This window comes from Pelophylax lessonae, assembly GCF_965119305.1.
Source record: "Pelophylax lessonae genome assembly, chromosome: 5".
In the NCBI taxonomy this organism is placed as follows: domain Eukaryota; kingdom Metazoa; phylum Chordata; class Amphibia; order Anura; family Ranidae; genus Pelophylax; species Pelophylax lessonae.
The window spans coordinates 354631126-354703214 of record NC_138772.1 but is presented as its reverse complement, the minus strand read 5'-3'; the positions used below and the strand labels follow the sequence as shown (position 1 = coordinate 354703214).

The 72089-nt window shown below is 42.8% G+C and overlaps 2 protein-coding genes across 2 annotated transcripts in view; one reads left to right on the top strand and one right to left on the bottom strand.

Moving 5' to 3' along the window:
• Positions 1–19907, top strand: part of LOC309557055 (glyoxylate/hydroxypyruvate reductase B-like) — a 96898-nt gene extending 76991 nt beyond the window's left edge. Inside the window, exon 6 of the mRNA XM_082259660.1 lies at positions 19577–19907. Within this exon, the coding sequence (XP_082115786.1) occupies positions 19577–19733 (157 nt within the window). The 3' untranslated portion in view covers positions 19734–19907. The remainder of the gene's footprint in view (positions 1–19576) is intronic.
• Positions 19908–38080: 18173 nt separating this feature from the next.
• Positions 38081–68603, bottom strand: LOC309556866 (putative 2-ketogluconate reductase). The gene is made up of 6 exons (XM_082259391.1): positions 68563–68603; positions 61734–62114; positions 57004–57175; positions 53560–53738; positions 52663–52759; positions 38081–38518 (listed from the first exon to the last, which is right to left on the bottom strand). Exons 2-6 carry the CDS (start codon positions 62107–62109, stop codon positions 38362–38364), a joined length of 981 nt encoding a protein of 326 aa, XP_082115517.1. The 5' UTR covers positions 62110–62114; positions 68563–68603; the 3' UTR covers positions 38081–38361.
• Between the last annotated feature and the right edge of the window lie 3486 nt (positions 68604–72089).

Here is a 72089-nt window from a genome sequence, read left to right as displayed (position 1 = left end):
GATCCTGAATCTGATTTGGCCTCTGCGGATGTGAGTTACTCTTCTGGGTCTGCATCCACGCAATCTGCACGCTCAGATAGTAAGGATAATTCCTCTGCTCCTCTAGCCGCGCATGAAAAGACGCTGGTGCATACGCTGATTGTGTCAGTGCGAGAAACTTTACAGATGGAGGATGCGGCTGATGTTGCGTCGGAGGTGCAGGTCCCTTTTGGCACCCACAGGCCCCCCAAGGCGGCGAGGGTGTTCTTCTTTCCTGCTTACTTTTATAATATTGTCACTAAACAGTGGGGTTGTCCAAGACGCACTTTTGAAGTTCCTAAGCGTTTTGCGATGCGGTATCCTTCTGAAGATTCCTTGCTTAAAATATGGACGGACCCACCTGTAGTGGACTTGCCGATTTCGTCAGCGGGGGATTTCGGAATTGGGGTACCTGGACAATCTTCTTCTGCGAGCAGAGTCTCCGACTGCTCTGATGGACAACTTGGAGGTTACTCTGATGGAATTCTGTTGGATTCTGTACCTTCAGAAGTCTGCTCTGGTTCCGTCCACGAGACTGGACTATCTGGGTCTGACTCTGGACTCGGCCTTAGCCAGAGTGTTTCTTCCTCTTGAAAAACTCCTGAAATTGCAGGAGGCAATCCAGCTTCTGTTGTCCAGCAGATGGTCATCCCTCCAGGCATGTGGGTGCTTGGCCTGATGGTGTCTACCTTCGAGACGGTTCCGTTTTGCACAATTCCACACAAGATCTCTGCAGGTCTCAACAGGAAGGTAGAGAGGTTTGTGGCACGGTCTCGAGATCCTCTAGCCGACGCCACAGATGCCTTAGTGGCTTCTTGGAGCCAGTATCATCTGATTTTACGGCTTCCCCCCTCTCAAGCTAATGCCAAGACTCCTGCGCAGGATCGAGGCAGAAGGGATTCTGGTTCTAGTGGCTCCAGACTGGCATCACTTGTCTTGGTACGCTGATCTGGTACGGCTGGTTGCAGATGCTCCTTGGAGACTTCCTCTCAGGGAAGATCTTCTGTCCCAAGGGCCAATCTTCCATCCTGCTTTACGGTCGCCCGTTTTAATGGCTTGGCTGTTGAAAGCCAGGTGCTGAAGGACAGAGGTTTGTCTGAATCTGTGATTCCTACGCTCTTAAAGGCTAGAAAATCTACCTCTAGGAAGATCTACCATCGTACTTGGAAGACGTACATTGCATGGTGTGAGTCTCTTGGGGTTCACCCTCGCTCCTTTTCGGTGGCTCAGATATTGGCTTTCCTCCAACGGGGGGGGGGGTTAAGCAGCGCCTGGCCTTGAGTACCATCAAGGGCAAGGTTTTGGCCTTAGCGGTTTCCTTTTAAAGTCCATTGGCCACACATTCCTTGGTGTACACCTTTATCCAGGGTGTTTGACACTTGGCTCCTCCAGTGCGGTCTCCATTGCCGCCATGGGACCTCAATTTGGTGCTGTCTGTTCTTCAGAAGCCTCGCTTCGAAAGTCTTTGGGAGGTTTCCCTGCTTATGTTGTCCCTGAAGGTGGTCTTTTTGGTGGTTATTACTTTTGCACGCAGGGTGTTGGAAATGGTGGCGTTGCCTTGTCGTTCACCCTACCTGGTGGTTCACAGAGATAAGGTTGTTCTTTGTCCCTGTCCGTCGTTCCTTCTGATTTCCATTTGAATGAAGACATTGTGTTGCCTTCCCTATGTCCCAGACCTAAACATCCTAAGGAAATTGCCTTGCATTCCTTGGATGTGGTTCAGGCAATCGGTGTGCCTGGCAGCTACGGAGTCTTTTAAGGAAGTCAAACTCACTATTTGTGCTAACTGATGGGTATTGGAAAGGGTTGTCCTCTTCCTCTGAAACCATTTCCAGATGGATCAGCCAGACTATTCCATCAAGGGTCAGGGTCAGTGCTGTATCTTGTCCTAGGCCAACAAGGCCCAGGCCTAGGGCAGCACTTTGCAGGGGGGGCAGCAAAAAAGCTGATGGGGCTGCACTGATATGCTGCCCTGATGGGCACTGATATGTTGCACTGATGGCCACTGATGAGACTGATAAGCTACACTGATAGGGCTGCACTGATAAGACAGCACTGATGGGCACTGATATGATGCACTGATAGGCTGCACTAATGGGCACTGAGAGGCTGCACTGGTGACCACTGATGGGGCTGCACTGATGGGCATTGATGAAGATGAACTTATGGGCATTTATGAAGATGAACTTATGGGAACTGATGAAGCTGCACTGATGGGCACTGTGTGGTTGTGGTCTGTGGTTTACAAATGACAGAAAGGGTCATAAACAGCAAAGGGTGTGGCCTTTACAGGAAGGGGGGGGTCATATTTAAATTAGGAGTGCCCAAGTTTAGTCAGGCCTAGGGCAGCACAAAACCTAAATACACCACTGGTCAGGGTTCTCCTATCCCCGTCAAGGCGCACTCTACTCGGGCGCTCAGTGCCTCCTGAGCCTTCTGTCATCAGGCGTCAGTGATGCAGGTTTGCAAGGCAAAGTTCTATAAAGTGGATGCGTTGGCATCTGCGGATGTTTCTATTGGCAGCAAAGGTTTTGCAGGCTGCTGTTTAGAGGACTTGATCCTCTTTGAGGATGTATGTTTTTTTTCAGATGGGCTCCAGTTGTTTTGTTTGGGCTCCTGTTGCCTGGTTGGCTACAGTTTAGCCTGGGGGATTTTTTTGCTGTTCCCACCCGTCATTTTAACACTGCTTTGGGCATCCCAATGGTTAAGAAGATCAGGAGCTGTGTCCGTCAATGAACGAAAAAGAAAATGTGATTTTTGACTTACCGCAAAACCCATTTCTCTGATGTTCATTGACGGACACAGCACCCACCCACCCCTCTGTAGAGTTGTAATTAATCTGACATTGCTTGTAACAAAACAGAGTACCTATAGCAGGGAGAGGGAGTATACCCCCTGGGACTGCCCATAGACGTAGCCAGATTATTTTTCTACCTAGTGTCCTACTCCTGAAGGGGGCAGTATAACCCAATGGTTATGACGATGAGGAGCTGTGTCCGTCAATGAACATCAGAGAAAAGGATTATACGGTAAGTGAAAAATCCCATTTTATCTCATACCAGGGACCATGGATCAGTTTGAATACATAAAAAAACACTTGAAGGGGTTATGTTGCCTTATGCCAAAGAGGAAATGCCCTTGAAATAGGTGTTTCAACAAGAGAACAAACCCAAACACACCAGTAAGCGAGCAGCATCTTGGTTCCAGACCAACAAGATTAACGTTATGGAGTGGCCAGCCCAATCCCTGGACCTTAATCCAATAAGAAACGTATGTGGTGACATCAAAAATGCTGATTCTGAGGTAAAACCAAGAAATGCTGAGGAATTTTGGAATGTAGTGCAAACATCCTGGGCTAGAATATCTGTTCACAGGTGCCAGACGTTGGTCAACACAGCTGTGAAGCAGTTCTCAGATGCTCAGTTCTTAGATTATACAACTAAAAATTAGTTCAGTGATTCACAGGAAAGTTAAATATTCAAGCATTTTTTTAGTTTGTACAGTAAATATTTGAGTTTGTAAAGAGAGATGCAGACACTACTATTTTTTGGAAAAACCTAATAATATTCCCTTTTCCTCATTTTTTGTAAAGTAATAAGTTTGAAACCTTTTTCTTCATGTTTTGATTTGGAATATAATGTGAAGTGTTCCCAAGGCAATTAGTGTGTATGGAAATAAAAGCTATGTAAAGATTTAATCTAAAAAAAGCCTTACTAACTTTTTGAGGTTGAATATATTTTTATTAATAATTTCTGCAAATGCAAATCAAAGACGAAAAACATATGAAATAAGGGAAGTGAAGTGTACCCATAATCGAAAGTTTACAGAATCAAGACAGAAAAAGGGCCCTTCAGAGGCCACAGGTTACAATAAACCACATCATATACACTGTATTATCACTTTTTAAACACAACTGTACCTACTTACATTGATCCAAGCTGAACCAATGTAACTGTGTAAACATTGCCATACCTAAACTTGTGTAATATTGAGAGATGCAATATTTTTTGCTTTAACAAAGCAAAATATTATTTAAGACAGAATTTTTGTTCACAACATACCTGCTACGTCTGATGATAAATCTGACACCACTGATGTCCCTTCTCCTTTGTACATGGTGGGGTCATGGGATTAGGAGACTTTCTGTGAAGTTTGCACAATGTTGTACAGGAATCACAAAGGTTTGGTTGGCAGTGCAGCTCAACTCCACCTATAGTGAGTTATGCTTTCTTAGGTAAAAGCCAAAACATTTTCCAAATGCTGCTCAACCATGCCTTGAATGTTCAGAGCACTTTGCCATTCAGAGAACAATAAGTAGTCACTTGCCAACCACACACACACTGTAGCTTTACTGCTAAAGTTTGGGCTGGCTTTGCAGAATACTGCACATATATACATGATTCTGCTTTTCCGGGTAGGGGGCACGTGCTGGCTCTGCTGTGTCACAGCACAAGCTGATCAGTGAGTGCTGGCTAATTAATGACCGCTGGCACCCGCTGATCGGCGAGAAGGAAGACAGGACAGAGCTCTGCATATGTAAACAATACAGAGCTCTGTCCTGTTAGCAAGGATATGCTCCAAAGCAGGGAATAAAAACTGGCACATCCCTTAGTGAAAGCACCTCACAGTACACACAAAAACACTGCATATTTTTAGCACTGACCACTTCATTGGCGTCACTGGTTCCCACAAAAGTGTCAGATCACCAGCCATACTTTTTTTTTTTTTTTTTTACCAAAAATATGTAGCAGAATACATATTGGCCTACAGTGATGAAGAAATTGGATTTTTTTTTTTTTTGTTTGGATAAGTTTTATAGCAGAAAGTAAAAAAATATATATTTTTTCAAAAATGTTTTTCTTTTGTCATTTTTATAGTGCAAAAAAAAACCCCCGGTGGTAAAAGACCCAGTGGTAATGGTGATTTTTGGGGGAAAACAATGACACAAATTTCATTTGAGTACAGCATTGCATGACCACGCAACTGTCAAAGTAAGGCAGTGCCATAAAGCAAAAAAATGGCCTCGTCATGAAGGGGGGTAAATATTTCAATGGTGAAGTGGGTTGGTTAAAGGCATTGTGGATATTGTAGAAATTGACAAGTATGGCATCACAAATCTCAGCAAGAAGTTTGAAAAAATGCAATTTTTGATTTACCGTAAAATCCATTTCTCTGATGTTCATTGACGGACACAGCTCCTGATCTTCTTAACCATTGGGTTATACTGCCCCCTACAGGAGTAGGACAATAGGCAGAAAAAAAAAACTCTGGCTACGCCTATGAGCAGTCCCAGGGGGTATACTCCCTCTTTCTGCTATAGGTACTCAGTTTTGTTACAAGCAGTGTCAGAAGAATGACAACTCCACAGAGGGATGGGTGAGTGCTGTGTCCGTCAATGAACATCAGAGAAATGGATTTTATGGTAAGTCAAAAATCCCATTTTCTCTTTCGTTCATTGACGGACACAGCTCCTAAACATCTTAACCATTGGGATGTCCCAAAGCAGTGTTAAACATGAGGGGTGGGAACAGCGAAAAAGAAACTCCCAAAGCTAACTATAGCCAACCAGGTAAACAGGAGCTCAACCAAAACAACTGGAGCTCCCCTGAAACAAACAATACATCCTCAAAGAGGACCAGGTCCTCCAAACAGCAGCCTGCAAAACCTTGTGGCCAAAGGAAGTATCCGCAGATGCCAACACATCCACTTTATAGAATTTGGTGAAAGTGTGCACCAACGACCAGGTGGCCTCCTTGCAAACCTGCTTCACTGACCCCTGATGACGGAAGGCACAGGAGGTACTGAGCGCCCGAGTAGAGTGTGCCTTGACAGGGAAAGGAGGAACCTGACCCCTGATGGAATAGGCCTGAATCCCTGTCTGTCTGATCCATCTGGAAATGGTCGCAGAGGAAGCAGACAACCCTTTCCGAGGCCCATCCGTGAGCAAAAATAGTGAGTCTGACTTCCTAAAAGAATCAGTAGCTTCCAGGTACACTCTAATTGCACCGGACCACATCCAAGGCATGCAAAGCAATTTCCTTTGGATGTTGTGGCCTGGGACACAGAGAAGGCAACACAATGTCTTTATTCAAATGAAAACCTGAGACAACCTTTGGAAGGAATGACGGACAGGGGCGAAAAACCACCTCTCTGTAAACCATCAAGTAAGGTGAACGACAAGATAACACCGCCAATTCTGACACCCTGTGCGCAGAGGTGATAGCCACCAAAAAGGCCAACTTTTGGGACAACATAAGCAGGGGAATCTCCTGAAGATTCTCAAAAGGAGGCTTCTGGGGGACTGAGACCACCAAATTGAGGTCCCATGGTGGCAATGGAGACTGCACTGGAGGGGTCAAGTGCCTAACTCCCTGAAGAACGCACCAGGGAGTATGTCGCCAAGGGCCGTTGAAAGAAGGTCAATAAGGCCAACACCTGACCCTTGATGGTACTCAAGGCCAGTTTCTGCTCAACCCCCCAGTTGAAGGAAGGTCGAGATCCGCGCCACCGAAAAAAGAGTGAGGATGAACCCCAAGAGACCCACACCACGCAATGTACGTCTTCCACGTACAATGGTAGATCTGCCTGGAAATAGATTTCCTAGTTTTTAACAGCATTGGAATCACTGACTCAGACAAACCTCAATACATCAGCACCTAGCGTTTAACAACCAAGCCATCAAAGCCATCGACTAAAGCAGGATGGAAGATTGGTCCTTGGGACAGCAGGTCCTCCCTGAGAGGAAGCTTCCAAGGAACATCAGCGACCATCCGCACCAGATCAACTCTCCAAGCCAAGGGAGGCCAGTCCGGGGCCACTAAGATAACTGAAATCCCTTATGCCTCAATCCGGCGTAGAAGTCTTGGCAGAAGCTTGAGAGGAGGGAAGGCGTAAATCAGACGATACCCCACTGAGCCACCAGTGTGTCTGGGGCTTCTGCCAGTGGATCCTGTGACCGAGCCACAAAATTCAAACTTTCTGTTGAGCCCGGACCCCAACATACCCACCTCGGGGATGCACCACCGGAGACTCAACTAATGAAATCCCTCCGGATGACGGGACCACTCCCCATGGTCCAACGCCTGCTGACTGAGGTAATCTGCCTGCCAGTTTTCCACCTCAGGAATGTGTACGGCGGAGAGGGCTGGAACGAACCGCTCTGCCCACCTTAGAATGCCAGCTACCTCCACAGCCACCAGGACACTTCTTGTGCCCCCCTGGTGATTGACATAAGCCACGGCCTGGCATTGTCTGAATGCGCACTGGACATCCCTGAAGACGATCTGTCCAATGTTCCAGACACAGTCTGATCGCTCAGAGTTTTAAAGACATTGATCGGTAGTCTGGATTCTTCCAGTGTCCAGATCCCATGAGCAGAATTTTTGCCAGAAGACGCCTCCCCAGCCGGACAGGCTGGCATCCATGGTGACCACTGTCCAATACAAGGGGAGGAAGGATTTGCCCAGCCCAAGAATGAAGCCACCATATTAGACACTCTTTCGTTTAACGGCTCAGCCAGACCTGATTGTCCAGAGACTGCGAATTCTTGCCTCATTTGGCCAGAATCTCCCTTGCCGGGACCTCATATGGAACTTTGTAGACGGAACCGTCTCGCAGGTAGACACCATCAGGCCCAGCAGCCGCATGCCAGTCCAGAGGGATGACCATCTGCTGGACAGCAGGAGATGAATTACAGTCTGCAGTTTCTTGAGTTTGTCAAGAGGAAGGAGCACTCTGGCTAAGGAAGAGTCCAGAGTCAGACCCAGATAGTCCAGCTTTGTGGACGGAACCAGAGCAGATTTCTGAAAATTTAAAATCCAGCTAAACTCCCTCAAGCTCGTATGGTGTTTTCCAGGTTTTCTACCAGAGCATTAGGAGAATCAGCTCACAGAAGGAGGCCGTTCAAATAGCCCAGTACCACGATCCCCCATTGGCGTAACAATGCTAGCACCGGGGCCAACACTTTTGTGAAGACCCCAGGAGCAGAGGCGAGACTAAAGGGTAACGCCACAAACTGATAATGCTTCTCTCCCACGGCAAAGCGGAGGAAGTGCTGGAGACTGACCCATATTGGAATGTGAAGGTAAGCGTCCTTGATGTCAATGAAGAAAAGAAAATCTCCCTGATGCAGGGAAGCCATCACCGTGTGAATGGACTCCATTCTGAACTTCTGCACCCGCACAAAGCAGTTCAGTGCCTTGAGGTCCAGAATTGGATGCACCTTGTCTTCCTTCCTGGGGACTGTAAATGAGTGAGTAAAACTCCTTTTTTTTTTTTTTTACTTTATTTTTATTTGCATATAAAATTTAAGTTTACAACAGTATTTCTCAAAGTAGGATTCACATTTTACATGTTAAGGTTATGCAGAAAAGAAATACAATGAATCAAATACTAAAATATCATAAATATTTTCCCTTTTCCTCCCTCCCCCCCCTTCCCAATATTCCTCCCCTTCTTGCCACCACTTCCATTTTACAATGCCTCCCCATGGTAGATATGCTTAACTATTTATTTCGATATATTTAGTTGATTTTTTAAATTCTTTCCATTTTCCCCATTTTCTTTTCATGTTTACTGGAATTTCCTCTTGTGTGTTACATATATATTCCATATTAAAGTTGTTATTTATCTTTTTGCACCATTCCTTTATTTTCGGGCTCTCCTTTTCTCTCCACTTTTTTGGTATGGTTCCCTTAGCTATATTCAGCAATGTTGGTACAAGAGTCATATTATATTTTTTTAAAGGTATTATTGTTTTGTGAAAGAGGCAGACCCATGGATCGTTTGGTATTTTTATTCCAGTGATTTCTTCAATCAGTTGTCTAACTTCTAGCCAGAAATCTTTTATCTTGGGGCAATCCCAAAATAGATGGTACATTGTACCTATGTTGCCACAATCCCGCCAGCATTTGTCTATCTTGTTTGGTTGGTATTTATTTATTACTTCTGGGGTGATGTACCACCTAAGCAGACATTTATAATTTAATTCTGTTGTGCTTACGTCTGTGGCTGTGGATCCGACCACCTTTAATACAGTCCCAAGTTCCTGTCCTTGCAAGTGTGTCCCAATTTCTTTTTCCCATTTTACTATATATGGAGGTTTCTCCAGACTGTGCCATTCCATCAGCATTTTGTAGATCAGAGAGACTCCATGCCTTTGCGTGGAGGAATAACTCAGTTTCTCGATGTTATTAAGATTTTTTTCCGACCTAATCGGCTGTGGCAATGAGCTGACAAAATGTCTCAGCTGGAGATATCTCCAATCATCTATTTTTATATTTTTATTTTCTTGTTTTAATTTCTGAAGTGTTTTTATGTGACCTTTGTGTAGAATATCTTTTAATTGAGTGTTCCCTATCCAATTTCCACCCTTTTCTTCTTTCCCTGGTGGGAAGTATTTAGTGCCATTTAATGCTATCATTGGTGAATTGTATTCCCATTTCAATTGTTTGTTAATCCCATCCCATATTTTATAAACTACCTTTGTCATTTCATGTGCTCCCTGTATTTCCCTATATTTTGGTGGTATCCATATTGTTTTGTGTAGGTGATTATTATTTTGTGCACATTCTATCTCTACCCATCTTTTTTCCCTCTTTTCTGTTTTTGTCCAGTCCACCATTCGTGTAATAATTACTGCCTTATAATACCTTTCTATATCTGGAGTTGCTAATCCTCCTTGTGTTTTACTTCTTGTAAGGATCTTGTACTGTATTCTGGGTTTTTTCCACTGCCATATATATTTTGTCAATAAAGTTCTTATTACCCTAAAGAAAGTTGCGGGGATGTTTATTGGCAGCAAGGAGAAGGTGTATAAGATTTTTGGCAAGATAAACATCTTAACAACGTTATTCCTTCCGATCCATGAGATTAAACCATTTGATTTCTTTCTTATGTCTGTTTTTATTTCGTTCAATAACGGTATATAGTTAGCTTGATATAATTTTCCAATTTGTGGTGTTAAATATATCCCTAAGTATTTTAATTTTTCTTTTGTCCACGTATATGGGAAGTATGTTTTTATTATTTGTTCTTCCTGGGTATTTAACCTTATATTCAAAATCTCTGATTTTATTGGATTTATTTTAAAGTTTGACAACTTTCCATAATCTTTTAACTCCTTTTGAATGTTTGGAAGAGTAATCCTTGGATTTGTAACGATGAATAATAAATCGTCCGCATATGCTGCGATTTTGTGCTCGTCTTGGTTTACCGTTACTCCTTTTATATCTTTATTTTGTCTAATTTTTGCCAATAATGGTTCCAGGGTTAGTACGAACAGTAGGGGTGATAAAGGACACCCCTGTCTCGTCCCATTGCTCATTCCAAATTTCTCTGATAAGCTTCCGTTTATTTTAATTTTTGCCGTAGGGTTATTATATAGTGCCTCTATCCATTGCCTCATTCTTGACCCCATCCCTAAGTTTTTTATGGTTTCTTTCATGAAGTCCCAGTCCACCCTATCAAAAGCCTTTTCAGCATCAATTGATAATAGGATGGAGGGGACCTCATATTTTTTTGTTTTTTGTAGTAGAAGCAGGGTACGAATCACATTATCCTTCCCTTCTCTGCCTGGGACGAAACCAGTTTGGTCCGGATGGATCCACATTTTTAGTAACTCTTTTAGTCTTGTTGCCAAGATTTTCGCAAATAATTTTGTGTCTGCGTTTAACAACGCAATTGGCCTATAACTAGAACAGAGGGTTTGATCTTTCCCTTCTTTCGGTATTACCGTAATGTATGCCATTAGAGATTCTTCTCTTAGGTCTTCCTTCCCTATTTTATTCAAATATTTTTGCATTTTTGGAATTAATATTTCTTTGAATCTTTTATAGTACTTTATTGTGTATCCGTCCGGACCTGGGCTCCTTCCATTTTAAATAGTTTTTAATGCTTCTCTTATTTCATTTTCAGTAATTGGAGCTTCAAGAAGTTCCAATTTGTCTTCTGGAATTTTAGGCAGATCTGCTTCCTTAATATATTTTTGGATCTTTATTATTTTTTCCTGTCTTATTTTCGGGGTTTCTTCCTTTCGGACATTGTATAAAGTGCTATAAAAGGCATGAAAGGCTTTAGCTATTCCTGTGGTTGAATTGATTATTTCGTTTTTACTGTTTTTAATTTTTTCTATGTAATTTTTTGATTTTTTCCTCATCAGTAATCTCGCTAGGGATCTTCCTGGTTTATTTCCAAATTTGTATCTGTATCTAGCTATCTTATTGAAATGATTTCTAGATTCCTCTTCCAATAGATCTTTTAATTCATCTCTTTTTATTATAAGGTTTTTCTCTATTTCTTTTTTACATTCTTTTTTATGTTTTTGTTCTAGGTCGTATATTTCTCTTATAAGTGTATTGATTTGATTTGTCCTCTCTTTCTTTTTTCTTGACGCACTGGATATTAATATTCCTCGGATATAAGCTTTGTGTGCTTCCCAGAGTGTAGCGGATGCTATTTCTGGTGTGTCGTTCTTTTGAAAATAAAACTCTAGTTCTTTTTCTATTCTATTTCCTATTTCTTCCTCTAGAATTAGTTCTTCATTTAACCTCCATGTTCCCATACTTTTGTGGTGGATCGGTGTCTTAATTGTTAAAGTTAGGGGTGCGTGGTCTGACAATGTGATTGTACCTATTTCTGTACTTTCTATAAATTCTAGTAGGCGATGGTCAATAAAAAAATAGTCCAATCTTGAGTACATCGAGTGTATTGAGGAGTAATAAGTGTAATCTCTTTTTTTTGGGTGTTGAATCCTCCATGCATCTACTAGTTGGTTCTGATGTAGTTTTTTCCTTATTTTCCTTAGTTTTTGTTCACCCAGCATCCTTACACCCGATGTACTATCGACACTTGGGTCAATACAAAAATTTATATCCCCTGCCATTATCAAATAGCCTTTTTTAAAGCTCTCTAAGTCATATAGGATTCTCCCCAGATATTCACTTGGTTTTTTGTTTGGATTATAGATATTGGCTAATGTCAACTCCATCCCCCTTATTTGACCCTTAAGAAAAATATATCGGCCATTCGGATCTGTTTTCATTTCTTCTAGGGAGAATTCTATATTTCTTGCTATTCCTATTGCTACCCCTCTTGCACGCTCTATTGGTGAGTCCCCATAATACCATTTAGGAAAGTGTTTGGAAAAAAGTTTTATATTCGAGTGGAGAGAAATATGCGTTTCCTGCAGAAAAGCTATATTTGCTGCTTCTCTCCTCAACTCTTCCAATATTTTATACCTTTTTATATGGGAATTTAATCCTCTTACATTATATGTTATTATTTTTAGTTGTTCATCTTTCATTTCTATCTTTTCTGCTCGGGCCAGCTCTTCCTTGAACACGGAAGCGCTGGACCGATTTAAATTCCGCTAACAGCAATCTACCCATGTTGTTGGACTGACAAACTTTTAAAATTTCTTTTCCTTTTGGGCAGTGGGGAGTTTCCCTATCTCTACCCCTCCTCCCATCCCTCCCCCTCCCCACCTCCCCCCCCCTCCCCCCCGCCTCCATCTCTCTCCGTCTCATATTGATATTCTTTTGATCAACTTTTGATCTTAGGGTATTTAGTTGTTTCTTTGGGTCATTCTCCCTAATACCCATTTTCTTTTGGGGTGGTGCTCTAATGGATTAGCACGTTCTATCTCCTTCCTCAATTGGAAGGACATTCCGGCCTTTGGGGGGGCTATCCTATTTCCTTTATATGACTTATCTCCCTTCCCCTCCCTCCCTCTCCCCCACCATCCTTCCACCCCCCCAACCCCTCCTCCCTCCCTCAGTCCCCCCATACAGTTCATATCAATACGTAGATAAGAGAGAACCTCACAGAGCATGGCAGAAAGGGGGGAAAGAAAAAAAAAAAATATATGTATGTCATGCTCTGCAAAGTTCTCTTCCAAACTTTCATTTATTTAGACAATATTTCCACATTTTTTATCTTTTGTTCTTTCTAGCTAATGTCCATTGCTGTTCTTCCGTCTGAAAGTTTCTTCGTGGTTCTTCTCCTTTGTCATTTTCGTACCATCCGGGCATGTTTGGCTCTTGTATATCTAGTTTTTTACAGAATTCTTGAGTTTCCTCTGGGAAAGTGAGTTTTGCTGATCGTCCATCTCTTTTTCCTATTAGACTAGCTGGGAACCCCCAATTGTATCTTATTCCTTGTTTTTGCATTTCTTCTGTCAATGGCTTTAAAATTCTTCTCCTCCTCAATGTTTCCGGTGCTAAGTCTGTAAATATCTGTATCTTGTCATTTTCTGTATTTGCTGTATTTATTAATGATTTGTTCTTCTTTAAGTTTTCCCATATTTGTGCTTTGTCTGTGTAGTTTTGAAACCTGATTATCACATCTCTAGGTGATTCTGCTGGGATTCCTGTCGGTTTTCTTATGCGGTGGACTCTTTCAATCAGTAATTGATCTTCTTCCCCTCTACCTAGTACTGGGTTTAAGATTTTTTGAAGTTTATCTCCCAAGTTTTCTTCCTGTGATGTATCCCTTAATCCTCGAATCCTCAAATTTTTTCGTCTTGCTCTGTTCTCTTGATCCTCTAATTTGTAAGCTAGATCTCTGACTTTTTTCCTGGTCTCGCTTATTTCTTTTCTCATTCCCTGTATTGTTTTTGTTTGGTCTTCTTGCTTTTTCTCTAGTTCTTCTACCCGGCCCAGGGCATGTCCCAAATCCATCTGGACGTGTCCTAGGTCGGTCTGGATTTTAACCAATTCGATTTTTAATGATTTTTCTAATTCTGCGAACATTTCTCGCATATCACCTTTTGTAGGAGCATGTTCTTTTGTTACTCCCTGTTCTTCTTCTTCCTCTTCATCATTTTCAGTCCTTAAGCTTATCTCAGAGTTTGCTGAACTGATAGGTGATTTAGTTACTTCAGCTTTTTGGCTTTTCTCCACTCTCTTCTTTCCTGTTCCTTGTTGTTTTTCCTGAGATGTTTTTTCTAAGGAGTTTTCTTGTGTCATAAATTTCCTGATTGTGTTAGGAATTGAGGTCACCCTTGGTGATTTTGCAATAGCTCCTCCTCTTGTAGATTTACCCCTCATTATGTAAAAGGTGGTTCCGAGATTCCTTTATAAAATCTCACAAGTCAATATGTTGGTACTCAAAATTCGTTATACAGTATGGATAGGCAGTATGGAATATGTTTGCATTATTGCCAAAGGGGATACACAATAAGGCCAGGTAGTCTCTATATTGACTTCGTATTAACAGGCGACAGTGAGAAATAGAGGTATGGGGTACTTCCAGCCTTCCAGCTCCCTACTCAAGTCCTTGTACAGGCTGGGGTGGATCCCATCTTTAAATGTTAGTAAAAGGAGAAAAAAAAAAAAAAAAAAGGAAAGAAAAACAAGACCAAAAATAGATTGATTAAGACTCCCACTTTGTTAAGGGCTCGCTCCTTATTATTCCAGCTATTACTGGCTGGGCCGGACTCGAGCTGTATGGCATACAAAATGCTTGGGCAGTGCCAGGTTTTATTTCACAGAAGTAAAAAATGTTAATTATTTTATACAGATCCAAGAGCCTTATTCACACCTGTGTTCTTCTTATGGTTCTCTGTATAAGTCCTTCATTCCTTCCCCTACTAATTTAGCTATGCATAGGTATATACCAGTATATAATAGTCCAGCTGCCGGAGTGCCATGTGGTATAAACGTGAGCTGATTTAAAAAGTGGAGAGACTGTTGCACCTGCTACTCCGAAAAAGACGCTTAATGTGAATATACTGGTTTTAACACATGGGGTAGCTAGGTCATTCTCAGGTGTGCTGGCTTTATATTTATTAGCTTGCTGACTTATTGTATATTATCTCTAGGGAGTCTTGGAAAGTCCTTCTAATAAACAGTCGGATGACAGTAGAGATGATATGAAAAAGGGGGTTTACTCCTCTGTAACTCACGGTTTTAAGTAGACTGTCCTCCTTTAAAATACTCTCTGTTCATCTTGGGCTTTTACTCTCCTGTCCTCCTCCGTTTCTCAGCTCTCAAGGCAGCAGCGTCTCCAAGATGGCAGTGCTGGACGGGATGGGACGGGATGAGGTGATAAGGAGTCTTTCTCTCCCTTTCAGCTGCACTGTGTACTTCCCAGCGCTCGCAGGACTCAGGTGGGCCGGGCAGCTCTCTTGAGATCCGCTCCCTTGGGACCTGCTTCTCTCTGTCCACACCCAGCTTCCAGCGATAACAATTAATATAGAGGCTTCTACCATCTATCGTTGCGGCTGCATGACTGCATCGCCGCGCAGGAGACAGGATTCACCGGCACGGACATCCACGCGCCACACAGCGAAGGAACTCCTCCTGGTATTGAGGCTGAGCGGAGCGTGGGGGGGGGGGGGTCAGCGAGGTTCACCGCTCGCAGCGCCCGCGCTCGTCCCCGGCGGCTTCAGACACTCTAGAGTCGGGTCGGAGGTGGGTCGGGAGCGGTCGGGATCTTCTGTTCCTCCATGTTAGAGACAGCCTTCTCCCCCTTCAGCCTACGTGCACGCCGTCAGGCTCCTCCCCCTCATGACGGTCCGGAAGGCCGGCCTCGAGTGAGTAAAACTCCTGAAAGTTCCAAAGTCTGAACCCGGGATCATCGCCCTTTAAAGTAAAAAGTCTTGCACCGCCCCAAAGAGAGCCTGTAAGCGGACCTGGGACAGTCACGCTTTGGAAGGAAAAACCTTACCAGGGGGTAAAAATGAAACTCAATCTTGTAGAATCTGAACTGCACGAGCGGCGATCAGGAAATGAAAGGATCCGAGAGTCAGCACCAGGGGATGAGGAGGGGCTTCCACCGTTGAAAATGCCGCCCAGAAGGCTCCACATACCCGGCCGCTGTTTTCTATGGCAAACCACGGCAAAATGGCCTCCAGACTATACAAACATATCCGCCGTGCTTTGCAGCACAAGGCTACAACAAAATGGGGGCCCAGCGCGGCACCACGAGGCTCCCAGGGACCCAGAAGGAATCCCTAGGCCTCAAAGACAGGCCCAGGCAGGACAGGGGGCCCTGGCAGGAGCCCCCACCAGGTACAGCCCCCCTGCACAGCCGATTGTCTGGTCACCGGCGGCGCACCCCGCCTGCGCCACCCACACAGCCCCAGCATAAGTGGAGGGGGGTAGGATTGGGGGACAGATGAAGGGATGCCTGACTGGGAGGGGATCCCTGGGGTCCCACCATCCAATGGAGGGGCACATGTCTACCTCAAACCCTCCAGGGGGAGAGGGAGGACAGCTACTCACCATACCAGGAACCAGGCCGGCACTGCTCCAGACAGAATCCCTCGCCATTGAAATGGGGGGCTGTTGGCCAGGAGGAATGCTGGGACTCGGGCCGAGATCTGGTCGTATGCGACCTCGCGAGCCAATTAACCTGCAGGCCAGCCCCCGTCCAGTGGGGCTATGTCCCGGCCGACCTAGCGCAGAGCTGAGGTCTGCGCGCAGTCATTGGCCAGACTGGGGTAACCACCGGATCTAGATTATCCAGCCCCTTGCCCAGTCCAACAGTTGATAGTAGATCTCACAGGAAAAAAAAAACAGGAGAAAAAAAGCTATCTGAAAAGAAAAAATTTGCCAGGACCAGAGATCCCAGCAAGGAACTCGGTCTTTACTCCTGACTAGGCAGAAAAAACGATTGAGTATCTAAAGCAGAGCGAGGGAGTATACCCCCTGGGACTGCCCATAGGTGTTACCAGTCATTTTTCTGCCTAGTGTCCTATTCCTGTAAGGGGCAGTATAACTCAATGGTTAAGAAGATCAGGAGCTGTGTCCGTCAATGAACGAAAGAGAAAGCAAGCTGATTGTAAGGATTTGTTAGGTTGCATTTAAAAATGTAGAACTGCTCCCAGAAGAACAGTTTTGTCAGGTTTCCTAAGACTCTAGGAAGCCTATAGCAAGTCCAGTCGTTGGCATCTTAGTAGGAAGGCTTGCCTACTTATAATGTTATGAAAGCTTAAATCCTTTTTTCTTACCCAAGGCCTTTTGTATTTAGGGCCCAGAGTATGAAAATTGTACTTTAAAAAAAAAATATTTTATTGCCTACAGTAACCCATTACCTTTCACTTTTCTGAAGTCCCGGATTGAGGAGAAAAAAAAAAAAAAAAGGATTCTAGTTGCTATGGGTAGAAAGATTTTATTTTCTATAGCACACCTTTAATGCAACAGCCCATCACAGTTTAAGAGTAATGAATGCAGCTTTGCATATTATAAAACAACATATAAAGTGTTCACTGAAGCTGGAAAAGAAAAATGCTCAAGTAAAACTAAAGGCAAATAATTTTTTACATTTTGGATAGAGTAAGGGAGGGTTAAACCCCCATTTTTTATGGGAATATGTGTCCTATTGGGGAGATTTCTTTTCACTTCCTGCCCCAGAGCCAAAAGAGTAAGGGCTCTTTCACACGGCCGCTCCGTATGTCCGCAAATCATCCTATTTTTTTGCGGATGATTTGCAGACATAATGTAAGTCAATGGCATTGCGGATGTCAGCGGAATACCATCCGCTGACATCTGATTTTCTTCCTTTCAGTTCTGTTCCGTTTTTTGGAACGGAACAGAACCCTATTTTTCCTCCGTTCAAAAAACGGAAAGGAAGGAAAATCGGATGTCAGCGGTGTCATCCGCTGACATCCGCAATGCCCATAGACTTACATTATGTCCGCATATCATCCGCAAACGGATGGGATGATATGCGGACATACGGAGCGGATGACACAAGTGTCATCCGCTCCGTGAAAAAAAAAAAAAGTCCCGCAGCGGAGAAAAACAGCGGAGCGGCCGTCTGAAAGAGCCCTTAGTGAGAGGAAATCCCTCCAAAGTGAGTAAATTCTGGTGTGTCTTCAGGCCTTTTCAGAACTAATGTCCCCATTGGACGATTTACCCTATATTAGTGTTCTAATGTCAACCCTAAATTTGGTATTTTCTTTTTTACTTTCGATAATGGTAAACAAGACAAATAGAGAGGGTGGGTCTCCCTAACAGGGGTACAGACCGCAAAAAAAACTGACAGGTATTCTAATCCCTCTCCAGTCTATCTGAAACTTAAAAAAGTAAAAAAAAAAAAACTCACAGCAGAACCTGATTAGTGGGTGCCGGCCATTGAATGTCCAAAGGCACCCGCCGATCATCAGGAAGACACACAGAATGGACCTCTGCCTAGGTAAACAAGGCAAAGCTCCATCCTGACAGGAGAGTAAGTAATGAATTTTCTTTCCCTGCAAAGCAGGACACAAAGTGGCTAGGCACACAGTTAACCCTTTGATCGCCCTAACTGTTTAACACTTTCCTAGCCAGTGTCATTAGCTCGCCTCAATATCGCAAACCTGCTATAAGTCGCTGATCACAGCCATTGCTACTATTAAAAAAAATAAAAAATTCCAGGATATTGTATATCCTATAGTTTGTAGACGCTATAACTTTTGCGCAAACCATTCAATATATACTCCTATTGGGATTTTTTTATATGTAGAAGAATACATATGAGCCTAAATTTAGATGTTTTTTATTGGATATGTCTTAATAGTAGAATTTTTTAAAAAGCAGTGGTGATCAAATACCACCAGAAAAAAGGTATTTGTGTGGAAAAAAATTACTTACATTTTAATTGGGTACAGTGTTGCATGACCATGTAATTGTTCATTAAATTAGCATAGTGCTGTATCGCAAAAAATGAAGGGGTGAAATCTTCTGGAGGTCAAGTGGTTAATGTGTTTTGAAGTACAGGTCATCTGGGAGAAAAAGGACACGTAGACCAGGGCTCAAAATTTCAAGTCATGAGCTGCTAGCCAGGCCTTAAGAGTTACTCGCCACTTGTTGCCCCACCCAAACCCTACCCTGCTCCACCCCTAAACACGCCCTCACCAGAGTGCCCACAGCGTGCCCCCTTTCAATGCAGAGTGCCCACAGCGTGCCCCCTTAAATGCAGAGTGCCCACAGCGTGCCCCCTTAAATGTAGAGTGCCCACAGCGTGCCCTCTTAAATGCAGAGTGCTGCACAGCATGCCCCCTAAATGTAGAGTGACCACAGCGTGCCCCCTTAAATGCAGAGTTAGCACAGCGTGCCCCCTTAAATGCAGAGTTAGCACAGCGTGCAGAGAGACCAGTGTTCACTTACCTGATGCAGCGGCGACTTCTCCTAATCCTCCGCATCTCCCGAGTCCTCCTCCTTGGCTAATGGCAATTGTTCGCCTTTCGGCCAATCAGGAAACTGGTCTCGGACCCGCTTCCTGATTGGCCAGGAGGAGGATCCGTGTGACAAGAGCGAATAATAATTCGCTCTTGTCACACAATGGGTGGGCTCAGGGCGCACTGCTCTGCGCCCCGGGTCCACCCTTTTCTGAAGAACAATGCACTCACTACAATGCAGGCTGCGCTGTGAACGGCAGCGGCGGTAGGCACTACATTCCCCATACAGCAAAGCCTTTACTCGCCACCCTTATCATTCCACTCGCAAAATGCGAGCAGGCGAGTGGAATTTTTGAGGGCTGACGTAGACTATGTCAAAAAATATATTATGCTAGGGAATACAGTTGTTTATTTTCAAAATACTAATAAAATTAACTTATTTTACTTGTCTTTTAGAAATCATCTACTATTAAAACTGAACAATGTCATTTTAACACCACATATGGGCAGTGCAACTCACAAAACCAGACGTATCATGATGGAAGACATGGTTCAAAGTTTGATCGATGGTGTAAATGGTCTACCTGTGTCCAATGAAGTTATTGCCAAGTGACATGAAGGCTCCTTTGACAATCACAAGTATTTCCTTCTGCACTCCACCATCTAAACATGAGTCATCCGTTCACCTCTTCCATGGCATATTCTGACACCTATAACTCCAGGTTTAACAAGCAAAATTACTGTTTATCTTTTGTTTTGACTTTACATTTTTGTTGTATTTTGCGTTTTTTTTCCTCTATTGACTACAAAATCTTGGGTGCAATGGAACCCTCAACCTGCACTTAGTTGTGTAGCCAATGCAGGATCTGTCTGTCCTTTGTTATAACTGCTCCTATATAGTTGCAATATCCGCTTGGGTGACTACATGAATGTGTATCAAGCGGGGACCTACTTTGTTCTGAAATGGAAAAACCACTAAATTCTCTTTCACTCCAGTTAAAAGTATGAAATTTAAGTTTTACATGGTGAACACTTAACATTAATTTATGTGGAAAACAAATATGGTATGATTACATATCCTCTTTTTTTAATGTGTGTGTGTATGTATATATATATATTATATATATAATAATCTTACTGATTAATGCCTTTATGATTGTTATTTCTAATAAAATCTAAAATTGTCCTGACTGTGGTGGCTAATGCTGTTGTTTTTTAACTATTCTATGCTCATATCCCCATTCTTTTCCAGTACCAAAACGCTTGTTTTAAAAATATGGAAAATCATTGTGCACACACTTTTTATAAGGCAGCAAAGGCTATGTTGCAGGTTTAATAAGGACAGAAAAAATAATAAAATTCACCCATTTTTGTTTATTTAAAAAATTGTGCATTTATTATTTTTTTGCATCGAAGCCTGCTGAGAAACAGACTATCAGTCATGAGGTTTAAGAGAGTTTTAATGGACTACAAGTGCGATGACATCTTTGTACTTAAAGCAGAACTTTACCCATAACAACTTGCTTCTTGCTGGAGGCTGCCATTTTTCTTAAGCCCAGAGCCGACAAATAGCAGTAAATCATAAATTGCAACTAAACCCATTGATTTGACAGTTTAAAAAAAAAAAATGTTACATTCCTGGAATGCTGGGATTGCTAACTGTCACATAAGCTTGTGTCCTAAACCAAACTGTCAAACCATCAAATGGCTGGTGTCTTAACTGATCATATGTGCAGCACCATGGCAGTTGCAGTTTAAACAGAAGCAGCTTCCTTGGCTGTAGAGGATAGAAGGGTTTAATTCTGCTTTAACCGGTTGCGGACCAGCCGCCGCAGATGTATTATATTTAATTTTATATGATGTATATTTAAAGCGGAGTTCCACCCAAAAGTGGAACTTCCGCTTTAGGTATTCTAACCCCCTGACATGCCACATTTGGCATGTCATTTTTTTGGGGGGGGGGGGGGTGGGTACCTAGTTTTGTCAGGTACCCGCTCCCACTTCCGCTCGGAGCGCCGCGGCGCCCTGAGCGGAAGTTCTCTCCCCCTCCCTCCCTGCAATCTTCTGGGACATGTCAGAGGTCCCAGAAGATTGCCGGCCAATCAAAAAGCGCAGCGCGACTCGCGCATGCGCAGTGAGTACCCGGCTGTGAAGCCGCAAACTGTCACAGCCGGGTGCCCACAGCAGTGATGCCGGCGCAGAGGGAGAGGATCAAGGCTTCGGGCGGCCGCATCGCTGGACCGTTGGACAGGTGAGTGAAATGGCTGGAACTCCGCTTTAATAGACCCAAGCGCAGTTTTTTGTTTCATTTTTTCACATATTAACATCATGAATGAAATGTTGTAAATCGTCTTCCATAGTGCTTATTCTGCCTTCAAGTGCTGTGGCTCTCTCCCTAATTTTCTGCATATCTTGTCTAATATGCTGTATACCCTCTTTCATACTCCTCACTTCCACCGATAAATCTGTGAGAGAGGCCCCATAAGTGTGTACAGCATTAAGCACATCTTGCAATGTAGGTTGTTCAGAATCAGCTATAGCAGAGCTTCCTGTAGTGTTAGTAGAAATTATAGATGTACTCACAGGCATTACAGCATCTATAGCCATGTGCTCCGCCAATAGTCCGACCGAGGAGGAAGGATGAGGAGGGCTTTTCCCAGCCGCATATATCGGGGATGCTACAAAGCTCGATTGGGTAAGTTTAGGTCTGGTGGGATCATTTTTCTAACCTGGATGCATCAGTCATTTGGCGGTCCTTCCCCGCTTTCTGTGTCGGCGCGGATCTGCCATGCAAGATAGACCACTCAACAGAATGTCTCTCTTCCTTCCTTCTGGTCATCATAGCTTGCTGGCTGCTGGTGGAATGCTAAGAGTAGTAGAAATGGCTGAAAATCAAGTCTAAACCAGGTACACATTAGGCGGGGAAATTCCCAACTGAGTAAGGCTCCCAGCAAGGTCTTCTCAACAGGATACTAGAGCCTGATGTGAAGCACGTCCGCTCACGTGGGCGGTTCAGCCACACCCTGTGAAGCTGGTCCTGAAGGGTGAACAGTGAATTAGTGAACATTGAGCATTGAACAGTGAGCATTGAACAGTGAACATTAAATCTGAAATCTAAGATTTGAGATCTTATCTCTAAACAATACAGTGGCTTAATTGTTAGCGGTCTGCTCTAGCAACAGTCAGGTCATGGGTTTAAATCCCACTTATGCTACCTATTACCTCCCTAACGTTTCAACGGCGAATAGATATGTGCGTAGGCAAAAGCATATTTGCCATGAGCTTGATACAATTAATCTCTCACTGATGGCACTTGTGCATTCGCCAAAGCACATATGAATTTGCCATTGCAATTCTAGGGAGGTGGTAGCATGGGTGGGATTTGAACTTGTGACCTAAGTGCTGCTAGCCAAGAGTGCTAAAGATTAAGCCACTGTGCTGAGTACAATTTTGCCTACAATATAAAGAAGTACCATGAGTACTTACCTACCATACATACCATCAGTTGCATGCATTTGCGTGTTATATAGCAAAAATATTATTGTGTGGAAATAACATACTCAAATACACAGGGTGTTAGCAGGGTTGAGATTTGAACTCAGGACCTAAGAGCTTTTTACTTATGAGCGCACACCACTAAGCCAATGTGCCAAGAACAGTTAGACTTGCATAATAATTTAGTATGATTAAAGAATGAACATAATTAGAACTCTATAGTCACCTAAAAAATAAATGTAACATGAAAAAAAAAAAAAATTAACATATAACAGATATGTAACTATAAATGATAAATATATGTAACCTCATGGAATAGCAGACATTACTCTATAATAATCCTTTAGAACAGCATTCGTTAGCAAAAGAAGAAAACAAACTATGTACAATAAATGTAATATAAATAAATAGCCACACACGAGGTAGAGCACATCCCATATTTATTGGCATACATGTACACACATGATCATAGCTAAACTCGTTGCCAATTACCCGTTAATGACTATGCCGATTTGGAATTCACTAATGCATTTTCCCCTTTTTGTACTCCTACTTTTCCGTTCACATAATCACGTAGTTGAGGTATCAGCTGTTTTAATTGGGAGTAATTAAATTAAGAATGACTATTTCTTCTCCCTATTCTTAGTGAATTAGGCCCCATGTGTCATGTTACACCGTAAATATGGGTGTAACATTAAACATGGTCAAAAAGGTGGACTTGTCTTTTAGACAAATAGATATAAATTACTTCAATGTTTGGCAGTGAAGCAGTTTGGACATCCTTGGAACTTTCAATGGTGCATTCCAAACTCCTAAATTCTGCAGTTTTGGTGTGTTTTCCATAGGTACAGTGATAGACAGACATTGTCTTAGAATTATGATCACATTAAAAAAAACTGAAAATTTCCTATCAAATACAGTACTTACCATAATTTCCATTTCTGATGGACCCCATGGCAGCACACATATGGGTTAGTCCCACCTCCTCCTACCTCATAGGACCCCACTCCCATAAATCTTTGCTCTGGACCAAAGGCTGCGTTCTATGATTAGACTACTCCAGCAGATGGAAGGGAACTCCTGCTGCCATGGAGTTCATCAGGAAAGGAAAATTACAGTAAGTATTTGATAGGAAATTTTCAGTTTTCCTGACAGACTTCATGGCAGCATACGTATGGGAAATAACTAGCCATACATGCCCGGGTGGGCAACAGCTAGGCAAAAAAAAAGTTTAATTTGCATCATCAACAGACAGTATTCGCAAACTAAAGTTAACAGAAGATAAACAGGCCGTTTCAAAACAGTAATGGGCCATAAAAGTATTAATTGAAGTCCACAAGGCCGCTCTGCAGATTACTTCTGGGGTGATGCGCCAAGAGGCCTCCCACAATGTAGAAACTCCTCTGGTTGAAGGAGCAGTCACTGCCTCGGGAGGCGCCAAGACCTTAGCTTTATAGGCCCACTGAATGGTCTGAACATTTCAAGTCGCAATGGATCTAGAAGAGGCATGCAAACCCTTGTTCTTTCCATGGAACAGAACAAACAAATGGTCAGACTGACGAAAAGGAGCTGTGGCTTCCAAATACAGCTTCAGGATTTCTCCAACATCTAGAGGATGAGCGCTAGGGCTTTCAGAGGACCTGAATGTTGGCAATGTGATCTCCTGGTTCTCATGGAAAACAGAGGATACCTTGCGGTTTGAACCCAGCATGGGATTCAGAACCACACGGTCGGGAAAGAATGTTAGAAATGGCTCCTTGCAACCCAAAGCGCTAATTTCGGAGACTCTTTTACCCGAAGTGATGGTCACCAGGAAGGCAGGTATGAGGGAAAGATCTTTGATGGAGACCCGATCTGCGTGCTCCAATCCAGTTTCTGAAAGAAAATCCAGGACAAGCGTAATTGGGGAATCTTGGTTTTCTCTGAGGCCTAAGCCAAGTAGCCCCTCTGAAGAACTGATGAATAAGAGGATGCCTAGCCCAAGATATCCCGGTGAAGGCAGGAATAGTTGATGCTTAAACCAGAAGAGAGCTGACTGACAAGGACAGATCCAGGCCAGACTGTAGAAAACCCAGGATATCCTGTAGCCTATAGATTTGGACCAAATCCTTTTGTAGACCTTGTTGGTACCAGCTCTTCTGGTGTTTAACAGTGTTAAGATATCTTTGCTTGGACAGCCTATGGCTTCCAGCCTTCCCCTTTCAAGAACCAAGCCATTAAGTGCTGGGCAAGGATGTAGAGCCGCTCCTTGAGACAGGAGATCTGATCTGGGGGACAGAGGAACTGGGTCTCGAAAGCTGAGCTGCATCAACAGGGGAAACCATGGCCTGTTCGGCCAATATCGAACTATTAACAGAATCTCCACCTCTTCTACCCTGAGTCTCAACAAGAACTGGAAGATGACAGGAAAAGACGTACACCTTGCGAAATCTCCACTGGTCTGTCAGGGCATCTATTCCGAAGGCCTGGGGACAATGACACCTTGATATGGTGATAATTATACTCGCGCCTAGGTAAATAGTATGTTGTAAGTGTATGGGAAGCAGCAAGTAATCAAAGACACTAGCTAATAGGAAGTGATCTTGGGAAATTGAATAGGTGTATATATTGCGCTAACCTAATATTAATTATGCAAAAGAAGGTGCACGTGCAAACGTGTAAATCAATTCTTGTAAATACTTAGTGCTGATATACTGTTGAAATATATATACTTGTAAAAGTGCAAAATTGTGATTATGAACCACTAAAGTGCATGTGCAAACGTGTGAATAATGAATATTCTTGGACTTCAAATAAATAAATAATTAATTATAAATAATTGATAGTAAATAATTGATGCAAATATAATAGCAAGAATAAATAAATAATTAAATACCACACAAAAAAAATATATAAATATCACAAAATAGTCCGTGAAATAAATAAACTCTTTGGTGCAAAAACGTGCTCAAAAGTCTCTGGTGTGAGGATGGGATCGTGCGTGACGGTGGTCCTATGGGTTCTACCACACTGTGCCAAAGGGGTAAGGTAACACACTTACCAGAAGGTGTGGATTCCAATGGCGTACGCCAAAAGGAATCTATATCGCTTTTTGCTGCTGCTCCTATGTATGGATACGTGGATGGACGATCTCCTTATGGATATGGATGGACACTCAGCATGGAAGAAAAAAATAGATGCTCCTCATAGTGTAAAAAGGTTTTCCTTTTATTGAACTTCATAAAACTTCATAAAATGCACATCAATCTTCACAAACAACGTCCATACAAAATATCCATAAAACCCCCGATATATACTGCAACTGATGCTTTAAAAACACTCCAAGGTGATAGAACCACTCCAAAAATAAACGTAAGTGACACAGCAAAAACAAATTTGCCCCAAAGGTAGTGGGGTCAATAAGTATAAAAACCGCTGTTGAGCTCCTATGTTGCCTCGCGGCTATAGATATATCATAGGACGCTGGCTCTCTCCGCTCTCCTCGCCGAACCCGGAAGTAAGAGTCTCGGCGTGCGGTCCAGCTGTTAGCTCAAAGCGAGGCAACGTGGGTGCCAACTTGACGCGTTTCATCAGAGTGTGACGTCTTCGGAAGTGGCACGTACGTTGCGTTTCAGCTTGGTTATATACAAAAATGTAGACTCATTTCCGCTCTTTTACAACTGCTCGTATTTCCCCTTTTTTTAACATATGAACCGGAAGCAATTCACTAAGTTCATAGTCTGTACTATGATACTAACTTCTTTGCAAAGTGTATTTAAAACATGTATTATATACCAGGTGAAAATTATTAATATTAATCAATGAGGAAAAATAGTGAATAAATAAATTAGTTTTAAATAGATTTAAATTAATTTGTGAACGGCCTCTATCCACCTGATTGTGATTCCGAGTGCCAATATTACTAACATTGGGATGATATACCGCATAGGTTGACACACTGTGCAGTATTGTAAAAAAATGTACAAATAACTATATTAGTGCAAAAAACTATGTTATAGTGTGTAATTTCTCAATATTTTTCCATATTTTGTAATATATCAATATTTTCATATTTTATATTATCCAGATCCATGAACAAATGTAATGCTTCCGTTTGCATGCATACCCCTAAATATATATTTTATTTTTTGTTTTATTTTTAATTTACAGTTCATTAACCCCATTGTGGGCTTAAACATAAAAAGATATTAGAACGAAAAATATACCAGTACAAAAAATATAAAAAATATATAAAAAATATATACCAGTACAAAAAATGCCAGTACAAACAAATTGTCAGTACTAGAATACATGGCCATTAGAGGGGTGTCGCCTCCCCCCCCCCCCCCACTGTCCAAGATTCACAATAACTGCTGTATCCCACAAAAATAATAAAGATAATGATAATAATATGTACCATGGTATTACTAATGGGTATTCTAAAAATATTTTAAAATTACTTTAAAAATATTTAATCAAACCATGTATCTAAGGGTCACACATGATCCCATCCTCACACCAGAGACTTTTGAGCACGTTTTTGCACCAAAGAGTTTATTTATTTCACGGACTATTTTGTGATATTTATATATTTTTTTTGTGTGGTATTTAATTATTTATTTATTCTTGCTATTATATTTGCATCAATTATTTACTATCAATTATTTATAATTAATTATTTATTTATTTAAAGTCCAAGAATATTCATTATTCACACGTTTGCACATGCACTTTAGTGGTTCATAATCACAATTTTGCACTTTTACAAGTATATATATTTCAACAGTATATCAGCACTAAGTATTTACAAGAATTGATTTACACGTTTGCACGTGCACCTTCTTTTGCATAATTAATATTAGGTTAGCGCAATATATACACCTATACAATGACACCTTGCATAGTATTTCTACAGTATGAGGTTTCACGGGGAAGCAAACAGGTCTACTTCCGGGATGATTCCCAGAGATAGGACCCACCTGAAGACTTTGTTATGGAAAGCCCACTCATTGTTGTCCAGGCGTACCCTCGAGAGAAAGTCTGCCTGAACATTCTGGACCCCAGGAAGGTAAACAGCTGTCAGGTTGGACAAGTTCTTCTGAGCCCAGGTTATGATGGCTCTACTTACCTAAACAGAGAGAGAGACTGCAAGTTCCTCCCTGCCACTTTATGTATGAGACTGCTGTTGTGTTGTCTAATCTCAGAAAAACAGAGGCTCCCGCTGTTAAGTGTTGTTATTATTATGGAATACTTGAAGTGCTGCCCGAAGTTCCAGAACATTCAAGACTATTCCACGAGACGAAAATTTCCATCTGCGCAGGGCTACTTCCGTTCGGCAATAAGCGCCCTAGCTCATGTTGCTGGCATCTGCTGTGGATCGTAATCCAGGAAACGATGGAGTGACAGTTGAGGAGGTTCTTCTGCTATAGCTACCAAGGGAGGCTCTAACACGTTGACGAAGTTACCTGGATGGGATAATCCTGGTTCCCTGGACTCCATTGCTGGAGGAAGCCCTTCTGGAAAGGTCGCATTTTCCACTGTGCCCATTTCACAATGGGTGTCATGGCCACCATGGTGCCAATGATCCTCAGACACTGTGAGGCCTGAAGATGAGAGGATGACATTGCCGGACGTATTCTGTCCTGAATTACCGGGATTTTCTCCAGAGGCAAGGAGATGGTTCTCCTGATCGTATTGAATTGGGCCCTGAGGAATATAAGAGTCTGTGTAGGCTCCAGATGACTTTTCTCCATGTTCAATAGCCAGCCGAACTTGAGAAGAGTGAAAATGACTTGGGTTCTGTGCAGTAAGAGCTGCTCCCAGTCCTGAGACAACAGCAGTTCATCTAAATAATGGTGGAAATGAATACCTCTGGTCCTGATCAGGGCCACAACAGCCAATAAGAGTTTTGAACAGGAGACAGGTAAAGTGAAGGTGGATCTGGTCTACTGTGAAGCAAAGAAACTTATGGAAATCCACCGCTATCGGGACATGGAAGTAAGTGCCCTTCAGATCAATGGACACAAGTCAGTCGCCTGGCTGAACCACTTGATGGATTGAAAACAGTGTCTCCATCTTTAATCCTTCTTTCTTGATGAAGGAATTCAAGTGACTAAGATCTATGACCGGTTTCCAGGAGCCGTTCTTCTTCAGAACCAAGAAGAGGGGCGAGTACAAGCCTTGAAATCTTTCGCCGACCAGAACTGACACCGAAGCACCCTGAGCGACCAGTGAAACCATGTAGGACAGAAGAACCTGCTTTTTCTCTACAGGGTGTGGTAAGATTGTGGGGACAGACCTGAGCCTGGGTGGGCTGCAGAATGCCCAAGCATGACCCGAGGAGACCATTTTGACAGTCCAGTAATCCTTGATTGAGGCTGCCCAGATGCGTTGAATATGGAGTAAGCGAGCCCCAACTTAATCCACCTGGGCAGGTCTAATATCAAAAGGACGTAGAGGCTTCCCGCCCACCGGAAGACAGTCCCTTGAAAAAGCTCTGGCCTGATGACTGGTTTCTCTTCCAAGTCTTCCTGAACTCACGGCCAGGTCTATAGAGGCGAGTGTCCCTTGCACAATCGGAACCCTGCCTGGGCTGAGCTCTCTTCTGGCAACAATCCTGGGGTAGGAACCCTGACCTACCCCCCGTGGCATAGGTGATGGCACTATCCAGCTTGTTTCCGAAGAGAGAGGAACCCCCGAAAGGAATCCTACATCATGCTTGTTTAGAGGCAGGGTCGGCTAACCAAGGGTGCAGCCACAAGGCACACTTAGCAGTGACGGAAGAGAGCAAGACCCATGCCAACAGGCAGATTAGGTCAAAGGAAGCCTCCCCCAGAAAAGCGGACGCCAGCCTCAGCTCGTGCACAGCTGAGTTCCTGGCCACCTCTTCAGAGATGCTGCTCAGGGTTACGTCCACGTTATCTGTCCAGGCCTCCATTGCTTTGGACAGTGCTGCAAGAGACAGAGCTGGTTTACAGGCCATACCTGCCGTAATATAAATCCACTTGAGATCAGTATTTATTCACCTCTCAAGGCCATCCTTTAAAGCTGTATCTTCCATGTCTCACCAACCTCATTAGGGCTGCGTCAACAAGAGGAGCCGACTCCAGATGTTTCACATCCTCACTCCTAAACTGATACATTTTCACCGCTTTAGTTAACAAGGAATTCTTCCTCTCGACATGACCCCACTCATTGTAATAATCTCGCCAAGTTCACCCAGGAAGGGGAAATTTGGGCGTACTTTCTTTAAGTGTTTGATATATTTCCTCTGTTTGGAAGGCGACTCCACTGGCTCCTCCCACTTCAAGGCTTCCTTGACTGCTTTAACCAGCTGTGTTACTAAGGCAAAATCAAAACCCACAACAAGGTCATCTACCTCTGCCTCACTATCTGAGGCTTCAATTGAAGAATGGCTCAGCTGAGAACGTCCAGGAACATCAAAATTGTCCCCCACAGGGGTGCACACAATGCCGACAGAAGGGCTGCGGGTACAGCCAGAGTCCAAAGTTCTTAGGAATTCCTGGACCACCCGTCTGACCAGCGACTCCATCTGCTGATCTCCACCCTCTCTCTAACTTATGGCCTGGGCGTAGCATGGCTCACAGAGCAATTTGCCTTCAGGGACCTGAGACCCACATCCCCAGCAAGCTTTCCTCTCAGAACGGCTGAAATGGCAGTGGGGGCAATGCCGGGATGTGGTTTTAGAGTCTTCTTAGTGACACCTAGACCTAGAAGGCGACCATTGCATCTGGGACTTGAAAAGGGATGACGGTGTTGTGACCTAGGAGGGTCCTCATCTTCAAGTGCCATGTGTTGCCGTTCCCACCTAGAAGGGCTGAGAGGGAAGAGTTAAAATGCACTTGGTCAAGGAACCCAAACCATACAGGAAGGAGGGAAAGCCAATCTTACCTGCAGTGTAAGGGTTGGCCAAATGGGGGCAGTGGCACATCCATAATCTCAGGTAAACTGGAAAGTAACAAAAAAGAAACAGGTGAAGGAGAGAGAGCCAAAACAGCCTGCAGCCCAGAGAACCTGGAGCATCAGTACTCACCTCAGCTATGGATTATAGTGCCTGGGGAAGCCGCCCCAATCTTGCCAGGACTGGGCACATGCAGACCAAGCCTTGGTTTTGTCCAAGGCCCGCAGCTGCGCAGATGGGCACTGGAAATCACAGAGGCGGCGGATTGGAGTGCAGATGAGTTCCAGCCGCCATAGCCATACTAGACAACAGGGAGGGGAGAAGGAAAGCAGACAAACAAACAAACTGCTGCCCTAAAGCAGGTAAACATTACCACCACCGACACAACCACGACCAGACCTGGGATTAGAAGATGCTGCTGCACAACCAGGGCGTAATAATAGGCCTCTCGCTAATAGCTAGGACAATTGGCCAGATTTCTGCTTGACTGGCAATTGCCAGGCCTGTAAGCCCTTCACAACACCGCATTCAACGCCCGTGTCCCCCCCGTTAAATACTGGGGATTGCTGGACTCCAGAGGGAACACCGCCTTATTCCATAACTTCACATGCAGACGGCCAAGCCTGAGTTGAGGGTATCTTCATCAGAGCTAAGACTTTCCCTTCATCCTTAGGAGAAGGACAAAAAAAGGAGCCCAGAGCAAAGATTTATGGGAGTGGGGTCCTATGAGGTAGAAGGAGGGACTAAGCCATACATATTCTGCTATGGAGTCTGTCAGGAAACTGCTCTTTAAAATCTCCATACAAAACTTAACAAAATTTAAGAGTTTCTTCACACTTACAAAAATAAGACAAAGCACAACTAGGTAACTTTCATTATACTTCAACTAAAATATTTTGGGGGGACAGGTCCCTAAGCATTTCCTTTTATTTTCCTTCATTTATCATAGTAGTCATACGTGATATTTTAAAAATATTTGAAACCTTAATAAGTTAATATCTCATACGTCAATACGTTTTTTGTATTAAGACTGAGCCATCCAGCTGAGGCTCATTACAGGTTTGCTCATGCAGGTATAGATAAGAGATAGGGGTATACAGTGCCTTGAAAAAATATTCATACCCCTTGAAATTTTCCACATTTTATCATGTTACAACCAAAAACATAAATGTATTTTATTGAGAGTTTATGTGATAGACCAACACAAAGTGGCACATCATTGTGAAGTGGAAGGAAAATTATAAATGGTTTTCAAAATTTGAAAATACAAATAAATATCTGAAAAGTTTGGCGTGCATTTGTATTTAGCCCCCCTGAGTCAATACTTTGTAGAACCACCTTTCGCTGCAATTACAGCTGCAAGTCTTCTTGGGTATGTCTCTATCAGCTTTGCACATCTAGAGAGTGGAACCTTTGGCCATTCTTCTTTGCAAAATAGCTCAAGCTCTGTCAGATTGGATGGAAAGTGTCTGTGAACAGCAATTTTCAAGTCTTGCCAAAGATTCTCAATTGAATTTAGGTCTTGACTGACTGAGCCATTCACATGAATATGCTTTGACCTAAATGATTCCATTGTAGCTCAGGCTGTATGTTTAGGGTCATTGTCCTGCTGAAAGGTGAACCTTCACCCTAGTCTCAAGTCTTTTGCAGACTCTAACAGGTTTTCTTCTAAGTTTGCCCTGTATTTGGCTCCATCCATCTTCCCATCAACTCTGACCAGTTTCTTTGTCCCTGCTGAAGAAAAGCATCCCCACAACAGGATGCTGCCACCACCATGTTTCACATTAGGGATGGTGTGTTTAGAGTGATGTGCAGTGTTAGTTTTCTACCACACATAGCGTTTTGCTTTTAGGCCAAAAAGTTTCATTTTGGTTTCATCTGACCAGAGCACCTTCTTCCATGTTTGCTGTGTCTTCCTATGGCTTTCTTTCAACAATGGCTTTCTTCTTGCCACTCTTCCATAAAGGCCAGATTTGTGGAGTGCACGACTAATGTCCTGAGTTGTGGATCTCTGTAGCTCCTCCACAGTTACCATGGGCCTCTTGGCTGCTTCCCTTATTAATGTTCTCCTTGCCCACCCTGTCAGTTTAGGTGGATGGCCATGTCTTGGTAGGTTTTCAATTGTGCCATACTTTCTCTGTTTTCGGATTATAATGGATTGAACAGTGCTCCGTGAGATGTTCAAAGCTTGGCATATTTTTTTTATAACCTAACCCTGCTTTAAACTTCTCCACAACTTTATCCTTGACCTGTCTGGTGTGAGTTTCTTGGCCCATACAATGCTGCTTGTTCACTAAGGTTCTCCAACCAACCTCTGAGGGCTTTACAGAACAGCTGTATTTATACTGAGATTAAATTACACACAGGTGGACAATATTTACTAATTAGGTGACTTCTGAAGGCAATTGGTTCCACTAAATTTTAGTTAGGGGTATCAGAGTAATGGGGGCTGAATACAAATGCATGCCACAATTTTCAGATATTTATATGTAAAAAATGTTGAAAACCATTTATCATTTTCCTTCCACTTCACAATTATGTGCCACTTTGTGTTGGGTTATCACATAAAAATCCATTTACGTTTTTTGTTGTAGCATGAAAAAATTTGGAAAATTTCAAGGGGTGTGAATATTTTTTCAAGGCAGTGTAAATGTAACTCCAGTTTTGTAGACAATCACAATCTCCTCTAGGATGCCTATATACAGTCAGGTCCATAAATATTGGGACATCGACACAATTCTAATCTTTTTGGCTCTATACACCCAGGGCCGGCCTTAGGTGTTCAGGCGCCCTGTGCGAGCTGATCCTGTGGCGCCCCCCCCAGCGCCCTGCACATTTTCTTGCACTTCATTTGACTTTTCTTTTTTATGATCACTACAAACTTAGCCCCCCTTACATTAGAGACCCCCCTTACATCAGAGACCCCCCAACGGAGCCCCCCTTACAACAGAAGCCCCCCAACGGAGCCCCCTTACAAAGGAAACCCCCCACAGAGGCCCCACTTACATCAGAGACCCCCCACGGAGCCCCCCTTACATCAGAGACCCCCCACAGATCTCCTCTTACATCAGAGACCCCCCACAGAGCCCTCTTACATCAGAGCCCCTCCACACAGAGCACCCTTACATCAGGGACCCCCCACAAAGAGCCCCCCTTACATCAAAGACCCCCCACACAGAGCCCCCTTACATCAGAGACCCCCATACAGAGCCCCCTTTACATCAGAGACCCCCCCCCACACAGAGCTCCCCTTACATCAGAGACCCCCCCCAACGAGCTCCCCTTACATCAGAGACCCCCCACAGAGCCCTCTTACATGAGAGCCCCTCCACACAGAGCACCCTTACATCAGAGACCCCCCCACAAAGAGCCCCCTTACATCAAAGACCCCCCACACAGAGCCCCCTTACATCAGAGACCCCCATACAGAGCCCCCTTTACATCAGAGACCCCCCCCCCCACACAGAACTCCCCTTACATCAGAGACACCCCCACAGAGCCCCCTTACATCAGAGCCCCCCCACACAGAGCCCCCTTACATCAGAGACCCCCCACACAGAGCCCCCTTTACATCAGAGACCCCCCCACACAGAGCCCCCCCCACACAAAGCCCCCTTACTTTAGAGACCCCTCACACAAAGCCCCCCTTACATCAGAGACCCCAACACAGAGCCCCCTTACATCAGAGACCATCCCCACAGAGCCCCCCTTACATCAGAGCCCCCCATAGAGCCCCCCACAGAGCTCCCCTTACATCAGAGCCCCTCCACACAGAGCTCCCCTTACATCAGAGCCCCCCACATCAGAGCCCTTCCACACAGAGCCCCCTTACATCAGAGACCCCCCCTTACATCAGAGACCCCCCACACAGAGCCCCCTTACATCAGAGACCCCCACACAGAGCCCCCTTACATCAGAGACCCCCCACACAGAGCCTCCTTACACCAGAGACCCCTTACATCAAAGACCCCACACACAGAGCCCCCTTACATCAAGGACCCCCCACACAAAGCCCACTTTACATCAGAGACCCCCCACACAGAGCCCCCCTTACATCAGAGACCCCCCACACAAAGCCCCCTTACATCAGAGACCCCTCACACAAAGGCCCCCTTACATCGGAGACCCCCACACAGAGCCCCCTTACATCAGAGACCATCCCCACAAAGCCTCCTTACATCAGAGACCCCTCACACAAAGCCCCCCTTACATCAGAGACCCCCACACAGAGCCCCCTTACATCAGAGACCACCCACACAAAGCCCCCCTTACATCAGAGACCCCCCACACAGAGCCCCCCTTCATTAGAGACCCCCCACACAGAGCCCCCCTTACATTAGAGACCCCCCACACAAAGCCCCCCCTTACATGAGACCCCCCACACAGAGCCCCCCCTTACATTTGATGCAGGAGAGAGCTTACTTACCTTAGTATGGAGGCTTACAGCGAGAAGAAGGGGCGGGAGGAGGAGGAGAAGGGGCGGGAGGAGGGGGAGCCGACGACCTCTCCTCTGGCGCCCCTGGAGAGGAGGGGATCTGTCAGTGGCGGCGGATCTAAGGCTGAGTTGTGTGTGATACACAGCTCAGCCCTGCAGCTATAGAAGACACAGGCACAGGAGGTAAGCGGCGGCCGTGGCCTGTGTTAACCCTCTCCATGCTGCGGTCGCCGCTTACCTCCCACTGTGCGGCCTGATCATGTACGAGCTGCGATGGCCGCACGGCGCCCCTTTTGCCCATGGCGCCCTGTGCAGCCGCACAGCTCGCACACCCCAAAGGCCGGCCCTGTATACACCACCACAATGGATGGGAGGCACATATACAAACTGTTGTAATTCCTACACCATTCACCTGATTTGGATGTTAATACCCTCAAATTAAAGCTGAAAGTCTGTTTGTTTCATTTCAAATCCATTGTGGTGGTGTATAAAGCCAAAAAGATTAGAATTGTGTCGATGTCCCAATATTTATGGACCTGACTGTACATTGCAAGCACTTATAATATGTTGCAGACTCCTACCATTCGCTGTACTAAAGAAAAAGCTGTTTGTTTTGCCATGTCCTTTCCAGACTAATTCCTGAATGGGAAGGTGTGCCTGCATTATAACCACCAATTCGGCATTCTGATGATGAAAGCTACTGTATCTGAAAACCTTTAGAGGGACACAAACCTTAGGCAGTATCCCCCAAAAATAAATTTCTATTGCAAAAGAAAACCTTTAATTTCAAATGAGAGAACCATTGTGCCAATCGGAAAAGCAAGAAATGACATTTCTGGGAGCATTATGTACAACACATGGTGTGAAGCATGCTTCCAGGCTGCCGGATTGGGAGGTAGCAGCTTTTCACAATTTTAGAAAATTTGATTAAAATGAAAAGGTAATTTTATTAACATGGCCTGTTATATAAATTTAGCAATTACAGTATATATGTTCTATACATTTTTAACAAAAGTGGAAGTTTTCTTTTAAATACCTCTTCATGAATATCCACTAACAATGTATACATGTTTTCTACAGTCTATTATGATTTTAAATAATTAGATTGTAAGCTCTAATGAGCAGGGCCCTCTGTTTCCTTTTTTATTGAATTTTATTGTAACTGTATTGTCTGCCCTCATGTTGTAAGGCGCTGCGCAAACATTTGGCACTATCTAAATCCTGTATAATAAAGGTTTGTTTTATGTAATATTTCCTAATGTGGTAATGGTGATTTAATTTCATAAGCAGCCTCTAAACCTCTCAGTAATACCCTTTGGGGTACACATACTACTGTTTGAGAACCTATTTATAAAGTGAACCTGTCATAATAAACATAAGAGGATTGCTGATTTTTTTTTTTTTTAATTTTTAATATGGAATGCTTTACGAATTTGCGTGTCATCCTTGTTCAGGGGCCATGCTAATCTTCTCTGTATCATTTCAATTTTAGTATATGTCCTGTTGAAGCAAAGACCATTGCTGACTTTTTAAAGTTGTTTATTCCTTTGTTGCTTTAATCATCCTTTGGCTTTACTATAAAATGAATTACAGACCCAGAATAAACATGCATGTTGGGATTTCAAACTGTGCTAACTATGGATTTTAGGTCAGTGGCTCACTAGTAAAGCCATAGAATGAGCAGGATAGCCAGAGGACTATCAACCTACAAATGTCGGTCTGTTTATTAGTATATGCTAATTAAAAATCTCAGAATTATCTTTGATCACAAGATTCATCTGCTGACAAATATAAATATCTGGATTTGATTGGTGTACATGGGCAACAAAGAGAGTTCTTGGTACACACTTATGCATTATTCTCAATTTATTAAATTAGGAAGTTCTTTAATGGCTTTCCTTCATTTCTTTATTTCTGACATTCAAAAAAAATAAATAATAATAATTAAAAAAACAGATCATTGTATTTTAATAAACCTTTATTTATGAAGCATTTCAACATTTCAGTTAGGTACAATGAAAAGAGGAAATATTCCTTGGCAGCAGCAATGAATACAGAGTATACAAGTTAAAGCGGAGTTCCAGTCTGGGGGGAAAAAAATTAAAAGTCCGCAGCTACAAGTACTGTAGCTGCTAACGTTTAATATAAGGACTGCGATGTCGGCACTCCAAGCAGATTCATCCATGGCAGGCGCCATCATTGCAAGTAAGGCAAATAGGCAGTGAAGCCTTCAGGCTTCACAGCTGGTTTTCTACTGCGCATGCGTGAGTCACGCTGCGCTTTATGAATGGTCCTATTGCCTTCTAGGACACACAAAGGTCCCAGAAGGCAGCGGGGGGGGAGGAGGGGCTGGACATGATGTGGATCACTCTGCAGCAATCTTACTAGGAAGTGGGAGCAGGAACCCCAAAAGGTGCCAAATGTGCCAGTGGAAGGGGGGAGGAAGCAAACAAGCAGAGCTTCCCCTTTTGGGTGGAGCTCTGCTTTAAGAATATGACAATGGAACGAACACAAGACCCGGGTTCATCTGTGCAGCATGTAATAAGGACTGTTTTACTACTATTTACAATGTCCTTTTTGATGACACTAAATTCTCATTGTCATCAACTGCTACTCTGTTCCTGCTAGTATAGCAAAGACCCTCAATGCTTCCATGCTGAAAACAAAGTAACTAGGGGTAGGGAAGGTGAAAAGGGAGGGAGGGTCAGGGAGCTGCAGCCTAATTAGGATGTAGGGGCTAAGTAGGGAGTAATTATGGCACAAGCTAAAACATTGTTCCTACAGGTGGGAGGTCAAACAGTGGGGTGACTATGAAGCACAAGTACGTAGGAAAGTAATCTAGGCACCAATTAATACAATGGGGTTGATTTACTAAAGGCAAATTCAGTTGCACTCACTGCTCCTTAGTAAATGTGGTAAAGTTTCACTTTGTAAAGATTACCCAATCAGGTGCAGGGAAATAAAAAAAACAGCATTTTTGCTTGCACATGATTGGATGATGGAAAATAGAGCTTTACCACATTTACTAAGCTCTGGGGAAAACCAGCAAACATTCACTCTTTTGTTTAACTTTTTTTTTTAAATTCTAGTAAAAGAAAAATGGAGGCCGTAGTTGATTAGCTCCTTCAGGATGCCCAATAGTTTCTGCGTCACCAACCCGAAACAAGAAAACAGATAAGTATAGTCTGAGCGTTTTTTCTGCATACGTGTTCTGGGTCTGTGGCTTAGAAAGTACCAAAGTCACTAGAAGAGTATGACATCCAAAGACCCAGTATTTTCCAAATTCCAGTCAGTACTAGTAGCCTTCATAGTTCTCGGTAAAGGTTCCCTTTTATGAATTTTACACAACAGTGGAAAGTATTTATCTTTTTTTATCTATGGGTGTATTTTTTAAATATATAAAGTAGTTGATTACAAGGCATTAACTATGTCGGTTACAGGCAGACCTTTGATTATGCCTGCTGCGTTTAGAACAACCTTTTCAGCAACTCTCCTTCTTGTCTTAACCGTTGCATTTCCTATATGTGGTGTCAGAGTAAGATTCTTCACTGCCAGCAAAGGATGATCTCTACAGAAAAAAAAGTAATAAACATTAAAAAAAAAAAAAAAAAACATTAGAAATTATAATTAATTAGCATCTATAATATTAGCAGTAACAATGGGAGTAACCATTTTATATTAGCAGTTGTAATATTAATAGTATTAAAGACATTCAATGTAATATAATCATAATAAGAAGTATTCTGTTTTCTACATGTAAATACCAAGCAACAGAAGAACAAAACATTTTTAATGATTTTGCCACTAAAAACATAAAAATGTAAAGGCATACATCAATTGAGGCTATGTATGAAAAAAATGGTTGCACTACACATTTTAGGTGACTGCATACGAAAGCAATAATTTTGAGGCCATCATTCAAGGCCAACTCTAAACTGATGACCTGTAAAGGCTTTTAAGGCATCACCTATGGACAATATTGGGTTGTCGTTTCATAAATATCCCCAATTTTAAAGCTTGACATGTTTGATAAATATTTACTTGATATAGCCTCATCTTTTACATTTTGCCAAACAAAAAGGGATAATATCCATTTCAGCTCTGGAAGATTTACTCATCCAAACTTATTTTCACTAAATGACAGCTTGAAAATTCTTAGGTCCTTTCACTTTTACTAAAGGTTATAAAATATTGTTTTTTGGTTCTTTTGTACTGAAACTTTAAACTGATTAAAAAGGGAACTGATGCTTTAAAATTATGACTTCACCAATCATGTTCTTATTTCTGGTTTTGATTACAACATCCTTATTTTATACACAGATGTACTTATGCTTATCTTTTGTGACAAGTAGATTTGCTGTGAAAAAATTTTTAAATTAATTTTAACGACTTGATCCTCGTAATATTTACCCCCCTTTATGATCAGGCCATTTTTTGCAATACGGCACTGCGTTACTTTAACCATTTAAGCCCCGGAGGATTTGGCTGCTCATAGACCAGGGCCTATTTTGTGATTCGGCACTGCGTGAATTTAACGGACAATTGCGCGGTCGTGCAACGCTGTACCCTAATGAAACTGACATACTTTTTTTCCCACAAACAGAGCTTTCTTTTGGTGGTATTTGATCACCTGTGCGATTTTTACTTTTTGTGCTATAAACAAAAAATAAAGCGACAATTTTGAAAAAATAATATTTTTCACATTTTTTTATATGAAATTCCCCCAAAAAATGTAAAAATCTAAATTTTTTAACATTTTAGGCCAATTAGTTTTCCGCTACATATTTTTGGTGAAAAAAATCGCAATAAGCATATTTTGATTGGTTTGCGCAAAAGTTATTGCGTTTACTAACGACGGTAAAGATTTATGTCATTTTTGTTTTTTGTTTTTTAACTAGTAATGGCGGCGATCTGCGATTTTTTTGCGGGACTGCGACTTTGCGGCGGACAGATCGGACCCTTGACTGACATTTTTGACACTTTTGGGGGGACCAGTGACATTACTACAGTAATCAGTGCTATACATATGAACTGTTAATGTAAAAATGACACTGGCAGGGAAGGGGTTAACTTTATTAGAGAGTAAGGGGTTAACTGTGTCCCTAGGGGCGTGCTTCTAACTACAAAGGGGCATGGCTTTTGATGTAACCACAGAGACCTACGATCCTACATAGCAGGATCGTATGATCTCTGCTGTTACATCAGGGAGAATGACAGGCGGCTTTGTACCTACCAACAGTACCCGCCAGCAGTACCCACCAGCAGACATCAGCTGCCTGCCTTTCTCCCTCTCCAGCGGGAGATCGCGAGTGACCGGCGGACATCGGAACCGCCGGTCACTCGCGCGGGGATGCCCGTGAATGAGCGGGGGCGGGAGCGCGCCTCCGGCGGCGCGCGCTCACCCCCTATTGGCTCGCGGGCGAGTGACGTACCCATACGTCACTTTGCCTGCACGGGCTGACCGCCGCAGTATATGTACTTGCGGCGGTCGGCAAGTGGTTAACTGACAGTTGCGTGGTTGTGCGACTCTATACCCATATAAAATAGATGTCCTTTTTTTCCTACAAATAGAGCTTTCTTTTGGTGGTATCTGATCACCTCTGCGATTTTTTTTTCTTTTTGCTATAAACAAAAAAAAAAACATTTTCCGGCTAAAAAACATATCCAATAAAAAAAATTGAAAAATTGAATTTTTTCATCAATTTAGGCCAATGTGTATTCTGATACATATTCTCAATAAGTGTATGTTTATTGGTTTGTGCAAAAATTATAGTGTCTACATGGAATATTTGTAGTTATTTTTACTAGTAATTTGGGGCGCAGAGCAGTGCGCCCCGAGCCCACCCATTGTGTGTCAATAGCGAATGAAAATTTGCTATTGTCACACCGATCCTCCTCCTGGCCAATCAGGAAGCGTGTCCGATACGCGCTTCCTGATTGGCCGAGGAGGACGCGGGATCGGGAGGACTGGAGGAGACGCGCCGCCGGGGGACACAGTGAGGAGAAGCCGCCACCGGGACTGAAGAGAAGCTGCCGCCGGGACTGAAGAGAAGCCGCCGCCGCTCCAGGTAAGTGCACTGGTCTCGGGGGGGCTCACACTGCATTGAAGGGGGCATGCATGCACGCTGGTCTCTGCATTGATGGGGGCACGGAACGCTGGTCACTGCATTGAAGGGGGCACGGCAAGCTGGTCACTGCATTGAAGGGGGCACGGCAAGCTGGTCACTGCATTGAAGGGGGCACGGCAAGCTGGTCACTGCATTGATGGGGGCACGGCAAGCTGGTCACTGCATTGATGGGGGCACGGCAAGCTGGCCACTGCATTGATGGGGGCACGGTAAGCTGGTCACTGTATTGAAGGGGGCACGGCAAGCTGGTCACTGCATTGAAGGGGGCACGGCAAGCTGGTCACTGCATTGATGGGGGCACGGCAAGCTGGTCACTGCATTGATGGGGGCATGGCAAGCTGGTCACTGCATTGAAGGGGGCACGGCAAGCTGGTCACTGCATTGAAGGGGGCACGGCAAGGTGGTCACTGCATTGAAGGGGGCACGGCACGCTGGTCACTGCATTGATGGGGTCACAGCACGCTGGTCACTGCATTGATGGGGGGGATGCTGGTCACTGCATTGAATGGGGGCATGCTGTAGTAACTCTGCATTGAATGGGGGCACGCTGTAGTAACTCTGCATTGATGGGGGCACACTATACTTTGATTACTGAAGGCCCCTTTCACACTTTTGTGACCTCAAAGTCATGCAATTTTTTGCCGCAAAGCAATGCCTATTAGATTTTTTCTGTTTGCGCCCCCCCTCCCCCCCAAAATTTTGAGCACCAGCTGCCACTGGCATAGAGAGAGATAGAACAGGGCTCTGTTCAGTGCTACTAGCAAGTTAGTGTGCTAAAGTGTGCTATTGTGATTCTATTGTCAGTGTAAAATATCAGTTTAGTGCAGCGTGAGTGTAGTTTAACCAATCAATTTTACTTTAGTGTCAGTTTATTGTGTCAGGGCAGGTTTCCTGCAGTATATTTCAGTGGGTTACTGCACATTTAACACAGTAAGTTTCAGTGTGTTACTGCACATTTAATGCAGTACATTTCAGCGCCTTACTGCACGTTTAACTCTGTGTATTTTAGTGTGATACTGCACAATGAATGCTGTATATTTCAGTTCGTTACTGCACATTTAACAAAGTATACTTCAGTGCGTTACTGCACGTTTAACTAGGTATATTTCAGTGCATAGGTGCACGTTTAACGCAGTATATTTCAGTGCAGTCATTTTCACTGCATTAGTGCATGTTTAATGAAGTATATTTCAGTGCGTTACTGCACGTTTAATGCAGTACATTTCAGTACATTACTGCACATTTAATGATTTATATTTCAGTGCATAGGTGCATGTTTAACGCAGTATATTTCAGTGCAGTATTTTATAGTGCATTAGTGCATGTTTATCACAGTATATTGTAGTGCGTCAGTGCAGTTTTACTGCAGTATATTGTAGTACCCACCAACAGTACCCACCAGCAGTACCACCCAACAGTACCTGCCAGCAGCTCCCACTAGCAGAACCTGCCAGCAGTACCCACCAACAGAACCCTCCAGCAGTACCTACCAACAGTACCCGCCAGCAGTACCCACCAGCAGTACCAGCCAGCAGTGCCCACCAAGAGTACCCACCAACAGTGCCCACCAAGAGTACCTGCCACCAGCAGTACCAGCCAGCAGTGCCCACCAAGAGTACCTGCCAGCAGTACCCACCAGCAGTACCAGCCAGTAGTACCCACCAACAGTACCCACCAACAGTACCCACCAACAGTACCCACCAACAATACCAGCCAGCAGTACCCACCAATAGTACCCACCAGCAGTACAAGCCAACAGTACCCGCCAGCAATTCCCACCAGCAGTACCAGCCAGCAGTACCCAGCCAGCAGTATCCACCATCAGTACTTGCCAGCAGTACCAGCCAGCAGTACCCATCAGCAGTACCAGCCAGCAGTTCCCCCACAAGCAGTACTCGCCAGCTGTATCAGCCAGCAGTACCCACCAGCAGTACCAGCCAGAAGTACCCGCGAGCAGTACCAGCCCTGGAGGACAGCCAGCAGCAGCCACCAGCCATACACGCCTAGGGGACAGCAGCAGCCAGGGATACCTGAAGTAATTCTGAGGAAGAAGTGAAGCTTGAGGTCAGTTGAGGTGCAGGTAAACAGCAGTGCATCCGTGTGAAAGCAGCCTTAGGCCCCTTTTACATGATCAATCCGATCAGGTCCGCCAGTCTGTTTTTCAGGTGGACCCATTCGGACCCTCCATTCACTTCTTAAGAATGGCAGATGTAAACGGAATTTACACCTGCCTATATCCAATCCAAACCACTTAAAAAAACAGAAAGGGGTTCCATAGAGTAGAGTGGGCTGTGTCCGTATCTGCTCTGCATATGCTGAGTGGACCGGGACCTGTCATCTGCCCGCTCTGCTCATTGTGGCCCACGACTGGTTACCAAGTCGCTAAAGTGGCCGTCGCTCCTCAAAAGGTATATGTATGTATGTATGTATGTATGTATGTATATATATACACACACACACACACACTTTATTTTTGAGGTGGGGGGGTCTTGGATGAGTTCCCACACTTTTTTTCCCAGGACTTAACCCCTTTAATACAGGCCTCCTCAAACCACTGTCCAGAGCACTCTGCAGCATTACAGGCCTCCTCAGACCACCATCCAGAGTGGCTAAATCTGTATCCATGAGTTTGTTCAAACGTTAATACCATAAATAATACCATGATATTCGATTTTTTTACTCCAGGGGCATATATTAACCACTTGCCGTCTGCTCACTCGAGCACTACTGCGGCAAAGTGGTTCGTTATCGTCTGGCGACGTAGACCTACGTCGCCAGACACTCCCCTTTCTCGGCGGCGCGTGCGCGCCGCCGGAGACTCGCTCCCGCTGTTTTCAGTCACAGCGGGAGTCGGGCCAGGGGAGGAGCAGCGGCGATCGCCGCTGCTCTTCCCCGATCGTCCGGGAATCGAGTGTGGAGATCCGCCTGCTTGTGTAAACACAAGCGGGCGGATCTCCTAAATGACAGGCAGGGTCAGATTGCAGGGTTCAGCATAGCTGAACATGCGATCTGTCCTTGTGTCACTCAGTCACCTCCCCCCACACACGTTAGTAAGCACCAGGCATACATTAACCCCTCTCTCTCCAATAAAATTAACCCCTTCCCTGCCAGTGTCATTTCTACAGTAACAGTGCATATTTTTAGCACTGATTACTGTAGTAATGTCTCTGGTACCCCCAAAAGTGTCAAAAATGTCAGTCAAGGGTCCGATCTGTCCGCTGAAATGTCGCAGTCCCGCAAAAAAAAAATCGCAGATCGCCGCCATTACTTGTTAAAAAAAAAACAACAAAAATGACAGAAATCTTTCCCTTAGTAAACGCAATAACTTTTGCGCAAACCAATCAAAATACGCTTATTGTGATTTTTTTTACCAAACATAGGTAGCATTTTGATTTTTACATTTTTTGGGGGGGGAATTTCATATAAAAAAATGTGAAAAATATTGTTATTTTTTCAAAATTTACGCTCTTTTTTTGTTTATAGCGCAAAAAGTAAAAATCGCACAGGTGATCAAATACCACCAAAAGAAAGCTCTGTTTGTGGGAAAAAAAGGACGTAAATTTCGTTTGGGTATGGTGTCGCACGACAGCACAATTGTCAGTTAAAGTCGCACAGTGCCGAATCGCAAAAAGTGGCCCAGACGTAAGACAGCAAAATCCTCTAGTGGTAAAGTGGTTAAGTTTGGAAATTCTATAGAAATGCTTAAATAATGCATTACAATTTAACTAAACACATTCAATATTAGTTGACTAAAAAATTTTTATGGAACTAAAATGTACTGGAGATTTTAGTAGACTAAAATACGATGACTAAAACTAAAATGGCATTTCAGTCAAAGACTATGAATAAAACTAAATCAATTTCAGATGACTAAAATGGGACAAAAACTAAAATGGCATTTTAGTCAAAAGACTATAACTAAAACAAAATCAAAATTTTATGCCAAAATTAACACTGCTCTGACTAAAATGCCATTTTAGTTTTAGTCCCATTTTAGTCATCTGGTATTGATTTAGTTTTATTCATAGTCTTTGACTAAAATGCCATTTTAGTTTTAGTCATCGTATTTTATTCTAAAATCTCCAGTACATTTTAGTTGCATAAAAAATTTTTAGTCAATTAATATTGAATGTGTTTAGTTAACTATAACTAAAACAAAATCAAAATTTGATGCCAAAATTAACACTGCTCTGCATGGGCAGGCCCAGAGGTAGTCAATGCCACGTCAGCTGGGGACCAGGAATGGGGGTGTACGATAATGGCACAAACCTCCTGTCCGCCCTTAGACAGGGAAAGTTGACACATGTGCCATGCCTGCCACATGTCCTCAATTTGGTAAGGCAGCGTTTCTCGAATAGGTATTTAGGGTTGGAAGACCTGGTAAAGCAGGCCAGAAGAGTCTGTAGCCATTTCAGGCGGTCATACACAGCCAGTGCTCGGTTGCCTGAAATTTAGTGGGAATTTCACCTGCCTGTAAACCGCTTAATTTGTGACATGCCCACCAGGTGAAACTCGACTTTGGCAATGCTGCACATGCAGCAGAGGGCTGTCAATGAGTACCTGTGAGAGTAAGGCACAACTACAGGCTTAGGCCGGCTGGGCTTTTTTTCCCCACACCAATGACTTCTGATAAAGGATGCCTGCACTGTACTGTCACCATTTGAGGAGGCCACAAGGAACAGCCATGACAATGCATGCATTAGTGACACAATCCCTCTTTGGCTCCTGCTGGAGCAGACTCTGCATGGCATTATGGACAGGGCACTTAAGGCAGAACAACGGGAAGAAGGGGAGAACTTCCTTTCCTCTCAAGGCCTGCTTTATGCAGACACTATTCTTGCCAAGCCACAGAACACACAAGAGGAGAGGGAGGAGGAGAAGAAGGAGGAGGATTCTGGCAGTTTTGGAGGCACTGAAGAAGAGCAAGACGTACGTCAACCTTTAACAGATGGTTTTCTATCCCCAGAACCCTTGAAAGTAGTACGTGGCTGGGAGGAGGCAGTTATAGATACTGTAATCCTCAGTGACCATGAGGAGTCTGCTTGTCATGCCTCCACAAACTAATGGTGTATGAGCTCCTTCATTCTTCAAAGCCTGTGAAAGGACCCGGGAATAAGTGGCATCAAGGAGAAGGATCACTATTTGTTGGCAACCCTCCTTGACAACCGGTACAAGGGGAAAGTCTCGGAACTCATCCTGTCCCCACAGAGGGAGCAGAAGATGAAATCTCTTGAGGAAACCTTAAAGAGGAGATTATGTAACACCTTTCCCAATTCTGGTAGGTTACAGCCTGGTGGAAAACATAGTTTTGAGGCTTCTGTTAGTCAAGAGAGGAGTGGTAGAGAAGTGGGGCAACCTCTGTGATGCCTTTTAAAAATGTATCGGTGCCCAGGGCTGTCAGCTTTCACATCCCATCGGCATATGCATCATATGGTGGGAAATTATCTACTGGCAAAAACAAGACATGGAGAGCTTTCCAGTTGACTATCCACTGGGTTACTGGGTCATGAGAATAGACCACTGGCCAGAACTTTCCCAGTATGCAAATGAGCTGCTGGGCAGCCTTACTTACAGCGTGCTTTCCAAATGGGCATTCAGTGCTGCCGGAGGTTTTGTGACAGACTCCATGGGCCAGCTGACATTTATTAAAATAAATCAGTCCTGGAATAGCAGCAGCTATCAAGCCCCTGATGCCGATGTTGCTGATTAAGTGCTTTCTGGATCTGGAATTTCTGAAAGACTGTAGGCTTCCTAGCTTTGTGGGTGTTCATTTCATCTGAAATACATTTTTTGTTGTAGGTTTCATGGGCACTATTACCACCCAATGACCAATTTTCCACACCTGTTTGACAGGTGCATATAATTTCAATTTTTGACAGCAAGGCAAATTCTTGGTCTCATCAAGAGAACCTCTATAGGGTTACAGTGTGAAGGCACCACCGACACCCAAATACCAATTTTTTTCGACCTGTTCTGAGTGCACAAAATTGTGGCCTCATCATACAGACTGGCTCCCCAAGCTTTTGTTTACAAAATAAAGAAAGCTTGAATAGAAAATGTAATTTTTTTGCTTTTTAAATGTCATTATTGCTGCAGCATGCTATTAACAGATGTGCCACCTTACAGGCAGCTGTTTTCACTTTAAGCATCAGTAGATCACTGCTCATTTAAAATTATGTTTTTTACAAGCTTTTTTTTTTTAATGATACATGTCTCCTAGGGCAGTACCCGGACCCCAATACCATTGTATGCCCAGTTACTTGCATATAAGCCTTCAAAATGGGCACTTTTGATTTTTCCAGTTTGAGTTCCATAGACTTCAATGGGGTTCGTTATTCAGTTCCGAACATTTGCAGTGATCAAAAGTTCTGCCGCGAACCAAACGGGGTCATTTGGCCCATCTCTACTGACACTTTTTGGGGATCAGTGACACTAATACAGTGATCAGTGCTAAAAAATATGCACTGTCACTGTACTAATTACACTGGATAGGAGAGGTTAACATCAGGGGTGATCAAAGGGTTAACTGTGTGCCTAGCCAGTGTTGCACTATACTGTGTGAGGTGCTTTTACTAGGGGAAGAGATGGAATTGAATCCCTGCTTTGTAGGGACAGAATTCCCATCCCTTTCCTCCTTTAAGAATGGCGATCTGTCTGGTTACATAGGCAGATCGCCGTTCTCTTTCTCTGTCTAACAATCGGCAGGTGCAGGAGGACATTGGGTATCATGCACCTGCTGATTGGCTTTTACTGTGTGTAATCACAGTGGAAGTAAACCGCCAGTGGTGTACATGCACGCCCCCTACCTGGAAGAGTCAGATCACATATATATATATATATATATATATATATATATATATATATATATATATACACGTGATCCGGTGCAAAGGTGCCGTCCTGTAGCAGTAAAATTTCTATAGGGCAGGCCCTAAGTGGTCAAAAGAAGTACAAATTTTTACAGCACCCAACAGCCAACAGTGACACTTTGACAAAGCCATAGAGCCCCTGCTGTCCTGTGTGAGTGATAATTCTAAAGCTATAAAGGCCTAATGCACACGGGAATTTTTAGGCTGGGTTCACACTGGTGCGAATTGGATGTGGGTTTCCCGGGGAGGGATTAGGGGTGGGGTCGAGGGCGGGGTTAAAGGGGGCCCCATTAGGTAGGTTGTACAGGAGTACCAGAGGGGCCCAGCACTCCAGGCAGGGTGGATGTGGACTGAAATGTCATACGCTTCTTAGCTTTATGCCTGCCATAATTAAATGCCTTACACATTTTCCACATGCATGAGAAACTTTTTCTTTCTGGAAAAAAAGATCTTAAGGGGTCCAAAATCTTTTTGACTACTCATTCTCCAAAACTTGGGGTTCTTCTATATATGAAGGAGGGGGACCTAGGTAATACTGAGTTTGGAGCCTTATCCATTAAAAAAATATGCCAGTGTTGTCGGTATATATTTTCAATTTCCCAATCCTGGACTATGAAAGTCAGAGATGAAACTCCACTGTTTATCATCAAGCTCTCATTTTTATTTGCTAGACACTGATTTCTAGGTATAGCTAATATTTTCTGATCCAATTTGCTCACCTCATATTCTTTCTGTATGAATTTCTGTTTAACCCCCTCTGATTGTTCAATATAGTCTTAATCAGAAGTACAATTTCTTTTAATACGCATCATTTGCGCACATGGAATAATTGTAATACGCATCAATTTCCCACATGAAAAAAAACTGTCTGCTTTTTATTTGTTTTGGTTTCCCTTCCACACAACTATTATACAGTATATGTAGGTAATGGAAACCAATGTCGACTTCTTTAGAAATGCTGGGGGTTTCCCAGGGCTAGGGGTTGTATTGCTTCCTTTATGTGAAGTCCCTGGTGTTCACCCTTGCTTTTCTATTAAAAACTGATGACAACCAAGCTGGAGAGAACACCGTGGTCAGTTCTTTAGCTATGCTGGGAACTCAGTGTACTCTTCTCCAATAAACAGACTTGTCCTGACAGCCCCCGACTGCACAGCCATTTACTACGCAAGTTCAGTGTGCTACTGCTTCTCCTTCCCCCAGCTCTTATGCAGCTGAGAACAGAAGGAATGTGATCATTTATAAAAAAAAAGGGAGAAATTGTATTCATAATTTTTTTTTTTATACATATACAAAAAATGTTTACCCTTTCATTTATTTTTTAACTGAATGGGTTATTTTACAAGGTGATCATTTACAATCACTTTAACACCCTAGCTGTGGGGTGTTTAGTGTCAATGGTTGTTTTGCTTCAGTTTTTTTCCACAGCCAATGCCATGATTTTTCCCATATCCATGTGCCTAATGTACCCGGAACACGTAGCCCCCTTTGGTTTCCACCGGGAGGGGGCTAATACTGGCTCTGGATACATCCACACACCATGCAAACTGTTTCTATCCTTGACAGGAGGGTGGTACACTTTTCCTGCCCCCGTCCTATCGCTTGTCGGCGCCTCTCTCCATCTACTGACTGCCCTTTTCCATCATAATGTCAGCAGCATCACATGTGAGGTCACGACGTGCGCCACCACGCATAGGAAGTGACATCATCTGTTGGGAGGCCCGCTACTTGGAGTTGTTGGCAGGCAATATTGGGGACATCAGTCTCCAATAAATCAGCCTGCAGGTCCAATTTGATGCACACACCTGTTCTCTATAATCGTGGTGCCTGGATGCACCTCCATGATTGGCCTCTTGCAGACACATGATTAGGCCATGCTTTTCATTTATACTGCTCCCATTTGGGTTTTTGATTGTTGTTTAGTGGCAGTGCAGCACAAGGATTACTTGTGGTTAAAAAAAGAACAGGCTTTAATTTTTACGCTTTGACAGACTTCCATTGGTAAGTTAAGGCTCCATGAGACTGGTCTGTCTGTCTTTTCTTTTTTGCATGCATGTTTTTGTGTAATAATTCTAATAGACCCCTTTTTTCAATTTTTGTAGATTTTTCAGGATGAATCTAAACCTGTTTCTCTGCTTAGGCAGTGGGGTGTGTGTCCCCAGCCGGAAGTTTCTAAACTTTCTCTATGGGTGACACATATACTAAAACTTGAGATTCTATTTGATCCTTTTAGTCACACTTGGACCCTTATTACTGCTATTTATTTCATAGTGCTTTTTTTCATAGTAAATTCTTTCTGTATTTACCTAAAAAGGACCCCCTCTGGTTACACAGGTTGATTTTCCATATATCCCTTGTGCTTTGGATGCAATGTATTACATTCATGGCATTGCTACCCTTCGTCCTTGTGGACCTCCAGCATAATATGAGGTGGCTGTAATTCTGATTATGTAAGTTTATTTGAATAAATCTTTAATCGCCAATGAATGTATTTGAATATATGACATTATGAATTGGTTGCTTTTTTGTCATGGTCTGGGGTTGCATGAGTGCTGCCGGCACTGGGGAGCTACAGTTCATTGAGGGAACCATGAATGCCAACATGTACTGTGACATACTGAAGCAGAGCATGATCCCCTCCCTTCGGAGACTGGGCCCCAGGGTAGTATTCCAACATGATAACGACCCCAAACACACCTCCAAGACAACCACTGCCTTGCTAAAGAAGCTGAGGGTAAAAGGTAATGAACTGGACAAGCATGTCTCCTGACCTAAACCCTATTGAGCATCTGTGTGTGTGTGTGTCTATAACATCCACCAGCTCAGTGATGTCATCATGGAGGAGTGGAAGAGGACTCCAGTGGCAACCTGTGAAGCTCTGATAAACTCCATGCCCAAGAGGGTTAAGGCAGTGCTGGAGAATAATGGTGGCCACACAAAATATTGACACTTTGGGCCCAATATGGACATTTTAACTTAGGGGTGTACGCACTTTTGTTGCCAGTGGTTTAGACATTAATGACCGTGTGTTGAGTTATTTTGAGGCGACAGCAAATTTACACTGTTATACAAGCTGTACACTCACTACTTTACATTGTAGCAAAGTGTAATTTCTTCAGTGTTGTCACATGAAAAGATATAATAAAAGATTTATAAAAATGTGAGGGATTTACTCACTTTTGTGAGATACTGTATGTATCCTAGAGATCCTTTTGGTATGCTTTTGGCTGCCATATCCCTGAGGAAGACTTAATTAGTCAAAACGCGTCGGGACTCTGGACCTATGAAATTAGGATAATCAAGTTTCACTTTACTGCCTACTGCCATCCAATGATGAAGTGATATGAATTATATCTTTTATGGTTTTTGCAATATTTTGTATAATGTTCCCCCAGGCTCTATGAGGTTTAATTTTAATGTTGCCTTAATAAATATGTGATTTTTACCTCTACATACAGTACATGTTCCATATTTTGTCGGTATCAAAAAGTCCTTAACCCCCACCCCATTCTCTCCCTTTTGTGGGTTCCTGACGTGCAGCTATGTATCTGACCCGACTTGGTTGGGTTTTATATGGGTTAATATCACAGACGACTGCTGTTTAAGCGTATGCATGCAATGCGGTTGGTAATGCAGCCGTGCTGGTGCTTTAGAGGTTTTAGAAAGGGCTAAGGAAGTTGGGGAGGAGTTATGATAAGCCAGATTGCTGTGCCATGTAGTAACCCCCTGTGACGAAGTTTGAAGTGATGAAACGCATTGGGGCGTGGCTACACGGCAACCAGAAGTGACGCATTGGGGTTGGGAGAATGAGTCTCCCAACAGCAGTCGAACCAGAGTAGAGGTGGTGAGACAGTTGTAGGACCACTACCGGGCTGCCATCTTTTTGTACATTGCTTGTTTTAAATGCATGAGTGAACTGCTTTTAAATAAAATTACATGGTGTTGGAATTATTATACTAGTGGAGGCCTTCCTTTTCTCTTTTTTCTACATACATGTGGACAAGAGCTTATGATATAAGAAAGGTGGAGAAGTGATGTAGAGTCTCACAAATTAAGTCACTATAAATATACTGTGTGGTTTCGCCCACTCATGAGAATGGGGTGCAATGTGATCTGGTAAGTTATATTCCTTTGGGAGAAGGGCACTATATCACAGCAGTGGTGGATCCAAGGTGTTTCACTGACAGCAAGACTTATATGGGTTTAACACACTGGAGGACTTTCACGTGGAGGACTTAATATGATCACGTTTATTTCTATTTTTAATATTGATCACTGTCTATTTTTAACTTTGTTCACATTTTTTTTTTTTTTTTTGCACTACTGTGGCTTAGTACTAAGTTTAATACTTTTGGGTTATTTTACTTTTTTGTTTATGTATATGTAAATAGTTTATTATCTATAATCTGGGCACAGGTGCACTTTAAGAAGCTGTATTATACCTATTTAGGAAGCTACAATACTTGGGTTTCACCTATCACAAATGGCCAGCTTACAATTTACCCTTGGCTCCGAGTTGGATCAGGAGGACTAAACTGTGGACTTGACAAAGACATTTATTGTGCACAACCGTTATTTTCTTGATGTTTCTTATTTCCTAAATACCATACTATTCACATACAGCTAGCTTATTTGTAGCAGTGGTAAAAATGTGGTCAAATATAGCAAGAGCCAGCCACCTGTAAAATACCCCAAAATTAAGCGTTCTGGCACCTCACCTTGGTAGGGGTTCTGGGTATGTGACATCTAGAGCTGCAGCCTTAATAACTCCATGTTTCAGGGCATCTACCAGTGCATCCTGGTCTATTACTTGGCCTGAAATAAACAGTTGCTTATCATTTTATCATAAATACTAATAACAATCCTTTAAAATGAATTTAAACTCAAATACAAAAATGTAATATACTGTAATTTACCAATCCCTAAATGCAGTGGCTACATTCATTTTCTTTATTAGGCTTTTTCTTCATCTGGTGATCCAGGCAGTAACACTTCCTGTCTTAGGGTGGCTCCACTCTTTGAAGGAGCAATAGAGAAACCCTTGGACAGCAGCATAGTCAGTCAGGGGAGAGGGTAGTGTTAGGTTCACAAGCAGATTTAGATGAACTTGATTAACAAATAAAGCTGAATCAAATTCCACCTAACACTTTTCAAACAATTACAGCAACAGTTTTGTTCCTTTTGGGATAAAGGTTTTCCATAAATGAATAAAATCTGATTATTGTAAGCACCCCTTCTCAGTGTTAAATGGTTTGTCTCAACTCTCTGAAACTTTTGTTGGACTGTGTGTTCTGTTAAGGGAAGTTTACATACTGGCAGGATCGCCAGTTGAAAATGGAGGGAAAAAAAAATAAAAATAGAAACTAATGCAGCCACTGCATTTAAGAATTGGTAAGCTGTAATACATTACATTATTGCTTTTTGGTGTCCACATTTCAAGAATTGTACATAAGTTCAGGTGCACAGGTGTGAAAGCACTCATATGTGCTACACAAAGACATATTTTTAAACCTATATTTTTCTAAAGGAATTACTAAACAGACACCAATTCAACGTTCAAATACATTTTAAAAAGGTTTGTGTGTGTGTGTATGTAGAGAGTTTACTGGGTGTACCTCGGCTAATGTTGATAAGAGTTGCTGTGGGCTTCATCAGCTGAAGCTGCTCCCGTCCAATCAACTTGTGTGTTTTTTCAGTCAGGTTGACAACCACCATCACAAAATCACTTTGCTGGAGCAAATCCGCCATATTATCGCAGTACTCAGCACCCACAGCCAATTCTTCCTCCACAGCCCTGTTTAAGAATAATGTCAGCAAGAATATTATTTGTGTGACTACATTGAATAAACTGTAGCATTCAAAACACAGTTATGCTTGTTTTACCAAGTTTAAAGCCGTATTTCCTAGCAGCTTGGAACAGAGACTTGGGCTGTGAGGTTGACTCCACAGAATAGGCTAAGGTCTGCACTTTTACACATAAATCCACATGCCTTTTTCCAGGAGAAAATTTACAAAGTAGTTACTTGATGGTATAGGGACCCTGTCCCCCTCCACCGTATAGATTATCAGGTTTCAGATAAATGTTGGAGATGTAGTCATGCAAGAGGTTCCCATTTACACATTGGGTGGGAATGTAGTAAGACATAATTATTTTGGCAGACAATTTCCGAGAACTATAATGAGTCAAGGAGGGGAATTTGCTAAGACTGGTGCAGCTTTGAATAGTAACCAGTTTTTAACTTCAGCTTGTTCAGTTTTTTGCTTTTCCAATAAAAACTAGAAGCTGGTTGGTTACTATTCACAGCTGTACCAGTTCTAGTGGATCTCCCCCATTATCTTCTCCTGAAACCGCCCTTTTGTCCATCTTGCCAGGCTCACTGCATAAACAAAAATCTAGTCTTCAATATTCTCCATCTGCAGGTAGGCAGCTTATACCATCTCTTTACAGATCCCTTCCCCACACATCTTCCCTTTCAAATTGGGTACACATAGTAAATTATAGTGAATAGAGAAATAGGTGCGCAAGACTTATGGCAAGATGAGAAAGGTGAAAGCAGCACTGCAAAAAAAATTGAATGTGAAGGGGTCGTAATAAATGAAACATAAATTACAAAAGTGCGCTAAACAAAATGATGAGAACAAAAATGTTCATATATGGTGTCTGCTGGAACAGCAGCTAACACAAAACATATATCCAAGGGATGTAAGGCTGTGAAAAAGTCTCTCAGTCCAAAGAATATAGTGAAGGTTAGGGAGTGATGGGAGGTGGGTGTAGCCTCTTCCCAGACTGTGATCCAAAGTGAATATTGGTAAACTTCAATACACATGTGAACACCCAGTGATAGGAGTGGACTCTTACCACAATGTGGAGAGATGTGAGCATATACTGTATATTATCCAGAGGTCCAAACTGATCGGCTAGATGATGTAATTCTCAGGTGGAATGGATCAACCAGCTGCTTCCAAATTGAGGGGATCTGTAGGCTTCCAAACAGGGGGATATCGCCAAAAGATCGTGCCCAAAGAAGAAGAAGGGACTATAGTGCATTACCTTCAGTTTATTTATGAAATATGTGAAGTGACACTTACAAATTCCAGACGAATAAGCAGCATATACAGGGTGGTCGCGGACGTCTGCAGTACGGTCCGAGACTTGTAACAGCACGGCTAGCTCCCCCCGACGCGTTTCCACTGAAGAGTCGGCTTCTGGGACTGGAGTTTACCATATTTCATAAATAAACTGAAGGTAATGCACTATAGTCCCTTCTTCTTCTTTGGGCACGATCTTTTGGCGATATCCCCCTGTTTGGAAGCCTACAGATCCCCTCAATTTGGAAGCAGCTGGTTGATCCATTCCACCTGAGAATTACATCATCTAGCCGATCAGTTTGGACCTCTGGATAATATACAGTATATGCTCACATCTCTCCACATTGTGGTAAGAGTCCACTCCTATCACTGGGTGTTCACATGTGTATTGAAGTTTACCAATATTCACTTTGGATCACAGTCTGGGAAGAGGCTACACCCACCTCCCATCACTCCCTAACCTTCACTATATTCTTTGGACTGAGAGACTTTTTCACAGCCTTACATCCCTTGGATGTATGTTTTGTGTTAGCTGCTGTTCCAGCAGACACCATATATGAACATTTTTGTTCTCATCATTTTGTTTAGCGCACTTTTGTAATTTATGTTTCATTTATTACGACCCCTTCACATAGTAAATTATATTATGCAGATTATATTATGCAGATGGAAGAACTCCTAGCACAACAACAAGACTCATTACAAACATTCTCCTTATGGACGACCTACATTTTTTATTCCTCATTGGATTCTTTTAAGCAATTTATCATCTTAACTCTGGGCTATTCTAGCCCACCTACACTGAATTGAGTCGTTATTTATCTACTTTTGTGGCAGCTCCATTCCTGACCTAGTCGTTTTCCCTTTCTTCTTCTTTTTCAGTTCTTCCCTTTGCAAGTTCTCCTTTCTGGTTCATGTCTTATGTAAAATGTCATTTACATCAGATTACATAGATGTCACACGACCTCCTTCATACATGGTGCTGCCTTGTGCGCCCCTTTCATTCTCCATCCATAGTACATTACCTGTATACATTTATACCGACTTTTTGTGACATATTCCTGTCTCATATCAGTTATTTTATAAGGACATTTTCGGACCACTATTACCTGTCTTTTCACACTTTGTTTTCCTATTTACTGTATGATCGCTGTTATGTTTATAACCAATAAAAATATATAATTCAACTTAAAAACCATATTTAGTCATTTATTTTGATCTATTTAATTATTTTGTTTATTACCGTGTTTCTCCAAAAATAAGACCTCCCTTGAAAATAAGACCTACTGTGATTTTCGGGGAGGGCTGCAATATAAGCTATACCCCGAAAAAAAGTCGTAGTTTAAAGCGTTTGTAAAATCCTAGAATCCACTCTATTACGGTTTTATATAATGTCCAGTGTGTGTGTTCTTGTATTATAATTGTGTCAAATACCTTCGGTACAGCGCCGCTCGGCGCTCAGCTGATCTCCCCGTTCTCCTCCTCTTCTCCCAGCTGTCAGTGGGGGATCTCAGCCCCTCCCCTCTGCAGTGCTTAGAGCATAGAAGAGAGCTCTGGCGGGTCACGGAAGCGCCGAGCGACGCTTTAATGCAGGTATTTGGCACAATTATAATACAGAACACACATTGGACAATATATATTAGTAAGGGAAGAGAGCTCCAGGGGGTCACGGAAGCGTCGAGCGGCGCTGTAACTAAGGTATTTGGCACAATTATAATACAGGAACACACACATTGGACATGATACAATACTAATAATAGAGTGGATTCTAGGATTTTACAAAGACTTTTACTCGGTTCCCACTGGGGATTCCTGACAGGCAGGGAGGGAGAGGGGGAGAGAAGATAGCACATTACACGATAAGACCTACCCCGAAAATAAGCCCTACTGTGTCTTTTGGTGCCAAAATTAATATAAGACCCGGTCTTCTTTTCGGGAAAACACAGTAGTTTTGAGAAAAGACATCTCACCTTCTGTTCCTGTTATGGTAAAGAATTCTCATTCTAAAAGCCTTGGCACGGTGAGCTATGCTGTAGCCAATACTGCCCATTCCAATAATGCCCAGTGTTGCTTCTGTGATGTCATCACCCACACTGTTAAAATCTAAATCTTTTGTATCTGGTGAGCATGAAATTCTGTGAGCTGTAAAATAAAATAGGATCTGGGTAAAAATAAAAATATATACACTTTAAAAAACCCAAACACAATATTACAGAACCCACAAGCACTTAGATTTGATGGGACATACTCTTTTTACATCATCATTACAAACGTATGTAAACCCAACAAAAATCTCATATTTACCTTCCTAATGTAATTACAAAATTGTAATATTTTACTAAATGTGCAGCCTAACTAACAATAATGTCTGGTGGTTCTGTCATGAAGGTGCTTTTTCAGGCACTTCCTCTTATAAAAGGTCCCTGTCTTACAATTCTGCACCTGTGCTGTCACATTATCTTTCAATGGAGATGACAAGTAGATATTTCCACACACATTACATAGGCATGGTATTCTGTGGTGAGCATAAAAAAAAAACACTTTGAAAAATGTCATGCAGCCATCCTTGGAGTGTATGCAAGCAGATATGAAGTGTCTACAAAGTGACTGCAGGAGATCAGAAGCAATGAGATGTAACAAAGGATGAAAAAATATGAAAACAAGCATTAAAAAAAAAAGGCAAATGCTTACCATATACTGTGCTTTAGCAAATCAAAATGCCATCCAAGTAGAAGTTACACATACCCTAAATTTGATTTCTGGGCTGTATCTAACTAGTCTTAAAAATGCCCCCCCCCCCCCCAACACTTATACTAACTAACCTGTGTAAAAAAAGATCTACACTTACCCCTTTTCCGCCTGCTCTGGCCCAGTCTCGTGATCTGGCTTCCCTGTGTTAGCCAGCTGTCACTGCAGGGGAGAGGTGGGAGAGCGGACAATGGATGGGTCAGAGGAGCCCGTGGGTGACATCACCAGTCCCAGACACAGCCAACCATTGTCAAGCTCTCCTCTCCCATGCAGCCAGTGCTGGCTGACACAGGGGAGATCACATGACCATGCAGGCTGAAAATAAGTATATACAGCTTTCTTACACAGCTCAGTCAGAATAGGTGCTAGGAGGAGGGAGGGAGTGCTTTTAAGACCAGTTAGGGGAAGCCAGGAATTCTACTTTAACATAATAACTTACAGAGAGTGTAAATCTTTCTGTGATATACAATTATCAAAATATGGAACAGCTATCAAGTAAATATATAGAAGTAATATTTTTTTAACATGACTTTCACAAAGTTTTATGTTAAAGCTTTAGACAGAATTACTGAAGGTACACTATAGTTTCCTTTAAAGCCTATAAAAACACATACAGTATCATTGGTTTTTGCCTTCACTGGACTGGCCTTGAAACTGTCTGCTGAGACAATCTTTCTTCCCTTTCTTATTTGTTTTTCCAACATGTCCTAGCTACATGTGTGTATTTACAGGGCAGATTTAGTCCAAGGCTGAGTGCAGCTATATATTCTCTCTGAAAAGGTTTCTCTGGTGGGCATAGTAAACATGAAGTTTGTTAAAGAAACTTTTACATTTGTGATGGTGTTATGTCATCTTTAACCACTTCAGCTCCGGAAGGTTTTACCCCCTTAATGACCAAGCCATTTATTACGATTCTGCACTGTGTCATTTTAACTAACAATTGCGCGGTCGTGCAACACTGTACCCAAATACAATTGATGTCCTTTTTTTTCCCCACAAATAGAGCTTTCTTTTGGTGGTATTTGATCACCTCTGCAGATGGCAGTGGGTGGATTTTAAAGCAGCTACTGGACTGAATAGCTGCTTTGGAATCTGCTCACTGTCCATCTGTTGGTAATTACAGGCAAAGCAAACCTGATAGGGAAACTAGTCTCTCAGAGTTTCTCATGAAGTCCAGCTCATTGTAAGTTCAGTGTGAACTGCTGCAGATGGTTGCTAGGATGTGGGCGGCCTTCATCCTAGCAACCAATTAAGTAAATGTAAAACACATTAAAATATATAAATAAAGTAGTGAACATACAACACCCTTCCCCCTGTGCGCTGACTTTGAGTTGTTTTTTAAATTCCTGACAGTTTGCTTATCTGTGAAGTCGTGGTAATTCTTTTATGATCCTTCATAGCCATTTTCTAAAAGTTGGACAGATTCTAAAAGTGTTGGTAGTAAGAATTTCCTGAATATGGCACACAAGTCATTACTTATTCCAAAATTGATGCAAGGCTTTCATGAATAAGACACAGGCCATGTTAAAGAGGCCATACCACCAGAAAAAGTGACCTTATGGCTTTGTTGAATTCTCTTAAGTGTATTCTTTGTGTATGGCTTTGTTGAATTCCCTTAAGTTTTCAGTCAGCACCCATTTATTTTTACATTTTCAATTATAATTGCAGTTTTGTCTTTAAAGTAATTTTCAACATGACTTGCAGATGTTTCCATACTTGGGCTTCAATGTTTTTGCAACTGTACTACCCAACTAAGGACCTTGGGTGTACAAAGTAAGCCCAAAATAGTTTAAGTACCTTGGGCATCCCGTACACCCTTGTTTTTGCTCACATTCCTGACCTTCCTCCCAAAGCAATTGTCAAGACTCAGCTGTCATTTTGACAACTTGTCCTGCTCTGTGCTGCAGCAGCTCTTATTATATATGATGCCTGCAAACAGTGTTTTTAGGCATGATTGATAAATACATTGTGACCCTATTATTTTTACAACATATTTACAGTTGTTCTTTGATGTGCGCATCAAATAACTTTCCTATGATCTGATTTTTTTCCTACAGTATTTGTGTAAGGTTCTGGCACTCTCAGTGCCTCCTATCAAATTATTTCCGGGAGCTTTCCATCTACCTAGATAGATGAAGCACATATAGGTGTGTTTCCCTTTAAGACTGATGCTGTCATCACTGAGCACCGGACTGGATGGCTATTTAGATCGCCGGCTCTCACTCACATGTGTTCATTCAAACTGCTTTGTGCCTTGATGCTAACCTGTCTTGAAGCTCTCATGCTTGCAAGCATACCTCGCTGTCGGAACCACGCTGCGCTGATCCCTGTATCCCGCTACCGGATCATCCGCTCTTGCCGAACCTCTCCTCTGCTACATTGCTATTAGTGATAAGTACCCCACAGGGGAAACCTCTATAACCTTTATACTAAAGCTTACACTATCTAGCTCTGCATACTAAGGACTATTACTACATCTGCATTATCTAAGATTGCTAGCTCTTGAGCCTACTACCACCTGTTCTTGCACTGGGTTGATCTCTCTTGTATGTCCACCTGCTACTCTGTCATCTGCTACCATACATGATTGCTAAACCTATCTGCATCCCATCTGCTACTATCTTACTTTCAAGAACATTTCCTTTCAAGTGTCTGTCATCTACCATCTCTACCCAACCTGTCTCTTCAGCCTATCATCACTGTGTTACTATATACATAAGTCACTCTAGGAAACATCTTATTGAGTGTGTGTATTTACTTGCTGAATTGAGATCCTCCACACATGATGAGTCATTGAGAGTTGGGAATGGTGTCTCAGCGTTTCTCTTACATGACTACTGAAGTGGAATATTTCTGCAGCTGAAAATCCACATCATACATAAAACGCAGGAGCGTTACAATTTGTAGCTGATGACTATTTTTTTTCCCAGAAACTAGTGCAGCTCCTCTTTAATGTAGAGAAATGTGATACATTTTATTGGTTAACTAATGTTATTCAAGATGTAGGGTTTTGGGTAAGTTCCTTTATTGCTTATGCAAATGGAAATCGTAAAAAGTCTGAAAACAGGACCTAACAGGTTTTGAAAGCTTGTCTTTAAAATCTTAAAGTGGACCTTTACCCTAAATAAAAAGTTATTTTCTTCTGCCTTGCCCCCCCCCCTCCCTCTCACACATTAGGATGTATATATTTTTTAAACTTCATAGTGCTTTTGTGCAGCAAAACAGCACTTCTGTTTTTCTAGTCTAGGCGAGAATGAGGTTTGCCTCTTGGATTCTTCGTGTGCGCAGATGTGCCACAGAGCCCTGCAGGACATTTGCACACACACAGGCTTTGCTGTGCATGCACAAAGACAGAGCTGGTATCAAAGTCCCAATGCTTGCGGTCTGCAAATGCATGCAAAACTAACACCTGTAAACAGATGTGCCACATGGTTCTGCTGGGACCCAAAGGCTGACAGGGCTTTTCGGCACATCTGTGGACACACCAGACTAACAAAGATGGTAGTGCTGGGGTGGCAAAGCCAAATCTAAAGAGGCCTCAAGTTCCTCTTTAAACTCTTCAATAAAGTGTATAACGCAACTCCAACTTTCTACAAATCTAAAAAAAAAACCTTCTTAACATTCACTTTAAGTATCACTCATTCCTGTATACTTTAAGTGTTTTTATTTTTTGTTTTGTTTTTGATAATTTACTATTTAAATCTTCCTTGTTAAAAATAAAATTATTGTACCAGAAAAACTGAGGTACTGTGTAGGCTGTGATCCTTGTATGCTTCTCACTGTCAATTGTGACATGGCGTTGCCTTTTAATTATAAAGACATTCAAGGAACAGTTGGATAAATATCTTAGCACTGCGCATAACCCCTTAGAAGGTTTGCCAATAGATCACCTTGAAGTACAGAAAAGTGAGAATAGAATGCAAACATGTACATGGCACAACAGATATCTTACCTTCTACTATATTTCTGGCAGATGCAAGCATAAGAGCCATTCCCATATCTGCAGTGGCATCATCTCCCACACCTGGTGTATTGGTGACTTTTATACCATAACTTGATATCAGCTTCAGATCCAAGTGATCCACACCTACTCCAGAACTCGATATCGCTTTAAGATTGGGAAGAGAATCTAGAAGTTCTTTGGTCACTACAGGCATGTGCCACCACAACAAGAGAGCCTGTACCTTTGGGGCATATAGCTCTCTGTTGTTGTTCAACTCATCCAGGTATAAAATATGGAAGTGCTGTTTTACAATGTTTTCATATTGTTTTGGAAAACCCTTGGATCCACCGATGTGGGATAACAGTGCATAGGGAAGTTCTTCCATTTCTCCTAAAAAATGTATGGAAAACAATTGATATTTAATGCTTGTTTTAACATAGAAAAAAGTGCACAGTTATTTGTACAACCAGGACCTGATTGCTGCTATTGTAGCCTATTGGCAAACAACCTTAGGAGCTCTAAAGTTAACCTGCCAGGCATTTTAAACTTTGTAAGTGAAGGTCCTGACAAAAAGTAGGTATTTGTTACCTTGAAAAGTATATTCAATATGTACCTCTCAACTTTATTCACTTTGTTACAAAGGCTTGACATACAGTCAGGTCCATAAATATTGGACATCGACACAATTCAAATCTTTTTGTTTCTATACACCACCACAATGGTACAAATACAATAAGACTTATTCACAAATTGTGGATTACTTGACTAAATATAAGCATAGGCCTCTATTTAGCAAAGCAAAGACTGAAATGTATAGTGCAATTAGAAAAAGTGGTTATTCACAGATCTCACTAAATTGTTAAAATCTTAACTTGTATGCTATTATGAATTGCCTAGCTGTGCTCCTTACATAAAGCTTTTAGGTTAGGTTCACATCTATGTGGGTGCAGGACTGTGTGTATGTACAGTACCTGACTTTTGGGTTAAGCTCCACCTATCCAATAGGGCAGGGCTTAGTGTCAAAATCAAGAAAGGCAAGGAACTTTACTGATTAGGCTCTAGCAATGGAGAAATAGCTTGTGATCTATTTTTTTTTCCATTATGGTGCACCACATTTTATGGGTGTTGGGGTGACTTTTTAAGATGATTCATACTCAACTAATTCTGGTGTTCTGCAATAAAGATTATGGTACTGCAGTGTGTGTATATGGGCCCTAAAGATCCAACACTGCATAAGGATTTGCACTCAAAAAGTAGGAAGAACATGGAAATGGATTTTAACTGCAATACAACTCTACAGTGAAGAGGGAGTTCCAATACAGTAAATGGAGCAGATGTTTAACTCAGATGCACAAGAATAGCAGAAGACACAAAAAAGACTGGTCATAAATGGCCTGGTATAACTGAGTCAGTTCTTGCTTGTTGTTATAGCTGGTATGAAAATCACCTAGCAAGCAATCATAATTGCAGGAGCCTGTCGATGTCTGCATCAGGTGTGGTATTATAGGGAGTCTCGGCACTTCTAACGAACCAGATGTTCACTTCGAAGAACATTTGCCAAACAGTTAAAAAATGTATAAACTGCAAACATTCTCTGAACCTAATTGAAGTCTTTGGTGGATCAATCCTGCAAATTAATTTGACCTTTTTTTTAAGGCTGATGGGAAACAGATTGTCATACAAACAGCATAGGGGGCTGGGCTACTACCAGGCAGAGCATGTACCAATGCAAAAAAAAAAAATATTTAAAAAAGTTACCATTTGGCAGAGAGCAACACTTTTTTTAGGAGGCTTAAAAGGGAACATTAAAGTGGAAGTTAAGTTCACCTTTTAACGTGTACCTACAGATAAGCCTATAATAAGGCTTATCTGTAGGAACAGTGAATATCTCCTAAACTTGCACTGTTTAGGAGATATTGGCACAGCATGCAGCCAGTGACATCACCAGCACATGCGATCTGAAAAGGCGGCATACCCATGCCTTACTGGGGGCCATTCATACAACCGCAGTCCACGAACCCAGAAGGAAGACCGGGCGAAGATGGAAGAGCCAGGGAGCCGTGACTGCGCTGCGCTGGAGGGCTCCATGTCCAGGTAAGTCTTTCATATTGTGCTAGTATGCGGTGCATACTAGTACATTATGACTAAAATCTGCAGGGGGCACATTTTTTTTTCTAGTGGTTAAATACTATTTTATATGTGCACAGTTCCTTCAAATAACATGCTTGGAGGGTGCCCTAAATCTTTTTATGAAGTAGGGCACCTGTACAGAAGCAAAAATGCCATTTAAATTGCCAGTACATGATACTTCCTAGATGCTTTGCTCTGTATGTAAACAAGTAGCTGGGGATTCCCTACAACATCTATACCAGACCCTTCTCACAGCACAGGTTCTGATGTAGACTGTAAGGCCACAACCCACACAGAAAAAAAACAGCGGGCTACCCCAACCTTATCCGAACATGTTTGCGTGGCCTTAAAAGAGTGTGTGTGTGAAGGGGGGGGGGGCAACGAGTGTGCGCTGCACTCCCCCCTCCTGAACCACACCAGGTTACATACCCTTAACATAAGAAGGGCACTGACAAAGCACAGTGTCTTCATGTTAATGAGGACAAGGACCCCATCCCTGGCCTAGTAGATGTGGGGGTCTGTGAGGGGAAAAGATGTCTCGTCAGAATATTGAAGCTCCCTTTTATTAAAGGGGTCCCTGGATATCTAGCCCTCTTACGTAAAGGAGTAAGGGATACATAATACTCCTGGTTACTCATTCACTAAAAAAAGTTTAACCACTTCTGGACCGGAAGGATTTGCCCCCTTAATGACAAGGCCATTTTTTGCGATTCGGCACTGCGTTACCTTTATGGAAAATTTTGCGGTCGTGCAACGCTGTACCCAAATAAAATTGATGTCCTTTTTTTCCCACAAATAGAGCTTTCTTTTTTTGGTATTTGATCACCTCTGTGATTTATATTTTTTGCGCTATAAACAAAAAAAGAGCACCAATTCTGAAAAAAAAAAAACAATATTTTTCACATTCTGCTATATAACATTCCCAAAAAAAAAATGTTTTCATCATTTAAGGCCAATTTGTTTTCTGCTACATATTTTTGGTAAAGAAAAATCGCAATAAGCGTATTTTGATTGGTTTGCGCAAAATGTATCGCGTTTACAAACTAGGGGAAAGATTTATGTCATTTTTATTGTTTTTTTACTAGTAATGGCGGCGATCTGCGATTTTTAGCGGGACTGCGACATTCTGGCGGACAGATCGGACCCCTAACAGTGCTAAAAATATGCACTGTTACTGTAATAATGCCTTTGGCGGGGATGGGGTTAACACAGTGGGTAATCAATGGGTCCTGCAAACGTCAGGAGTTGGGGGTTGCCATCCACCAACTAACTCCCATCCCACTACTAAACAGGCCCACTGCACACTCATCTGCAGTCCCCCCCCCCAACTCCTGACGTTTGCAGGACCCTGCATGGATATGTAGCCACTAGCCCCCCCCAGAGCAGTGCATCTCCCCGTACTCTATACCGCAGCTCCGTAGCATGAAAAACGATCTGCCTCCGCCCGCTGTAGTCATCTCCATAGTTTGCAGAACCCTCCATGGATATGTAGCCAGGCAGGTTCTGCCAGAGCATTGCATCTCCCCGTCATCTCCGCCTCCACAGCCATCATCTCCGCCCCTCTGCAGCCATCATCATCATCATCTGCCGAGTCTCTAGTGTCTCCTTGGCTGAGTCTCCTCCTCTTCTACTTCCTGTACCGCAGACAGCGGTCATAGAGGAGAGGGGGAATTACAATTACAACTACTGCCATCTGGTGGCAGTAGATGTAATTGTAGTAACGCAGCCAAAACTAGCGGCAACGGCGTTACAGGGAGAGAATGAGTAATCTGATGGATTACTCGTTACCCTCAAAAGTAATGAGTAATCCATTTACTTTAACGCAGTTACTTCCATCACTGGTCTCGACCCAGCGATGTGCACAAGAGCAGCAGTGCTGCTCTCTCTGTGCCATTGGCTGCCACTGCTGTCAATCAGTCCAGTGATGAGGAAGCAGGGCCAAGCCATACTTGGGGGAGGGGGGGCGAGCCAGAAGCACCAGTAGGGGACCTGAGAAGAGGAGATTCAGGCCTGTTCAGTTCAAAAATGATTGTACAGAGTAGGTAAGTATGACATGTTTGTTATTTGAAAAACAAATATAACTTTAATATAACTTTAATGTCCCTTTAACGTCCCATGATGTCCAAAACTAATGTCCCACAATGTCCAAAATAATGTCCAACAAAGTCAATGTCCAACAACGATCCTCTCCCACTGATCCTATTCCCGTAAATGACAACTAAGCTTAAAGACCATCATTCACAGCAAGATAGTGGTTGCTTGGACACCGGCCTAGCAACCATTGACACATCCCTGGCCCCATTCATTTCTGGCCAGGGAATTCCCCGTTTGGCTGGTAAATGTAAACAAAGGGGTTGGATTGCTAGCTAATGCCATTGGCTCTTTTGGACAATGACATCAGCCAGCATCACCGACCCCACCATTTACAGCTGAATGAGGCTGGGAGTGTGTCATTGGTTACTAGGATGCTGGCAACCACCGACATTTCAGCACCCGCATCTCCGAGTTGAAAGCGGTCATTCATTAGTGGTGGCAGTAATACTAACTGCACAGCCAGAGGTTTGCAGTGGCGGGCAGGCGGGTGAACAGGCTGTTTAGTTTTCCCATTCGCTAAAGGGCAAACAGAATTTAGGGCAAGCCCTGCATTGTCCAGACTTAAGCCTCAAGATTGGAGGTATAGCGCAGAGTGGTACTGCGGACATATTGAGATTGATTGTGCCGCGTCCGCAATGATATAGTGTTTATGAATAGGGAAAAATTTTGTTACACCTTGTTAATGTTTTTGTTCTTTTTTATATAAAATATTGACTTTGCTATCCTCACTCTGTTATAGAGAAATGCAATTCTTAACCCTTAAGGCTCCTGAAGAAGCGTAATTTAACACGAAACATGTCGAGCAAGCCAGACTACTATCTGGAGATCCTCACCTCTTTAAGTAACCACCCTTTGTCATTCAGGAATTTAACTTAGGCCCCGGAGGATTTGGCTGCTCAAAGACCAGGGCCTATTTTGTGATTCGGCACTGCATCACTTTAATGAACAATTGCGCAGTCGTGCAACACTGTACCCAAATGAAATTGACGTCCTTTTTTTCCCACAAACAGAGCTTTCTTTTGGTGGTATTTGATCACCTGTGTGATTTTTACTTTTTGCGCTATAAACAAAAAAAGAGCGACAATTTTGAAAAAATAACAATATTTTTCACATTTTTTTATATGAAATCCCTCCCCCCCCCCCAAAAATGTAAAAATCTAAATTTTTTAACATTTTAGGCCAATTTGTTTTCTGCTACATATTTCTGGTGAAAAAAATTGCAATAAGCATATATTGATTGGTTTGCGCAAAAGTTATTGCGTTTACTAACTACGGGAAAGATTTATGTCATTTTTATTGTAAAATGGCGGCGATCTGCGATTTGTTTTGCGGGACTGCGACTTTGCGGTGGACAGATCGGACCCTTGACTGACATTTTTGACACTTTTGTGGGTACCAGTGACATTACTACAGTAATCAGTGCTATATATATGCACTGTTACTGTAAAAATGACACTGGCAGGGAAGGGGTTAACTTTATTAGAGATCAAGGGGTTAAGTGTGTCCCTAGGGGCATGCTTCTAACTGTAAAGGGGCGTGGCTTTTGATGTACCACAGAGATATACGATCCTACATAGCAGGATCGTATGATCTCTGCAGTTACACCAGGGAGAATGACAGACGGCTTTGTTTACATCAGCCGCCTGCCTTTCTCCCTCTCCAGCGGGAGATCGCGAGTGACCGGCCACTCCGATGTCCGCCGTTCACTTGCGCAGGGATGGCAGTGAACGAGCAGGGGCGGGAGTGTGCCTCCAGCGGCGCGCACTCACCCCCTATTGGCTCGCGGGCGAATGATGTACCCATAAGTCACTTTGCCCAGGGGGGGCTGACCACCACAGTATATGTACTTGCGGCGGTCGGCAAGTGGTTAAGAACCATTTATGTGCTTATATGTTCCCCACAATCATACTTGGGGGCTCCCAACTTATGTGTAGGGGTTGATGGTGATACCACACAATATATGTTGTGGTCCATTAAGAAATGGCATAATGATATTTTTATAATGCAATATACTTTTTTAAAATGTCTTTGTTATAGTTTCAAAAAATTTGTATTTTTAGGCATATTTTAAGTGTATTGTGCCTTTAAAATCCCAAAATGTTCTCCTATTCATAAACACAGACTTAAGGCTCGGTTTCCACTAGTGCGACTTGCGGTGCGACTTGACACATGTCAAGTCGCACAGCAAGTCAAAACCCATTGTTTTCAATGGGGCACGTTTCCACTGCCGCGGCTTCAGTTGCCGCGACCTCAAAAGTAAATCGTGTACTACTTTTGAGTGCGACTTCCCTCTATATATGAGGGACAAGTCTAACTGAAGCCGCGGTTTACTTTTGCTACGAAGTCGTGCTAGAAGTAGCACGACTTCGTAGCCGCACTAGTGGAAACCTAGCCTTAACCTCATCACCACTCACTTAGCTGTCTCATTCAAGAATTGCCAGAAACCTCACTCACTGCCTACCCACCCACAGAATTCTTCCCAGGTTTAGCCAGCCTAACACCTCATAAAGAAACCGATTATACAAATTGACAAATTAATTTGTACGCTTTAATAAAGTGCTAAAATTTGCAGCTCTAAATCATGGTAAAAGAGACAAAGTTCAGCCGTACATACCTCAGCCACAATTCTCTCGTCTCACACACACTAATGCTTTGCTGAAGAGCAAAAAGAGTTAATTAGTTACTTAACCGGTTATATAAGTTTCTATACAATTTGCACACAGGCATGTGCTTACATTGTGATTTTTACAGTTCAACAATTGTATTTAACTGCGAGCAATTTGTTACTTGAGCTGAGAAAGTAAAGGAGACCCAAAAGGACTGATTAGGCAGTTCAATTTAAGTTTGTGTCTTTTTTTTTGTCAGTTGAATATAAAATGATTCTGAAAGATAATTATTTGCACCTAGCTACTTAACTGATTCATCATTTTGGAGTTTCTTTTTTTATTCTTCATCTCACATATTCACCCAAAGTCTCTAATGCCTCGTACACACAATCAGAAATTCGGACGACATAAATAGCTTTTGGAGTGATCGTACGATAATCTGATCGTTAGTACACAGCTTTCGAGAGCCGACAGTTCATCCAATAGAAGGGACCAGCACAAAAACTTCTTATACGATACTAGGTTGTACTATTTTTTTTTATTTTTTTAGATCCAGTGCCACTCCTGACCAAACCCTTCTGTTTTATAAAGGCATAAAATCTTTTGCTTAAGATGAAGGGATTTTTGGTTGCTTTTAACCCTCACTATAGATCACAGTATCAGTAGTTGCAGTAACCTGGCAATTCTTTTCATGGGTGAATTCCCTTTTCTGAAGCTTTGAGAAAGGAGGATACATGTAGAAATGTATTTCCTGGTTAATGCACATGATCCAAAATTCTACGCTACTGCACCCCCAGTATTCTGGACACCCCCACTGTACATAATGTGTAGCAGGGTCACTGGGACAGCAACGGAGTAATGCTTTGGCTGTTTAGGTTCACACTGCTGGCAATGGTGGGCTGTTTCCATATACCCTCTTCACTTCACTTAACATGTGAGTGAATTTTTTTGATTATTCTTTATAATAATAATAATACATTTTATTTATAGGTGCTTTAGAGTCGGTTCACACTATGGCGACACGACTTTGGGGGCCACTAGTGAAGTTGCCGTGCACCGCGACTTTGGAGCGACTTGCACGGACTTCACATAATGGAAGTCAATGCAAGTCGCTCCGACTTCGGTCAAAAGTAGTGCAGGAACCTTTTTCTAAGTCGGAGCGACTTGAGTTGCTCCTATTAGAACGGTTCCCATAGCACTGAATGGAGCACCAAGTCGCCTGACAAGTCGCAGTAGTGTGAACCAGCAGTTAAGGAACACCCAAGGTCACCTTAAAAAGATAACAAAAAAATAAAAATACAAAAACTACATAACAAAAAAGTAACTAAATAAAAAACATTACATAACCATTAAAGTGGTTGTAAAGTCAGATGTTTTTTTTTATCCTAATGTATTCTATGCGTTAAGATAAAATACCCTCTGTGTGCAGCAGCCACCCTAATACTTACCTAAGCTCCATCTCTATCCAGGCAATGTTTCAGGAGTGTCTTGGTTGCCCTGGACTCTCCCCCATTGGCTGAGATGGTAGCACAGCGCAATTGGCTCCTGTTGCTGTCAAAGTCATTGAACCAATGAGGAGAGAGAGGGGCGGGGCCGGGCCACGGCTCTGTGTCTGAATGGAAACAGTGAGCTACAGCTCCGCTTGAGTGCCCCAAAAGCAAGCTGCCTGCTGTAGGGGAACTCAACAGGACGGAGGGGCCAGGAGAGCCAAAGAGGGACCAGATAAGAAGAGAATCTGGGATGCTCTGTGCAACACCACTGCACCGAGCAGGTAAGTATACCGTTTTATTAAAAAAAAAAAAAGACTTTAGTTTCACTTTAAATTACAAAAACAAATCAATGAAGTCAGACAGAGTGTACTAGTTTAAAAAGATGAGTTTTGAGACACGATTCGAAAATGGATAGGAAATCAATGTTGCGGATGTCAGGTGGCAGGGTGTTCCAAAGTCAGGGGGCAGAGCAGCTAAAGGCTCTCAATCCAATAGTGATCAAGCGGGCAGGTGGAATATTGAGATGAATGGAAGAAGAAGGCCTGAGAGTGCGGGATACTGGCCAGCATACACTCCACACCCTTCTCCTGTACAGTGGCGGAGCTAGACTTTTAAAACAGGGGTGGCAAAGGGGTGGCAAGGTATTATTTTGGGGGGTCAATATACAAAGTGTTCAATTACACTAAAAATACATTTCCTGTGTGTGCTGCCGCGTTATGTTTTGTTTTGGAGCCGTTTGGAGCACAAAGGAGTTGCTTGTCAGCTTAACCAATGAAAAGTGTAGCAGCAACAAGTCCCCCATATAGACCTCCCCCTGTACAGTAGGCCAGGGTAAGGTGAGGTCCCATCCCCCATATAGATCCCCCTTAAAGCATGCCAGGGTGAGGTGAGGTCAGAGGACCTCACCCTGGCCTACTGTTCGGGGGAGATCAATATGGGGGACAGGACCTCACCTCATCCTGGTCTACTGTAAGGGGGGGATCTATATGGGGGACGGAACCTCACCTCACCCTGGGCTGCTGTAAGGGGGGATCTTAATGGGGGACCTCACCTCACCCTTGCCCCCCATATAGATCCCCCCTTACAGCAGGCCAGGGTGAGGTGAGGTCCCCCATATAGATCACCCCCTTACAGTCAGCAGACCAGGCGAGATGACCAGAGACTGCGGATCTAGTACAGGAGATGACCAGAGACTGCGGATCTAGAACAGGAGATGACCAGAGACTGCAGGTCTAGTACAGGAGATGACCAGAGACTGCGGATCTAGTACAGGAGATGACCAGAGACTGCGGATCTAGTACATGAGATGACCAGAGACTGCGGATCTAGTACAGGAGATGACCAGAGACTGCGGATCTAGTACAGGAGGTGACCAGAGACTGCGGATCTAGTACAGGAGATGACCAGAGACTGCGGATCTAGTACAGGAGATGACCAGAGACTGCGGATCTAGTACAGGAGATGACCACAGACTGCGGATCTAGTACAGGAGGTGACCAGCTAAGTAACCATTTTAAAATTCTACCTTACAGCAATGTACACAGATTTTACATATGACTATCAGTGCTGCCCTATATGCAAAATACAAAGTGCTCTTGGTGCATAAATGATATAACAAATATCATACAATAAATCATCAAAGTGTCATCATGATCATAGAATCACATATATAAAATGTATAAAAGTATATAAAGTGCCAAGTGATACTCTAAAAAAAATATATAAATAAATACTGTGCAATTCTTGTGCTATCTCTAGTCCCGCAAAGCCCTTGGATACAGTCACAAAAATAAGGTGCAAAATATTCATTAAGGTGCCTAGTGATTCTCTGCAGGAAATATAATAATTATAAGAATATGTCACTCTAGTGCTATCAACAGTCCCAAAAAGTCCTTGTGCAATGAGAAGGTGCAAAAAAACATAAAGTGCCAAATAAGTGATGCACTACAAGCTTAAAATCAGGTAACCATGTTTACTTCCTTGTGGAATCAAGTGGAATATCACCCTTGCTGTGTTCCTGTGTGCACCCACCTACTTGCCATCCG

Excerpts from the sequence above, each read along its gene's own strand:
- LOC309556866 (XM_082259391.1), bottom strand. The coding sequence starts at position 62,109 with ATGGAAGAACTTCCCTATGCACTGTTATCCCACATCGGTGGATCCAAG. Across the intron at positions 53,739-57,003 it reads TACCATAACAGGAACAGAAG|GGCTGTGGAGGAAGAATTGG; the intron begins GTGAGATGTCTT and ends ATTCTTAAACAG. Across the intron at positions 38,519-52,662 it reads TACCCAGAACCCCTACCAAG|AGATCATCCTTTGCTGGCAG; the intron begins GTGAGGTGCCAG and ends TTTTTTCTGTAG.